The 60,053-nt window shown below is 42.0% G+C and overlaps 1 protein-coding gene across 1 annotated transcript; it reads right to left on the reverse strand.

Moving 5' to 3' along the window:
* Positions 1-1,475: 1,475 nt before the first annotated feature.
* On the reverse strand, positions 1,476-50,146 carry LOC134214855 (acetylcholinesterase). The gene is made up of 2 exons (XM_062694142.1): positions 49,362-50,146; positions 1,476-2,982 (listed from the first exon to the last, which is right to left on the reverse strand). Exons 1-2 carry the CDS (start codon positions 49,771-49,773, stop codon positions 1,493-1,495), a joined length of 1,902 nt encoding a protein of 633 aa, XP_062550126.1. The 5' UTR covers positions 49,774-50,146; the 3' UTR covers positions 1,476-1,492.
* Positions 50,147-60,053: the final 9,907 nt, after the last annotated feature.

Below are 60,053 nucleotides of genomic sequence, written 5' to 3' on the forward strand. Positions count from 1 at the left end.
CCATGAGGCTAACACGATGATTCTTCTATGCCCAGGGAAGTCGAGATAATTTCCAATACGAAAATTGCCTAGACCGGCACCGGGAATCGAACCCAGCCACCCTCAGCATGGTCTTGCTTTGTAGCCGCGCGTCTTACATTACGGCTAAGGAGGGCCCAGGAGGAGATAAACGCATAGTGTACCTCAATATAGAAAAGACAGACGTAGTCCTGAGTCAAAAATGATTTTTTTCAAAACTGATTATTCCTTCTGCACATCCATGTATATTATCAATTCAGTAGGAAAACGAAATGGGAGATTACCGAAGTTGGATAAATATTTTTCACAATTCGTACGCTAAACATAACCTCGGCAGTGTTGCGCTGTTTTCATTTGGTGATGCGCTATACACTGCCGTAATCTGAAAAAGTGACATATACGCCATTTTCCAAAAATGGTGTTAACGAGTAGCACTCATCTTTAACAGAAAAATGGAAAACATGTATGTTGCAATTTGGCGCTAATGTCACTTTCTTCAGCACGTCAGCACTTCCGAAATTAGATTTTATTCCCATTTCTACTGAATTGATAAAACTAAACATCTCCAGGACTCGAAATAAAATTTCGTTTTGTTTGTTAGTTTCTTTATTACCGATCATAAGGGATCACGAATTTCAGTTAATTTTTGGTTGCATCTTGAAGTGCGGTTCGGGAAAAAATGAAATATTTCAAAATCGACCAATTCCTTCTAGACTAAACTTCTTTTGGATTGCAAATTGCAATTTGCAATTTGCGATACCCTGTTCCAAGGCGTAATTTGTGACGCAATGTTATATCTTCTTCTTTCTATATAATAAAAATGAGTTGTGATTTCTTCCTGACGATTTAACTCGCGAACGGGTTGACCGATTTGCAAGATTTTTTCCCTTATCGATTCGTTTTGGGATCCGCAAGGTTTGTATATACAAAAAGTTGGTGAATTTAACGGGGAAATGCAAAAAATCAGTATAGAATACAATTTTGGGTCAGCTGTTGAGGAAAATAAAGGCTCCTCCAAACCTAAGCGATTGCATTGCCGTGACGGCGACAACTAGTCGCCGCGATTCCATCGTTGCGTCGCTGCAGGCAATGTTCTATATACGCTCATCCCATACCAACGACGACAGAATCGCTGTCGCCAAGCGATAGAATCGCGTCGCGACTGTCGCGTCGCGTGTGTTTGGGGGAACCTTAAAACATACGCACGGAAATTGATCTAGAGTGCGGTGCTGCAAATAGTTCATTGTGACATTTGCAACACCCGGGCAAAGCTGGGTTTCTTTCGCTAGTAGTGTATAATATACTCCTATAGGAGAGAAATTCGGAGATGCATCATGATAGAAAATTGTACTTACATACCTATCTATGGTGGGATGGAGATGGAAGACTGTGCGTGGAGGAGTCGAAAAGTTTTATAGAGTGATATCCGTACCAGTAAGATTTAACACATGTGCCCGTTTCCCCCATCCGACGGTTACGTCTGGAAAAAATATTGTATTTGCATGTAAATAAATGATTGTAACAATATAAAATTCACTACTAGTACGCTATGGACTACGGAACTACTCAACATCGTCTGGTAACTGTTGCCGGCGCCTGCACTGTACGTGGCGTTGCAGCACTGTGCCGCAAACTGGATCACGTTCGGGTAGTACTGGTTCCAAAATTTGACCGCCCCGAAGCTCATCGTCGAGTGGTCGCTCATGTTGAACGAGCGGTCGATGATTAGCACGCCCGGTTCGTCGTTGGTGAACGTGTCCCATTTGATGTACACGCCCACCTGTGTCGGGTTGGTGAACTTGGCAAAGTTCGCCCACAGGGTCATCACGATGTCGGCCACCCGCTTGTCTGCGCTGTCCCACTGCATCCCGTCGGCAAGCATCAACCAGTACGGAAGACCCCACAGGAAGATCAGCTCAAAGTTGTGCGGCACTCCCATCCACTCGGGGATGTCCTTCATGGCCGCTTCGGTTCGCGGCTTTATATCGAAACGGTAAACGTACGTCTCGGCCAGTTGGCTCATGTGCATGGCCAGTTCTATCGTTGGTGCTACAAATTTCCTCTCCGTTGCGAACTCGATGTAACGCCTTCGCAGCTTCATCGGGTCTGTCGTAGATGGGTAAGGTTTGTATTGAAACTGTACGGCATCCATTACGATTTCCATATTTCCACCGCAAAGTGTGTCGTTGAAGTCCAGTTGGTTCAAATCCATCATGACCGCGTCTCCAAGTAAAGTTTCGAACATCTCAGCTCCGATGCCATGCTCAAGCATGTCTCCTATGGCCAGCTCTAGCCCTTCTTCCATATCGGTATGCCCTATCATTAACGGCACCTTCCTCAATTTTCCTTGATGGACCATCATCATCGGAAAATCGGCTACGAACGGAGTCGTCGTATTGCTTAGTCCACTATCTACAACGGGACCCCAATCAATGGCGGGTGAGTTCTCTGCAAGAATTTGTCCACCCACTCTGCGCAGACAATCTATCAAACTAGACGTCGGCTGTCGAAAGCAACCGAAGGCCGTGGCCATCTCATCTAGTGCCAGGGCATACATCTTCGGGCTTTTCACCATCGAATCCAGCAGCACGCTGCCAGACATAATAATGGCTTTGTGAAACATCTCTTCGCTCCATTCGCCGGACATTAGATGCAACCCGACGCAAACGGCTCCCGTACCGTGACCCATGATGGTCACCGACGCTTCATTCCCATTGAACAGTTTGATGTTCCGCTTTATCCAGAGCAGCGCTGCCGATTGGTCCATGAGACCGAAGTTCCCCGGAGCCGAGCCATCCATCGTTGTGAAGAATCCAAATATACCGAGCCGGTACTGAACGGTGATGACGATCAGCTTCTGCTTGAACACCATCTGGAACGGGTTCAGCTGGAAGGGGGTGTCCCCATCGAAGTCACCCGTCGGGAACCACACCATAATTGAGTAGCCTTCGGTTGGCATCGTGGCTGGAATGAGACCGAGAGAAAGAAAACTTTAGTTGGGGTCAAAGTTTGAAGTTAATGAGCCTGCGATCCACTAAAGAGTATTATCGTCTTATGACATCGGTTCTCAACCTTTTTTTTGAGAGGTAACCTTTCGAAGTTTTACATTCATTCAGATATCCCCTATTTTTTTCGCTGTTTATGAAAATAAGGATAAGATATATGGAAAACAGATCTGAAAACTAACGCAATTTATGGCTCTCCAAAACGTTGTAAGAAATCTTCGTTATTCTGTGAAGCTTTGTAATTCAAATTCAGTTAATAAATCAAGCTTCCTATAAGAGTTTGAGTACTTTTGGAGGCTTCCGAGCATCTTGAAAGTGGGCTTCCGTGCTTCGTTAAAATATTCTTCCAAGCCTCTTTAAAAACGAATTCCGATCCTCTCGAAGGAAGGCTTCCGAGGAAAGGAAGGTTCTAAGCAACTTGAAAGAAAGTGTCAATCCTCTTGAAAGTAGGCTTCCAAGTCTCTTGAAAGTAAGCATCCGAGCCTCTTGATAGGAGGCCTCTGAGCCTCTTGAAAATAAGCTTCTGAGCCTCTTGAAAATAAGCTTCTGAGCCTTTTGAAAGTAAGCTTCCGAGCCTCTTGAAAGTAGACTTCCAAGCCTCTTGGAAGGAGGCTTCCGAGCCACTTGGAAGGAGGATTCAGAGCCTCTAGGAAGGAGGCTTCCGAGCCTCTTGGAAGGAGGCTTCCGAACCTCTCGGAAGGAGGCTTCCGAGCCTCTTGGAAGGAGGCTTCCGAACCTCTCGGAAGGAGGCTTCCGAGCCTCTTGGAAGGAGGCTTCCGAGCCTCTTGGAAGGAGGCTTCCGAGCCTCTTGGAAGGAGGCTTCCGAGCCTCTTGGAAGGAGGCTTCCGAGCCTCTTGGAAGGAGGCTTCCGAGCCTCTTGAGAGGTTTCCGAGCCTCTTGGAAGGAGGCTTCCGAGCCTCTTGGAAGAAGGCTTCCAAATATCTTGAAAGGAAGCTTCCAAGTCTCTTGACAGGAGGCTTCCAAGTCTCTTGAAAGTAAGCTTCCGAGCCTCTTGATAGGAGGCCTCCAAGCCTCTTGAAAGGAGGCTTTCGAGCCTTTAGAAAGTAGACACTGAGCCTCTTGGCAGGAGGCTTCTGAGCCTCTTGGAAGGTGGCTTCCAGCCTCTTGAAAGGAGGCTTCCAGGCCTCTTGGAAGGAGGCTTCTGAGCCTCTTGGAAGGAGGCTGAGCCTCTTGAAAGGAGGTTTCCGAGCCTCTTGGAAGGAGGCTTCTGAGCCTTTTGAAGAAGGCTTCCAAATATCTTGAAAGGAGGCTTCCAAGTCTCTTGACAGGAGGCTTCCAAGTCTCTTGAAAGTAAGCTTCCGAGCCTCTTGATAGGAGGCCTCCAAGCCTCTTGAAAGGAGGCTTTCGAGCCTCTAGAAAGTAGACACCGAGCCTCTTGGCAGGAGGCTTCCGAGCCCCTTGGAAGGTGGCTTCCGAGCCTCTTGAAAGGAGGCTTCCGAGCCTCTTGGAAGGAGGCTTCCGAGCCTCTTGGAAGGAGGCTTCCGAGCCTCTTGGAAGGAGGCTTCCGAGCCTCTTGGAAGGAGGCTTCCGAGCCTCTTGGAAGGAGGCTTCCGAACCTCTTGGAAAGAGGCTTCCGAGCCTCTTGGAAGGAGGCTTCTGAACCTCTCGGAAGGAGGCTTCCGAGCCTCTTGGAAGGAGGCTTCCGAGCCTCTTGGAAGGAGGCTTCCGAGCCTCTTGGAAGGAGGCTTCCGAGCCTCTTGGAAGGAGGCTTCCGAGCCTCTTGGAAGGAGGCTTCCGAGCCTCTTGAAAGGAGGTTTCCGAGCCTCTTGGAAGGAGGCTTCCGAGCCTCTTGGAAGAAGGCTTCCAAATATCTTGAAAGGAGGCTTCCAAGTCTCTTGACAGGAGGCTTCCAAGTCTCTTGAAAGTAAGCTTCCGAGCCTCTTGATAGGAGGCCTCCAAGCCTCTTGAAAGGAGGCTTTCGAGCCTCTAGAAAGTAGACACCGAGCCTCTTGGCAGGAGGCTTCCGAGCCTCTTGGAAGGTGGCTTCCGAGCCTCTTGAAAGGAGGCTTCCGAGCCTCTTGGAAGGAGGCTTCCGAGCCTCTTGGAAGGAGGCTTCCGAGCCTCTTGAAAGGAGGTTGCCGAGCCTCTTGGAAGGAGGCTTCCGAGCCTCTTGGAAGAAGGCTTCCAAATATCTTGAAAGGAGGCTTCCAAGTCTCTTGAAAGGAGGCTTCCAAGTCTCTTGAAAGTAAGCTTCCGGGCCTCTTGATAGGAGGCCTCCGAGCCTCTTGAAAGGAGGCTTTCGAGCCTCTAGAAAGTAGACTTCCGAGCCTCTTGGCAGGAGGCTTCCGAGCCTCTTGGAAGGAGGCATCCGAGCCTCTTGGAAGGAGGCATCCGAGCCTCTTGGAAGGAGGCTTCCGAGCCTCTTGGAAGGAGGCTTCCGAGCCTCTTGGAAGGAGGCTTCTGAGCCTCTTGGAAGGAGGCTTCTGAGCCTCTTGGAAGGAGGCTTCTGAGCCTCTTGGAAGGAGGCTTCTGAGCCTCTTGGAAGGAGGCTTCCGAGCCTCTTGGAAGGAGGCTTCCGAGCCTCTTGGAAGGAGGCTTCCGAGCCTCTTGGAAGGAGGCTTCCGAGCCTCTTGGAAGGAGGCTTCCGAGCCTCTTGGAAGGAGGCTTCCGAGCCTCTTGGAAGAAGGCTTCCGAACCTCTCGGAAGGAGGCTTCCGAGCCTCTTGGAAGGAGGCTTCTGAGCCTCTTGGAAGGAGGCTTCCGAGCCTCTTGAAAGGAGGTTTCCGAGCCTCTTGGAAGGAGGCTTCCGAGCCTCTTGGAAGAAGGCTTCCAAATATCTTGACAGGAGGCTTCCAAGTCTCTTGAAAGTAAGCTTCCGAGCCTCTTGATAGGAGGCCTCCAAGCCTCTTGAAAGGAGGCTTCCGAGCCTCTAGAAAGTAGACACCGAGCCTCTTGGAAGGTGGCTTCCGAGCCTCTTGGAAGGTGGCTTCCGAGCCTCTTGGAAGGTGGCTTCCGAGCCTCTTGGAAGGTGGCTTCCGAGCCTCTTGGAAGGAGGCTTCCGAGCCTCTTGGAAGGAGGCTTCCGAGCCTCTTGGAAGGAGGCTTCCGAGCTTCTTGGAAGGAGGCTTCTGAGCCTCTTGGGAGCAGGCTTCTGAACCTCTTGGAAGGAGGCTTCCGAGCGTCTTGGAAGGAGGCTTCCGAGCGTCTTGGAAGGAGGCTTCCGAGCCTCTTGGAAGGAGGCTTCCGAGCCTCTTGGAAGGAGGCTTCCGAGCATCTTGGAAGAAGGCTTCCGAGCCTCTTGGAAGGAGGCTTCCGATCATCTTGAAAGGAGGCTTCCGAGACTCTCGAAAGAAGGCTTCCGAGCCTCTTGAAAGTAGGCTTCCAAGTTTCTTGAAAGTAAGCTTCCGAGCCTCTTGATAGGAGGCCTCCGAGCCTCTTGAAAGTAAGCTTCCGAGCCTCTAGAAAGTAGACTTCCCAGCCTCTTGAAGTAGGCTTCCAATCCTCTTGAAGTAGGCTTCCAAGCCTCTTGGCAGGAGGCTTCCGAGCCTCTTGAAAGGAGACTTCCGAGCTTCTTGAAAGGAGCCTTCCGAGCCTCTTGGAAGGAGCCTTCCGAGCCTCTTGGAAGGAGGCTTCCGAACCTCTTGAAAGGAGGCTTCCGAGCCTTTTGAAAGGAGGCTTTCGAGCCTCTTGGAAGGAGGCTTCCAAGCCTCTTGAAAGGAGGCTTCCGAGCCTCTTGAAAGGAGGCTTCCGAGCCTCTTGAAAGGAGGCTTCCGAGCCTCTTTAAAGGAGGCTTCCGAGCCTCTTGGAAGGGGGCTTCCGAGCCTCTTGGAAGGAGGCTTCCAGCCTCTTGGAAGGAGGCTTCCGAGCCTCTTGGAAGGAGGCTTCCGAGCCTCTTGGAAGGAGGCTTCTGAGCCTCTTGGAAGGAGGCTTCTGAGCCTCTTGGAAGGAGGCTTCTGAGCCTCTTGGAAGGAGGCTTCTGAGCCTCTTGGAAGGAGGCTTCTGAGCCCCTTGGAAGGAGGCTTCTGAGCCTCTTGGCAGAAGGCTTCTGAGCCTCTTGGCAGGAGGCTTCCTGAGCCTCTTGGCAGGAGGCTTCCTGAGCCTCTTGGCAGGAGGCTTCCTGAGCCTCTTGGCAGGAGGCTTGAGCCTCTTGGCAGGAGGCTTCTGAGCCTCTTGGCAGGAGGCTTCCTGAGCCTCTTGGCAGGAGGATTCCTGAGCCTCTTGGCAGGAGGCTTCCTGAGCCTCTTGGCAGGAGGCTTCTGAGCCTCTTGGCAGGAGGCTTCCTGAGCCTCTTGGCAGGAGGCTCTGAGCCTCTTGGCAGGAGGCTTCTGAGCCTCTTGGCAGGAGGCTCTGAGCCTCTTGGCAGGAGGCTTCTGAGCCTCTTGGCAGGAGGCTCTGAGCCTCTTGGCAGGAGGCTTCTGAGCCTCTTGGCAGGAGGCTTCTGAGCCTCTTGGCAGGAGGCTTGCGAGCCTCTTGGCAGGAGGCTTCCGAGCCTCTTGGAAGGAGGCTTCCGAGCCTCTTGGAAGGAGGCTTCCGAGCCTCTTGGAAGGAGGCTTCCGAGCCTCTTGGAAGGAGGCTTCCGAGCCTCTTGGAAGGAGGCTTCCGAGCCTCTTGGCAGGAGGCTTCCGAGCCTCTTGGCAGGAGGCTTCCGAGCCTCTTGGCAGGAGGCTTCCGAGCCTCTTGGCAGGAGGCTTCCGAGCCTCTTGGCAGGAGGCTTCCGAGCCTCTTGGCAGGAGGCTTCCGAGCCTCTTGGCAGGAGGCTTCCGAGCCTCTTGGAAGGAGGCTTCCGAGCCTCTTGGAAGAAGGCTTCCGAGCCTCTTGGAAGGAGGCTTCCGAGCCTCTTGGAAGGAGGCTTCCGATCATCTTGAAAGGAGGCTTCCGATACTCTTGAAAGAAGGCTTCCGAGCCTCTTGAAATTAGGCTTCCAAATCTCTTGAAAGTAAGCTTCCGAGCCTCTTGATAGGAGGCCTTCGAGCCTCTTGAAAGTAAGCTTCCGAGGCTCTAGAAAGTAGACTTCCCAGCCTCTTGAAGTAGGCTTCCAATCCTCTTGAAGTAGGCTTCCAAGCCTCTTGGCAGGAGGCTTCCGAGCCTCTTGAAAGGAGACTTCCAAGCTTCTTGAAAGAAGCCTTCCGAGCCTCTTGGAAGGAGCCTTCCGAGCCTCTTGGAAGGAGCCTTCTGAGCCTCTTGGAAGGAGGCTTCCGAACCTCTTGAAAGGAGGCTTCCGAGCCTTTTGAAAGGAGGCTTTCGAGCCTCTTGGAAGGAGGCTTCCGAGCCTCTTGAAAGGAGGCTTCCGAGCCTCTTGAAAGGAGGCTTCCGAGCCTCTTGAAAGGAGACTTCCGAGCCTCTTGGAAGGAGGCTTCCGAGCCTCTTGGAAGGAGGCTTTCGAGCCTCTTGGAAGGAGGCTTTTGAGCTTCTTGGAAGGAGGCTCTGAGCCTCTTGGAAGGAGGCTCTGAGCCTCTTGGAAGGAGGCTTCCTGAGCCTCTTGAAGGAGGCTTCTGAGCCTCTTGGAAGGAGGCTTCCGAGCCTCTTGGAAGGAGGCTTCCGAGCCTCTTGGAAGGAGGCTTCCGAGCCTCATGGAAGGAGGCTTCCGAGCCTCTTGGAAGGAGGCTTTTGAGTCTCTTGAAAGGAGGCTTCCGAGTCTCTTGAAAGGAGGCTTCCGAACCTCTTGAAAGGAGGCTTCCAAGTCTCTTAAAAAGATTCTTCCGAGCCTCTTGAAATAAGGCTTCCAAGGCTCTTAAAAGAAGGCTTCCGAGCCTCTTGGAAGGAGGCTTCCGAACCTATTGATAGGAGGCTTCCGAACTTGCCTCCGAGCTTTTGAAAGGAGGCCACCGAGCCTCTTGAAAGTAAGCTTCTGAGTCTCTTGAAAGGAGGCTTCCGAGTCTCTTGAAAGTCGGCTTCCGAGCCTTTTGGAATTAGATTTCCAAGCCTTCCTTTTGAAAGAAAGCTTTTGAACCTCTTGAAAGGAGGCTTACGAGTCTATTGGAAGGAGGCTTCCGAGCCTCTTGAAAGTTGGCTTCGGAACCATTTGAAAGGAAGCTTCCGTGCTTCTTGAAAGGAGGCTTCCATGAGTTTTGAAAAGAGGTTGCCAAACCTCTTAAAATGAGGCTTCCGAGCCTCTTGAAAGGAAGCTTCAGACCCTCTTGAAGGGAGTTTTCCGAACCTCTTTAAAGTAGGCTTCCAAGCCTCTTGAAAAAAGGCTTCCAAGCGTCTTGAAAGAAGGCTTCCAAGCCTCTTGAAAGGGTGCTCCCAAGCCTCTTGAATGGAGGCTTCCCAGCCTCTTGAAAGGGGCCTTCCGAACCTCTTGAGGAGGCTTCCGAATTTGTTTGAGGAGGCTTCTGAGGAATCATCCGAGCCTCTTGAAAGGAGACTTTCGAGCCTCTTGAAAGGAGGCTTCCATGAGTTTTGAAAAGAGGTTGCCAAACCTCTTAAAGTGAGGCTTCCGAGCCTCTTGAAAGGAGGCTTCCGACCCTCTTGAAGGGAGTTTTCCGAACCTCTTGAAAGTAGGCTTCCAAGCCTCTTGAAAAGAGGCTTCCAAGCGTCTTGAAAGAAGGCTTCCAAGCCTCTTGAAAGGAGGCTCCCAAGCCTCTTGAATGGAGGCTTCTCAGCCTCTTGAAAGGGGCTTTCCGAACCTCTTGAGGAGGCTTCCGAGTCTTTTGAGGAGGCTTCTGAGTCTCTTGGAAGGAGTCATCCGAGCCTCTTGAGAAGAGACTTTTGAGCCTCTCGAAGGGAGGTTTCCGAGCCTTTTGAAAGGAGCCTTCCGAACCACTTGAAAGGAGACTTCCGAGTATCTTGAAATGAGTCTTCCGAGTCTTTTGATAGGAGGCTTACGAGTTTCTTGGAAGAAGGGTCCAAGCCTTTTTCAACGAAGCTATTGAGCTTTTCGGAAAAAGCCTTCATGCCTCTCAAATGGAGGCTTCCAAACCTTTGGATTCTAGGTTTTAGTCATTCAACTTTTTGTCCTTGTGATCTTGCATATTATGTTCAAAATACCTTTGGAAATTAAAATTACACAATTATCAAAACTGTATCAATAAGTTTTATTAGATTTGTAATACATCCACCATCATATTTTGAGCCGAAGTACCCCCTGTGGCCGGAAAACGTACCCCTAGAGGTACATGTACCCCAGGTAGAGAACCGCTGTCTTAGGATAATAATGTAATGATTTGGTGCTATCTGGTGCTATAATTATTGTATTGTATTATATTTTCCATTTTTGCAGAGGAAGAAGGTGCTTCGAACTACCATCCCAAGGGAGACTGCAAAGTTTATGCATCGTTGTCTGCTGTCATTCGATACGGGTGGCGAAACGATCCGGTTTGATCGTCGATCTGTACATTTCCTCCCTTTCTCACAGAGTGTTCATGTCGCCAATGACGCTGTCTGTCAAGTTCAGCAAATTTCTTAAGACTTAGGAAGGATAAAGGTAAGATAAGGAAGACTCTAAGAATTTTAAAGTATATTGACCAGTGGTATTGCAAAACATATGATGTGAGTTTTTAGGTCTCTTTAACATTTTAAAAAATTACTTAACTATATTACGCAGGTGTTCAGTAATATGGTAAAATTTTTCAAGCTACGCCACAAGGTCCACGTGCCATAAATTATCTACGTCTAGGCGGAAATAATTTCGAATCGAACAAATAACTTCTATAACCTTGAGAATTCTTCCTCATTCATGCATGAACTGACATTTATGAAAGGACGAGGCACCTTCACAGCTACTCTTGTAAAAAAATCATTCCGCAATCGAAACAATTTGAATAAACGCTAAACTATGCAGCAACACCGTAAATTTTATAAGGCAACAGCCCATTTAATGGCGTATACAGATACAAATCTAAGCGTCTGCCACGGTAGGGTAAAAGCATTCCACCAGTCTAACCTATACGTATGAGCATCCCAAGGTGAACGAATAAAAAAATCCTTATGAGCCTTGGAAGTTTCCATTGCGTTGGCCGACCCCTTGCCAAAAAGGTGACGGTGAAGGGAACCAACTCACTTCTACCAGGAAATGCCTTCCGATGATGAATAATGTTTACCGAAAATTCCTCCCGTTCCGAAAATCGATATGCAAATTATGATAATCTGTCGGTTTTCAGGCACGCGATGTTGACGGAGTTTCCTTCTGTACCTTTATCGACTGGCGAAGACGTTCGCCTGTTTTGATTCGGGCTTCTGTTCAAAAAATACCTTTTCCATCTCCTTCGAATACTGAAGGAAACCACGAACATGTTATGAAGAAGGAATCATAAAATAGTTTATTAGTCATACATATGACGACTAACCCAGTTCTAGCTTTTGGAGGACCTTAAAATTTAGCCCACACGAGAACATTAACCAAATAAGTAATCACCTTATAATTGAGCTATTCAAATTGGACAAGTGATCCAAAACGAATCACCATTCCATGCAAAGCGGTTCGCTTAAGCAGTGCATGATGCCCAACGGAAACACCACGTGATCGAGGATATGGCGCCCATTTATTCGCGCCCTGGCCGAGTCGGTACTTTGTCGATACAGTGAAATCTTCTTAGTTCGATGTTTTCCATATCGGAACACACTCTCTTTAGATGGTCTTACAACACAGTACGCTTCACTCGTTAGTCTGTACCATAGATTGTGCATATTGCGTGATCCCGCTAATTACCATGCCGTGCAATGTGTTTCAAGTATTCACGTCAAGTTTCTTATGGGTATTGCCCATTTCGGTAATGTCCAGTATAGTTCTTCAACTATGTTTCCTATAGTTTCCTATGTATCCCCGTTAGTGCTATTGTTTGCGTTTCTGTCTTAATTTGAGATGTGCTATTGCGGTTACAAAAAGGAAAGGGACATTCACTTCAGTATTCAATCCCATCAGGTCAATTGTTTGGTTTGTAGGTCGTGTAATCATATGTATATATATTTTGTTTTCTGATTCCTTAACATTTTTGTTTTTTTGCCTACATAAAGTTGAGAGACTAATTTTTGATACGAAGCTTCAATACGTGTTGACGTAAACTACGTTTAACCCTTTCAGGGCGGATGGGTCATATATGCCCAACGTTTTAGATCGGTTGTGTAAAATCACAGAAGAGACTTTCTTCAGGAAAATTGTTCACCAGGATGTTGACTTTGCTGAAAAAAAACGGGGGTCCAGTTTGACTATACTCTGAGACCCAGACATCCAAAACCTTGGCAAGATTTCGCTCCTGAGAGCATGCAAATGAATTTGAGATGATTGAATCTTGAATCACATTGTTTGATAGATATTAATACTCAGAAAAGTTGAGCCATCCTGTACGTTATGCCTGTGATTAATTTTCAGAAATACGAGATGCTCAAGGTACTCCAAACTTATATAGCTAAAACATTTGGTTAATCCGTTCAATTTTGAAGATGGACAATTTCAATTGATTCAAAATCATACTAAACCCAGCATGGAAATTATAAATTTTCATGAATTCGAACATTTTGATGATGTTATCATGTTGTAATGTGTATCAGGTATTAGGATATCTAGAACTCGCACACTTTCGATGCATCAGGAGGATACAAAACAATGTGGACTCGCCAATATGTTATAAAGAAAAATTTGTAATGGTTTAGAAATTTTCCAAAATATCCCTATATTTTTGAATATTTTTTTAAATTTCTTTTCTAGTTATTTTTTTAAATAATTATAAAGTTCATCACTGTATATCCCTATAGATTCTTAAAAGTATTTGGGACCTTCCGTAGCTCTGGAGGTACTGAAAATTCTTAAGATAGGGTAACCGGCGGTAATGTTGGCCCTGGATGTAACATTGGCTCATCACGCGAATAATTCAATATTTCAGCGATAATACGTCGATTTGTAGGGAGATATTAACCACTGCTTCTTTAGAAAAGTGTATCAAACATATATCTGCTTCATAACTCTAGATTTATACACTTCTTAAACTATTAAAAGCAATTATCTTGCGTGAAAAATCACTTTGACTTGGTTTTTTAACAGCCATGTTTCGTTGACTTATGCAGGCTGGCTGTGCTAGGGTTTTTCTTTTGCCCAATAAAAGAGTTTTCTTAATGAACATATCTGCTTTCGCACATCAGATGAATGGATAACAACCACACTATGCCTGCTATCATTTTTATTTCACAATTTCCATCAGTAAAGCGACATAAAAAACCAAAACTTTTTTGGACAATACTGGGGGCACCCGTAGCCAAATGGTGGCATGCGCTTTCGATTTGTAGCACCACGTTAGTATAGGTGAAACTCTAAAATCAAAACATTCTCACCAATAACCCGTACTGGAGAAAATAACCGAAAGCTGCAGATAGAATATCCGATGCTTGCGATTAGGTTGCTAAGAATTTTTGTATAAACAGGTTAATCCACTCATCGGTCAAGTTTCATTCGCAAATTACATAACGCTAAACTCAACCCACACCAAGCCTGTAGTAATGCTTCATGTATGGTAGGGTTCTGAAATTTAGTCCTTAACGCTCAGACAAGTACCTTCCCCCAACCTAAAACGTCATGTAGTTTGTAAATGGGCCCTCATGATGCTTTTCTCGAATCACGATATAATCGCTTTCATTCGCAGAACATACCAAAAATAATTGCCTACCTTACGGCTTCCAAACACGATTCAAGCAAAAGCGATTCAAGCATCAACCTTTCGTGGTTCGATACACCATTTTCTTCATAATTTTGCAAATAAATTATTCAATTAGTGTAAGAATATTTAGTTTTATCATCTTTCGCACGAATCCTTCAAACATTTCTCATTTAATAATGGACAGATACAATGGATTGTATGTTTCATTAAATAAACTTTCAACGTCATTTCATGTGCATAATTGCAAGTCAAATTACTTGACAAATACCTTCATCATAATTAAGATTTATTATTGCTTGCAAAAAGTATTTTGATCTGTAAAATGATACCGAAAAAGTATTCTTTCAACTCGGGAAGTTGAAACACGTGAGAGTTTTGAGAGGATTCACAACAGCTGATCGATATAGAGAGGAGTGGAATCAAACGCACGTACCAATCATTAAACTTCAATGCAGGCAGAGTTAAAAACAAGCATCCAATCATTGTATTTATGAATAATTGTGTAATAATATCAGGTAGTTGACACAGTTATAACTGTTTATGCACAGTACAAAGCAAGGAATTGTCTAGAATAAGTTTTACAATTGACTTTCTTCAGTAGTGCGTTATGCATCATCCCCACCTAAAGCATTGTTTACGTTTTGGAAAAAAAATTCTTTGAGAGTATCGCGACAGCGAGAGCAACACAACTGCCATGGTTTCAACTAGCAGTAAATCTCAAAATTATGCGGCAGCCAATAATTAACGTACACGGACAGATAAATCAACCCAAACTTTGAGTTCAATATACGCACTCATGAGAATATCGCAGAGAAAATTTACCCAAATTTGGGTAGTTTTCCCTTTCTTTCCCATGATTGCTATCAAAACTAGAGCAAGATGCAAACACCTCACCGAGGTTGCTCAGCCCAATAACCCAAATTTGAGTAAATTCAATATTCTCTATTTTGGGTTGATTAAGGTCCGCTTTGGATAAATTAAACTCAGCTTTGGGTAAATTGTTTACATGGGATTAAAGGCAAACTACCTAGTGCCAGAAAAGTCATTTTACTCAAATTTGGGTTATTGGCCCAAACCACGGTTTTGAGTGCAAACAACCCACTTTTGGGTAGTTTTGGTTTTCAGTGTATGCAATTTGTTTGAAGGCACAACATGAGGGCTAGAACATGTAGCCTTTTTGCAATTGCAGTTTTTAATACAGTTTTAATTTTTCTAAACTTCTTCACTTGCCAATATGGTAAATATTTGGGAAAAAATTATTCATATAATAGTATTTTCGTTAGCATGTCCTTGGTAAGTGCGCTATTGGGGGAATCTGAAACGCACTCTCACAATTAGTGTGGTAGTATTTTACATGCAACCAATTAGAATTTACGCTCATTAAGATGATTTGATTTTCTCCGTTTGTTTGCATGCTGCCTTTATTCAACGCAAGCAAAATGACTGGCACTATAAACAGCAACCCGTCTTTATCTCTCGTATGTTCGAAATCAACAATCACTCGTCCCAAGTGGGCTGAAAAATTATCCACCTGATAGGGACAAGGATGCCGACGTTTTGTCCATTTCTCTCGAGACTTTCGCTGGTTTTAATGAGACATTCATCGTCGTTTTTTGCTATTTGGCGTCAAAACCAAATGTAAGCAAGTTGGTGGAATAATTCTGGTTGGAAATGCAATATATGAAGATTTATAACGATAAATGTGCTCAACCGTAGCATAATGGGCCAAGGTTTGAGCCGTTACCCCTATATTAACCTCAGCGAAGCATCTTAACTGAACTCTTACAACAAAAAGTTTATCAGAGAATCACAAAGTTAATATGTAATCTTAGAGATGCGAGTAAAACCTCCTACTGTTGTTTCTTCTGAGTAGCATTCCTGTAGAAATTCCAGTATTGTCATCAAATTAGTTTACCTTCCAGTATTAACCCTTTTGTTACCGACAGGGTACCCGCACAGACAAACAGACATAACACTCGTCGAATTTCCATCGTTCACTGATTTACTGGTCGATTCAAATAATCATTAGTTGGCCAATCAGACACTCGTGGCGCGCGCATCGGATTTGCTGGAGTTTGACGTTTGCTCACTAGCGCCATCTGATTCGTGATTTGCCCAACTAACTGAAATCAACAGATGTCGTTAGTGTTTGAATGACGATGAATTTAATGAGTGAATGTTCAATGTGTTATGTCTGTTTGTCTGTGGTACCCGGGTACCTTTTTCGTTTTCAAGTGAAATTTTTTTAGGGTTCTGAACATCGCAGGAAATTGAAACTCCGTGACATCTTCAAACTCGGCAAAATTAAGGTTTGGGTGGTACGAAAATGAAAATCCAGTAAGGGGGGGCTTGGGGAGGGGCTTCTGAATATTTTTACCCGTAACGTACCGACAGGGTACCCGGGTACCCACGTTTTGGTATGACCATAACTTCGTCAGTTTTCAACCGATTTCGACGATTCCGTTTGCTATGGATTAAGAAATTCATCCTCTATCCGTTCCATGTCACATAGGACCGATCCGGATTACCTGGTTACCGGAGTTCTGGATTTGCTAGACCATGTCTCAAAAATGGAGAAGTTCATCTTATAGAATCCAAATGATGATTTCTTGTACCCTGAGCTACCAGTTTCGCAGAAAATTCGAGGATTATGACTTCCCACCGTATTAGGATCACGTGATCATATGGACTCGGAACGGACATCCCGGAATAGGTTCCCGTGGGCCCTATTGTGGCCGCAAATTCATTCCTGGCAATATGGGTATCAAAATTCTTGAAATTGTTTCGGGAACATGTAATTCATATAGTTGAAACCATAGGATGGATATGAACCGGAACAGTCATTCTGGAACACGTTCCCGGAGGGCCCGTAGTGGCCAAAAACTCATTTTGAATAAACCCTGGCAATATGGGTATCAAAATTCTTTGAATTGTTCCGAAAACATGTTTTCCATGTAGTTGAGACCATAGGATGGATATGAACCGGAATGGTCATTCTGGAACAGGTTCCCGGAGGGCACGAAAGGCCCGTAGTGGCCAAAAACTCATTTAGAATAAACCCTGGCAATATGGGTATCAAAATTCTTGGAATTGTTCCGGAAACATGTTTTCCATGTAGTTGAAACCATAGGATGGATATGAACCGGAACGGTCATTCTGGAACAGGTTCCCGGAGGGCCCGTAGTGGCCAAAAACTCATTTAGAATAAACCCTGGCAATATGGGTATCAAAATTCTTGAAATTGTTCCAGAAACATGTTTTCCATGTAGTTGAGACCATAGATTGGATATGACCCGGAACGGTCATTCTGGAACAGGTTCCCGGAGGGGATGGCCTAAAGTGATCACTAATTCATTTGGTAGAATCCCTGGCAATATGGGTATCAAAATTCTTGGAATTGTTCTGGAAACATATTTTCCATGTAGTTAAGACCATAGGATGGATATCAACCGGAACGGTCATTCTGGAACAGGTTCCCCGAGGGTCCGCAGGGGCCAAACACTCATTTAGAATAAACCCTGGCAATATGGGTATCAAAATTTTTGAAATTGTTCCGGAAACATGTTTTACATGTAGTTGAGACCATAGATTGGATATGACCCGGGACGGTCATTCTGGAACAGGTTCCAGGAGGGGAGGGCCTAAAGTGATCACTAATTCATTTGGTAGAATCCCTGGCAATATGGGTATCAAAATTCTTAGAATTGTTCCGGAAACATGTTTTCCATGTAGTTGAGACCATAGGATGGATATCAACTGGAATGGTCATTTTGGAACAGGTTCCCGGAGGGACTACAGTGACCATAATTTCATTTGGGAGAATCCCTGGCAATATGGGTATCAAAATTCTTGGAATTTTTCCTGAAACATGTTATTCATAAAGTGATGGATATCAACCAGAACAGTCATGCTAGAACAAGTTCCCGAAAGGCCTTTAGTGGCCACAAACTCATTTAGTTCTTGAAATATTTTCGGAAACATGTTTTTCCAAGAAGATGGGACTGATGTTGGGTCATCAGGCTGAATGGCTGTTAGGCCGAATGGTTATTGGGTCGAATGAGAAGTGAGGAGTGAATAGTGAGAAGTGAGCAGTGAGAAATTGAAACTAAAAAGTGAAAAGTGAAATGAGAGAAATGAGAAGTGAAAAGTTACACAGTTTGACCCGATTTTGTCACTCCCCGATTTTATCTACCTCCGACTTTATCACATTTTCGACCCGATTTCATCACGTTCCGCTTTTGTCACGTTTTTGACCCATTCTGCATCCATAAATTTTTTTGAAAATTTCAGTCTTTCTTTTTATTTTTGTAAATTATTCAGCAAACACCAATGATACTTACAGCGTCTGTGGTTCATTATAAATCATTTCTGAGTACCTGTCAAGAATTTTTAAGTCTTTTTGACAAGAAATAACGGAAAAAGAAGAGAACAAGTCTTCTTCTTCTTCTTATTTGCATTACATCCCCACACTGGGACAGAGCTGCCTCGCAACTTAGTGTTCATTACGCACTTCCACAGTTATTAACTGCAAGGTTTCTAAGCCAAGTTACCATTTTTGCATTCGTATATCATGAGGCTAGCACGATGATACTTTTATGCCTAGGGAAATCAAGACAATTTCCAATCCGAAAATTGCCTAGACCGGCACCGCGGAAACCTGTGTGAGAATGACCGGTCCATTGTCAAACCATCTTATGGCATAATAACCCAAAAGATCATGCTTCCGAAACAATTTCATGAATTTTGATACCCATATTGCCAGGGTTTCTTCAGAATGAGTTTGTGGCCACTTTAGGCCCCACGGGAACCTGTTCCAGGATGACCGGTCCGTTGTCAAACCATCCAATGATCCAATTACTTATCGGATCATGCTTCCGAAACAATTTCATGAATTTTGATACCCATATTGCCAGGGTTTCTTCAGAATGAGTTTGTGGCCACTTTAGGCCCCACGGGAACCTGTTCCAGGATGACCGGTCCGTTGTCAAACCATCCAATGGTCCAATTACTTATCAGATCATGCTTCCGAAACAATTTCATGAATTTTGATACCCATATTGCCAGGGTTTCTTCAGAATAAGTTTTTGGCCACTTTAGGCCCGACGGGAACCTGTTTCCGCAATAACCGTTCCGGGATTAATTCATAAAATGGTCCTGTAACGTAGTTAAGTTATATTCTTTAAATTTCCAACGAAGTTGATTAGTCATCACGCAAGAAATCTTCATTTGGTTGAATATATATCTTCAATTAACACATACTTTGGTACTTGGCCCAGTTTATCCGAAATTCCGGTCACCAGGTAATCCGAATCGGTTCTCTGTAACATGTATCGAATAGCGGGTAAGTTCCTGCATCCGTAGCAACCAAAATCGTCGAAATCGGTAAAAAACTGACTATGTTATGATCATTTTAAGTCCGTGGGTACCCGGGTACCCTGTCGGTAACGTAAGGGTGTTTTTTTTGTCGGTAACAAAAGGGTTAACAATATTAACAGATGAACAATTTTGCTGAAGAAAATGGTGGCCTAGCTCTCTTTTGTGATTTTATAGACAATCTAAAACGCTGGGCATATATGACCCATCCGTCCTGAAAGGGTTGAGATTTGTTTTGGAATTCAATTTCAATCGTTATTATAACACTATTTTTTAACCTAGATTGTTTTAGGAATTGGGGTGTTTTTTCTGGAACACTGCCACTTTTTTCATATCGCAGGAATCTCTTTAGTTCTAAAACCCTTTTATGAATTTAAAAAGCATTGTTTATAATTTCATGTTGATTTTTTAAATGCAAGCTTTTATATGTCATAACCTTTTCATACGCACCTATACGCACTACTAGAATTTTGTGCATTTAGAACATTTGGGTGCATTATTTAATTTTTCGATCATTTATCCTAATTGTTCAATATCATAAAAACTTGGCTTCAAAAGCCTAAATTATGCCTACATTTATTGCTTGATTAATTTTAAATTCCAAGATCTTCTGAATTTTCAAGAATAATTATTCTGGAGTTGCAAAATTGACAAGAAATTCTTCGGAGTCTTCACGGAAAAATCTTTAGAATTTCAACGACATTTTTTTCCGATATTCTGTGGAAGAGTTCCGAAAAATGTTCGGTAGAAATTTTGAAGTACCGTCAACTGGGGGGAAGATGATCATTGAGGTGAAGATGATCATTTGATGTGTCAGTCAAAAGTGCCAATTTTTTTCATGAAACGGTAGTCAACAATATTCTTCGTTCAAGTAATGTTACCGCTAGGTAGAAATCCGAGTTTTTCGATTATAATCATGAAAATGTATTTTGTGGAAGAAAGAGAGAGATAGTCATAAATGACGCTATTTTCGTTTCAAATATTGACTTCGTAGACTTCTTTATGTAGTAAATTCAACATTCATACAAATAACTTAGTGTATTTTGACTACTAGGTCATAATGATTTGAGTAGAGCTGTCTTGATCAACTTCACCCCAAACCAGATTACTCAAAAATGTGTGATAATTTGATTTTTTTTAATAAATGCGAACGCATTTCAGAAAACTAAAGTTGTTGATTATTGCAACGTATAGTAGTACATGTTTTGAAAATATTTGTTTCGATTTAAAATGTAAACACACATTGTTATTGCATGTTTTGTCTTAAAAATGATCATCTTCCCCCCAGTTGACGGTACTAGAAGAATCCGTAGAAGGATCCGAAATGCATATTTGCAATGAAAATTCCAATAAACATCAAATTCCGAAGAATTTTCAGTATTAATCAAAAAAAAATTCCTTACTTTTTTTACAGAATCTCTAAAGATTTTTTTTTTCAAAATCCTGGACAACTTTAATGAATCTTCAAAGGAAATTCTTCTAAATTTCCGATGGAATTTTTTTCATTTTCATTTTTTTCATTTTTTTTCATTTTTAGAAATTTTCAGTAGTTTCTTTTTTAATTTCCAAAAGAAATTATTCGGAATATGCTAAAATATTTTCGATGGAAATTCCTAAGATTTTCCAGTAGAAAATCGAAAAAAAAATCATCTGAAACACCAATAATGAATTTCCCGAGAAAATTCCGATGTTTTTAAATGTGGAAACTATGAAAAAATTGTACTTTTGTAAAGGTTGTACTTTTGAAACATTTCCAGTAGGAATTCCTTAAAAATTTAAATCAAAATTTTGAAGATTTTCTGATGTGTTGGTGATTTTTTGGGAAAATTCCTTAAAATATCTTAATCATTTCCTGTGCATCCTTGCATGGTGAAGATTTAATGCAATGTTTAGCTGAACCTACAAAGAAATCAAAATGACTTCCCGAAGAAGAATGAATTCCCGATGAAATTTTGGAAGAATTTATGGTGCAAATTAAAAAAACATAAACCTTGAGAATTCTAAAGATTTATTCTTTGAAAATCCAAAGAACTTTTTGAAGACAATGCATAGACTTCCGTGGAAGTTCTAAATAATGCCTCGAATAAAAAAATACTTGGAAAATTTAAAAAAATGTGATAGAATTCACAAAGAGCGTAAAAAAGTATTCCGGAAAATTTTCATTTCGAAATTCCAAATTTGAAAAAAAATCCAAAAACAAAAAAATCAACGGAAATATCAAAGTGTTTCATGTGGCATTGGCTGTTTAATATCTTTTGGAAATTCTGAAGAATTTTTCTTGAATTTTTCTATGGCTCCACATTACAACTGGAAGTTGGTCTAATTTTAATATTCTATTAGCATTTCTTCAGTTATAAATTGAATGCTTCAATATGCCAGCCATTGCACGATTGTATATCTTGTGTAGCAAGTACGATGTATATACTATACCTAGGGTGTCGAGAATGTTTCCCATCCGAAAACATCCTAGACAGGAACGAGAATCGAACTCGCCTACTCCGGTTTGGCAATCCTACGCCTTTGCTCGCAAGGCTAACTGGAGACTGAACATTTTTAAGTGTACTCCTTAAAATTTTCGAAAAACTATTTCTGGAAATAAAGAAGAATTTCTGGTGAAGATTCGGAAGAACTTGTCGAAGAAATTCATTAGAATGTAAAAAAAAAATGAAAAAAAAAAATCACCTAAAATTTTTACGGGTTTGCTTTGAATTTCCAGATAGAATTCACATCGAAATTTTTTCGGAGTTTTAAGGAAAATTTTCGGAATTTACACTGGAGATGTTTTGTTTTTTTCCATTAACAATTTGTAGCAAAATTTTTCAGAGCGAATTGTTCAAAAACCATTCGGAATGCTGGCACTTTATCAGGATTGTATAAAGTAATGTCAAAGTTTTTACAGGAAATTTCTTTACTGATTTTTTCCTGAATATCCACAAGAAGTTCTTTCGAAGTTTTTTTCTTGGATTATTTTAAAAACATGAACATTTTTAAAAATTATAACTGCAGTCGCTGATGCAAAAGTATCGGCGGCGTGACGCCAAAAACCATCAGCGGTGGAATTTTTAAAAAATATTTTTCCATTTTTCCCTTTCAAGTTTTTTTTTGTGGAAATTGAGACTGAATCGCAACCTGTTTTTTCGTTTATTTTTTTGTGGAAATAGGATCTAAGACTAAGATGGTCAAATAACGCCGATATGCATCGGCGTTCCGACCGACGCTGCGTTACCGGTTTTTTGTCGATGCACACGTACGTCTTTTTAACGCTGAGTTGAAAAGACGCTACGTGGGCATCGGCCCTAAGATGTGCTTTGCGTTTAATGATTAAATCATTAAATTTTAATGATTTGTATTTTTTACACCGCTATTGTTATTCACCAAAAGTTTTTCGTGTAAAAAAACCACGTGGCTCGAGAGCAACACTCCCCTCCCCCCATGTGGCTTATCGTGGTCATCGTGCACCCCCCATATATGACCACGTTGTTTCTGGACGGCCCCATACGCATCATGCAAATCCCATTTTTCTTGAATAAGAGATGCTCAAGGTACTCCGAAACGTTCTGGAGTTTAGTCGGTGGTATCTACCGGACCAACCAAGGCTTTTGCAATGTCCTCATCGCCGGTATACACCAAATCCGGTTCAATAGGCGTATACGCATGATTCAAACCCAATTTTCTTGAATACGAGATGCTCAAGGTACTCCAAAACAATTGTGGAGTTTAGTTCACGGTATTTACAGGATCAACCAAGGTTTTTGCAATGCTCTCATCGTCGGTATGCATCAAATCTGGTTCAAAAGGCATACACACATCATGCAAATCCCATTTTTCTTGAATAAGAGATGCTCAAGATACTCCAAAACGTTCTGGAGTTCAGTCGATGGTATCTATCGGACCAACCAAGGCTTTTGCAATGTCCTCATCGCCGGTATTTACCCAATCCAGTTCAAAAGACATATACGCATCATGCAAATCCCATTTTTCTTGAATAAGAGATGCTCAAGGTACTCCAATCGTTCTGGAGTTTAGTCGACAGTATCTACCGGACCAACCAAGGCTTTTGCAATGTCCTCATCACCGGTATACACCCAATTCGATTGAACAGGCGTATACGCATGATTCAAACCCAATTTTCTTGAATACGACATGCTCAAGGTACTCCAAAACGTTTGTGGAGTTTAGTCCACGGTATTTACCGGACCAACCAAGGCTTTTGCAATGCTCTCATCGTCGGTATACACCAAATCTGGTTCAAAAGGCATATACACATCATGCAAATGAAATTTTTCTTGAATAAGAGATGCTCAAGCTACTCCAAAACGTTCTGGAGTTCAGCCCACGGTATCTACCGGACCAACCAAGGTTTTTGCAATGTCCTGATCGTCGGTATACCGGTTCTAATGGCATATGCGCATGATGCAAACCCAAATTTCTTGAATACGAGATGCTCATGGCACTCAAAAATATTCTTGAGTTTAGTTCATAGTATCAATCAACCAATCAATCAAGACTTTTGTAATATCCTCATCATCGGTATTCACCCAATCCGGTGTAATAAGAATATGATTCTAATTTCCATGAGCATGACATCCAATGCCCAAGGTGCTTCAAAATCATCTTTAAAAAACAGAAACACCGTCTTCGACCAGAGGTCGTGCAGACTGAACACTTAACACCTAAACAACGGACAAAACATATAACATCCAGTAGACCGGTGGAAATTTTTTCGATCACGAAATGTTTCCGTCTTACCGGGGCGGGAATCGAACCCACACTTCATATCCCTTGCGTCTACACGATTGGCGTCGCTTACCGCACGGCCACGAAGCCCACTGGAGTCTTGGGTCAAGATGCACAATGACAATTAGGTTACCCTGCATTTTTTTTTCGTTTGTCGGGGCTTAGAAGCACTGCGTTCGCGGACTTGGATGATCAAGTAGTTCAATCGTTACGGTTTTCTAGGACGTTTTGGTGATCCTAAAAGGTTTGTAGTAGCTTGTTTGAATAATAATTAAGGTCATATCAATTTAATGGACATACTGGCAACAAATCATACACCATTTATAAGTTGTTTCATTGGATAGATCACATGATCCGAACTCCAAAAAGGGTCAGTCGATCCTCTATGAGTCGCTATGTGGAATAGAAGTTCCTTGGAAAATTGCTCGAAAAAACCATAAGAGTCACCGATAAAAAATATGTTTAGTTTGGCATCATTTGCTTTCACGAGTCGATATCGAGTCGTAGAACATCGAATATAGCCTGTGAAAATAATAAATAAAATCGTATCGGCTCAATGAACCTGCTGTGATGTTTAGCGCTTAACGGATACATTGTTCAGGACTTGGTTGATCGGGCAGAATGCACGTTATCAGCTCCCGGCGCCGGTTTGAAGAGCCATAAAGGCCTGTAGTAGCTTGTAAAAGTGTTGAGTAAAATTTGATTGGCACAATGGAGCTGCTGGGATGTTTAGCGATGCACGAATACATCGTTCAGGACTTGGTTGATCGGGTAGATCGCATATTTTAAACTCCATGACGTTTTGGAGAACCAAAAATTCTAAAATTAATGAATGAAATCCTATCGACTCGATGAACCTGCTGGAATGTTTAGCGCAACACGAATACATCGTTCAGGGCTTGGTTTATCGGGTAGACCCTATGTTCTAAACTCCCGGGTGTTTTGGAGACCCTGAAATTGGTTACGTTAGTTCAAAACTCGATAATTTTATGTCTTATGATCACATAGATATTTTTGGACATATTCTCAGTTTTGGACATTTTGTTTCTAGAAATATTTTCTGATGCATTCGAGGATATATACTCCAGAACAGTTTGGACGGCCTAGGACATCCGAAAAAAATATTTCAACACCTTTTTAATTCTTTCTATACTAGTTTTGGCAGGATCGGGTGTACGTTAAATCCATGTAAAAAAAAAGTCGTCCCGAGAGGGTTAAGGGGAAGGTTCGGATGCAGGGTGCAAAATAAAATACAGGGATACAGGGTGCAAAAAAAAAAAACAAAATTGGGGACCGTCACGAAATCATGTAAGATTTCAAACTTTAATAGCGTCTTTATGTTTTGATGGATTGTTAAGATTTATATATCAATCAATTCGCAAACTTTCCACCGAATTACTAATTGTATTAAAACTATTGATTAACAACGTCAAACTATTTAAAAAATCTTTCACGCCCGGTTAACATTTCGGAACCAACCAATCCCGTTCATACATCCTCAACACGGACTTCAGATTGTTTCTACATCAATACGTCATTTTCGTTAGAGATTTCACGGCGAGCGGACCTGTCCGCTGTTGCGTAGATTATCTGGGAGCGGTCCCGGTAAAAACGGCTTTTTAGAGGTTATTAGCGACGACAATGCATGTTTACATTGTGCTAATATCACGCAAGTATTGTCGGATGATAGTGCATTGTCCACTAGAACTAGCGAATATGTGAACGGCCCATTACATACCCCTATAGTTCAGATTCGGATAATCGTTTGGTTGCTGTCAGTTGTTGTGAAGGCGCATCAAGACGCGTATATCGCTTCCTTTGTGTAAGTACAACTCACACTTACGGTGTTTGGGTCTTATTGACCCGGATTTGACTTAGCAATATCTTAGACATTTCTCATCCTGATTCACATGTTTATATACCCAAAATAATCATCAGCTCATACATTTTCCGAAACTGACCTCAGATTTACAATGATATGGAAATGCTAATATCATCTTCCAAACATAGATGTACATGTTCATGATAGAATTAGTGGCGAAAGTATAGATTTGATAGTTAGGATACGGCAGGCATGTAGAATGTTTTATAGAAGTCGATTTGAAAGCGAGCGGAGGGCAATATTTGTGATGGTAGGGAGGGAAGAGTATCAGTGTGGAAGCTGATATCTCTCCACTAGCTTATTGGGCCGGATTGGGTATATACCGATGATGAAGACATTTCAAAAGACCTAATTGACCTGGTAGATGCCTTGAGCTGAACTCGAGAACGTTTAGGAGATCCTTGAATATATCGTATTCCAGAACATTGGGTTTACATAGTGCGCATGTGCGGATTAAAACTGTTTGGGTATATGCCGATGATGACATGATGCAAACGGCTTGGTTGTCTGGTAGATACCATGGAATGAACTCGAGAAAGTTGTGAGTACCTTTAAAATCTCGTATTCCTTGAAACTGATTACTGACTCGACGTTCAGGATGACCAAACTTGATTGAGTGTTCTGAATTATCAAACAGTGTGGTATATGATTCAAACATTTCAGATTCATTTGCATGCTCTGAGAAGTGAAATCTTCCAGAGGCTTCGGATATCTGGGTCTTCAGGATGGCGTCAGGCCATTAGGCCAAAGGCCGTTAGGCCGAAGGCCATTTGGCTGAAAATCATTAGGCCGAACGGTCATTAGGCCGAATTAGCAAAAAGCAAACAATGAAAAATGAGAAGTTCTTTCTTCACCTTACCCCTTCTTCCTTCTCCCTTCTTGTATCTTCTACTTCCTTCTTCTATCTGTCTTATTTTTCCTTCTTCCTCCTTTTTTCGTTTTCGCCCTTTCTTCTTCCTTCTTTCGTCTTCCTTCTTCTTTGCTACTTACTTCTTTTCCATTCTTCCTTCTTCTACTTTTTTTCTTAATTCTTCACCTTTCTTTGATCCTTTGTACCTTCTTCCTTCTTCCTCTTCATTATTTTTTCTTTTTTCCTTTTTCTTCTTTCTTTTTCTTTCTTCCATCTTCCTTCTTCTTTCTACTTTCTTGCTCCTCTCTCAGCCTTCTCCCTTCATTTTCTTATTTCCTACTTTCTTATTCCTTTTTACTTCTTCTTTCTTCTTCCTTTTTCTTTCTTTTTTCTTCCTTTTTCCTCCTTCCTTCATCCTTCTTCCTTCTTCTTTCTGTCTTCTTCCTTCTTCCTTCGTCCTTCTTTCTTCTTCCGTCTTCCATCTTCCTTCTTCTTTCTGTCTTCCTTCTTATTTCTTCTGTTTTCCTTATGCCTTCTTCTTTCTTCTTTCTTTTTTCTTCCCTCTTCTTTCATCTTCTTTCTTCTTCCCTCTTCTTTCTCTCTTCTTTCATCTTCCTTCTTCTTTCTTCTTTCTTCCGTTTTCTTCTTCCATCTACTTTCTTCCTTCTACTTGCTTCCTTCTTCCTTCTACTTTCTTCCTTCTTCCTACTTCCTTCTTCCTTCTTTCTTCTACCTTTTTCCTTTTTCCTTCTTCGTTCTTCTTCCATTCTTCTTTCTTCTTCCCTCTTCCTTCTATCTTCTTTCTTCCGTTTTCTTCCTTCTTCCTTTTTCTTTCTTTCTTCTTCTTTCTTTCTTTTTCCTTTTTCCTTCTTCTTTCTTTCTTCTTCCTTCTTCCTTTTTCCTTCTTCCATTTCCTTTTTCCTTTTTCCTTTTTCCTTTTTCCTTCTTCCTTCTTCCTTCTTCCTTTTTCCTTCTTCCTTCTTTCTTCATTCTTCTTCCCTCTTCCTTCTATCTTCTTCTTACTTCTTCCTCCTTTTTCCTTTCTTCATCCTTACTTCGCACTACTCACTGCTCACTTCACATTTTTCATTCGGCCTAATGGCCATTCGACCTAGTGACCATTCGGCCTAATGGCCTTCGGCCTAATGACCCAGCATCCTTCAGGATATAGTCAAACTTGACCTCCGATACATTCGCTGTAAAGTTTACATCCTGATGAACAATTTTGCGTTCTTATGTGATTTTACACAGCTAACCTAAAACTCTGGGCACATATGACCCATACGTCCCGAAAGGGAATAGCAGAGCCCACTATCAAACGCCATCACAACTTAGGCAAGCTTACAACTCGCAGTGGTTTGGGGAAGGGTCATAAAACTCATGGGAATAGTCCTTGCTGGCTTTTAAAATTAGTTTATGCAGACTGCAAATGATTCTTAAAGATTATGCTGATTTAAAACATTTGATTCGAAGCATTACTAGCAGCCATTTTCTTGGGGGTGATGTCGCAGCTGCCAACTCTTAATGGACGCCTCTTAATGCACCAACTTCTGGTTATTTATTGATAACTATCATCGCTGGCCTATGATGTACCAGCTACAGCTACCATTCATCGACGAGACTGATCGAATGGGCTCTATAATCTGTGAGAGTTTAAATTAGTGCCAATGAATGACTTTGTGCGCCAATAATTTTACGTAAGTCATAAGTGTCAATAAGTGTTCTTGAATCTTGGGCTCCACGCTATGAACTAATCATGAAACAAGAGACTTGTGATCTTAAATCAACGACAGGTTACGTAATAGTTAACCACGAAAATAGAGGTGGCATTGCGCACCTCGACTCGAAACGAGCAAACCATGCCAACTGTCATACGAAAGAGCTGTCGAAAGGAGATGCGCAATGAGGCCCCAGCATCCCTTGGTTCAATTGGAGCTATATGCCAGAAAGGACCTGATGCTGATCGTAATGATTAACCCCGCTGTCATCTAGTTTCGACCCTGAAACCTCTGACTAAAACATGTTTATAGTAACTGTTAATAAAGAACGCCGAAGAGCGAATTGAACCAAGAAAGAACTTGCTTTGTAGCCGCGAATCTAATCGCTAGGTTTAGACCGCCTCAAAAACGCATACTACCTACAATGTTTAATATTTTTAACAAAAGGAAAACGCAATGATAACCCTTTGGATGTAAACCGAGTTTCAGTTGTTTTCATGTACATACATATCTTCAATGGTGTCCAAACAAGAATCTACTCTACATAAACATAGTCACGATCGCACAAACCAACGAAGACTTTTGCATGACTGTCAGAACTGTCTTCATCATCGCAATCTGAAACCCACACCTTCCAGCAATGTCGGTGGATGCCCAGACCGCGCCCGGGTGCTCAGTGACTTTGACGAGAATGTGGGTTTGTAGTGCAATAAAACGGCTACGATTCCCCATCGGACTTGGCGAATCCAAGCCTGAACACGAAAGGTGTGTTGCTATAGCAGGGAAAATAGTTTTCATTTATCGATTTTGTTTTTAAACTCGCAGGTTTTTTGAATTTCAAAGCCTGTTCGAACTATTCCTCTGGTGAACTTAGCGAACGAAACTTCGAGTGCAACAGGTAGTTGAATTGAATGCACAAGTTTCTCAGCAATTGCCGTATCGATTGCAGTTTGATGCGTTCTAGGAGCAGTGCGTTGCACTGCTGCATAGTTGTAAGTTTTTAATTTAATTAGGAGAGAAGTTTTTCACTCGAGAGCCTTTTCTTGAATGCTTAATGAACTTCACCTTCGTAGCCACAACTCAAGCAGTGTTTGAACTATTAGTATTGGTCGACATTGAAAAGGGTGTTGATCCGCAGCGTTGTAGTTAATTTGACTTTCTAATGGAAATGGAGACGTTTGTCGTGGAACGAGTCAGAAATTCAAATTTGTCCTGACAATTCATCATCACTGTTTTTATTGTTATGCATCGTCCGATTCTAATTTCAGTGGAATGCTAATCGTGATTGTGCTTTCTTTTGGTGGTTTCATGATCCTTTCTCGTCGGGATTGATTCATCAGCTCTGAATAAAATTATACTTAAATACATTATACTTGTAGCGGATTCAGTTATGTAATGTCGAATTTGGTGTCGTGGGAATCCGGGTGGATGTCGTTAACAAGCTTCACCACTGGTCAACCAACGTTTTCAAGGTCAGAAGCATTCCAATAATAAACCACTCAATGTTGATGGTATTCTTATATAATGTCCACCACACGGTGGAATGCCGAATGGAAGTCAAGTTCAAAACCATGAAAAGGGCACTCACCCCAACTCCTCGTTTTTTCTTTTGATGAAAATGATTATTTTGTAAAAAATCACTATATTGAGCGGCACCGAACTCCGTACATATATAAGGAAATTATAGTATTTTTGGAGTCACTGTGAAAATTAGATTAGCATTAAGCAATTCGCATAAATTTGTAGATGGTACAAGCCCAGATTATTGTATTGGAATAGCATCACTTTCATCCAGAGGCGTCGCGTGGTCAATTCTTCAACCTGTGCACCGAGCGGCGTATTTCGGTAAGCGTGTTCCCATATGTTTCGTATATCTGCTTCTAAGCTACATCCCCTTTATCGAATTAAAATCAAACTAAACTTAAAGTGACAGTGCGTTAAATTGAAAAACAAACTAATTTGGGGAATCTAATGCTTTTTAATATGACATCTTCTTCTTCTTCTTATTAACATTACATTCCCCACTGGGACATTGCGGACTCGCTGCTTAGTGTTCATTCAGGACTTAGTGTTCAGGATTCAGGCCACAGTTGATTTTTACTGCGCGCATGGTAAAATCAACGGGTTTGTTATCTGCTGAAAATCGTCGGTGCATATTCTTAATATAACCCTCGGAATGATAGTTTCGACTGCAATATTTTTTGCGTGCAGTTATTACCCTCGAGGTTTCTAAGCCAAGTTACCATTTTTGCATTCGTATATTATGAGGCTAACATGATGACACTTTTATGCTCAGGGAAGTCGAGACAATTTTCAGACCGAAAATTTTCTAGACCGGCACCGGGAATCGAACCCAGCCACCCTCAAGTTGAAGAATTCGTGTACTTGGGCTCACTGGTGACCGCCGACAACGATACCAGCAGAGAAATTCGGAGACGCATAGTGGCTGGAAATCGTACGTACTTTGGACTCCGCAAGACGCTCCGATCGAATAGAGTTCGCCGCCGTACCAAACTGACTATCTACAAAACGCTTATTAGACCGGTAGTTCTCTACGGACATGAGACCTGAACGATGCTCGTGGAGGACTCACGCGGACTGGTAGTTTTCGAAAAGAAAGTGCTGCGTACCATCTATGGTGGGGTGCAGATGGCGGACGGTGTGTGGAGGAGGCGAATGAACCACGAGTTGCATCAGATGTTGGGAGAACCATCCATCGTTCATACCGCGAAAATCGGAAGACTGCGGTGGGCCAGGCACGTAGCCAGAATGTCGGGCATTTATCCGATGAAAATGGTTCTCGACAACGATCCGGCGGAAACAAGAAGTGGATGGATCAGGTGGAGGACGATTGGCGGACCCTCCGCAGACTGCGTGGTTGGCGAAGTGCAGCCATGGACCGAGCTGAATGGAGAAGAATTTCATTTGCAGCACATGCCACTTCGGCTTTAGTCTGATAGTAAATAAACGATTTCCTTCCATGATGCGTCTTCGAATTTATCGAATTTACACACGAATTCTTCAACCACCTCGATTTCGTACCACCAATACAAACTCGTGGTTGGTGGCTTACGGTGTTCTCTCTTGAGCCTCTTCCTATCATGTACTTCGTTTTCGACGTGTTGATAACTAGTCCAATCGGTTTAATAACTGGACGGACAAATAACTGGACGGACTTCGTGAAAATCGTACCACTCGTGTTAATCCCTGCGCTTCGTTTTACTCCCTCCAGAGCGATGTTGAATAGCAAACACGAGAGACCATCACCTTGCCGTAACCCTTTGCATGTTTCGAAGGGACCAGAATGCCCCCTGAAACTCTAACTACGCATATCACCCGATCCATGTGACAATACCTGACGTACGGCGAACACCTGATCTGTTGTAGAACGTTCACTCATGAATCCCGCCAGGTACTGCCTAGAGATGGTCGGGTTTCACATTTTGCAAACCCGAACCCGATTCATAAATTCCTTTCAAACCCGGACCCGACCCGAACCCGAATTAATTCACCGACCCGAACTATTTTGTTGCCGAAAACTCAAGCTAGATATTTTATATTTCCCTTTACATCAAAAAGGATGTTGGCCCAAATAACGAAAAATCCTCAAATTTACCAGAAACGAATATAAAAATATTCGAACCCGACCCGAACCCGACATTGTAGTAATTTCCCAAACCCAAACCCGACTTTCGAAAGAAATTCCGAAGAATGTCCTGTGGATTATCCGAGTAATTTTTCGTTGAAATTCCCGAGGATTTATCGTTCAAAAAATTCTCGTTGAAATAATATTTTTTAACGAGGAAGGGTCGTCTGGCCGATTATATCATTTAGCCGAACAACCATTAAACTGAAATCCATCTGGGCGAAAATGTCATTTGTCTGAAAAGGTCGGTCGGTCGAAAGTGCCGTTTGACCGAACTGCTCATTTTCCGAAAAAAAAAATCGTTTGTCCAAATTGGTCATTTGGTTAAAAATGCCACTTGGCTGTATAACATGAAATCATGTCCCAATAAAATTAAAATTCTACAAAAATTATACATGTATTTTGTTTTGTGTTAGGAGTTAGGAATTAGTATTGTTAAAATTTATTCATTTTTATTTGCCCACTTGAACGCCGTCTGCTACCAAAACTATCAAAGTTTCTGCTGACGGAAACAGAGAAAGAATGGGGAAAACATGTTGGTGTTTGGTGGAGACTTAGCTCCATTGCTCGTCCTCTTTTGGGCTTGAGCGAGCCATCGATGGTCGTGGGCGAAGAGTCCGGTCAAGTGAGTTTTTATTCGAGACGATCTCCTAAATCGAACCCCGAAAAATCGTATCAGTCGTGGACACGAAAGTGAGCTTGTGGTTGCAGTGTGTTAGCTAGTTTCATACCTATAAAGACGCGGGTACCCCGTCTCGGAGCGAGACAGTGAGTGCCGGACATAATCTCCCGGCGTCCGACCAACGACGCTCATACCTATAGTCCCAAAGCGCTGGCGTTGTTAAAGCAGTTAGTGACGGCGTGGACTTAACCTAACCATTAGAATAGACAGCCCCTGAGGTTAAAGGTAAGTTGCTTGCTACCTCTGTATGTTATAGCTGCTCGTTTGGAAGAAATGACCATTTGGCTGAACAGGTCGACATTTTTGATCATGTTCATCAAATTATATTTTGGGCCAAATGGCCCTTTCTGCCCATTAACCATTTCGGCCGTATTTCGTTTTCAGCGAACTAACATTTTCAGCCAAACCATTTTCGATCAATAACCGTTTCGACAAAATGGTAGTCGCCTAGATGACTTTCGGCTTATCGTGTTATTAAAAAAATGCTATTGGAACAAATGGCTTTCGCTGAATGGTCTTCGACCAGAAGGTACATCAGGCCGAAAGCTGTTAAGCTACACATGTTGGCCGAATAAATCATTTGGCTGAAATTCATCGAAAGAACCATTTGACTAAAAATGTCATTCAGCTGAAATGGATATACGGTCAAAAATGTCGTTCGGCCAAACTGGTCCTTTGACCGTAAAAGCTGTTAAGCCGAATAGGTCATTATGTCAAAATGGTCGTTCGGGCCACATTACCTGCTCAGCAAACGACATTTGCGGCTAAATGACATTTTCGGCCAAATGACCCTTGCTATCAAAAGGCATTTTTGGCCACATAATCTATTCGGCTGAACGACCTATTAGGGCAAATGGCTTTTTCGGTCAAATTACCAGTTCGATCAAACATATGGCCCTTTCGGCTGTATGTTGCTTTTGGCCAAATGACATTTTTCGCCAAACTGTTTTCAAACTAATTACCATTTCGGCTAACAGTTGATTTCAGCTGAATTGAATCAGACTAGATGGCTTTCAGCTTAACGTGTTATTCAGCTAAATGGCATTTGGTCATATAGCTTTCCGCATACTCTTCCCCTTTTTTATAATGTAGAATTTCTTCTTATGTACAATTTAAAGAATTTCCCGTAGAAATCCAAAGCAATTCCTCCAAAATTCCGAAAAATAGTCTGTTGAAATTCCGTTGAAAACAGTTTTCCGTGAAACTTAAAACAAATAAACGTATGGATTGTGATGAATTTCTTGAAAAAAATCACAGAAATACATCAACGAGGCTCTTCTTGATATTTCAAAGTCTTCTGTGGAATTTCTGAAGAACTTCCCATGGATCTTCTAAACAATTTACCGTAAAAGTTTGGAACAACTTCCCATGGAAATTTTGTAGCATCTCTTGACACTGAAAACGCCGACAAACAAAATTATGACAAACGCCGCCGCCGACGATTTTCAGACCGGTGCACATCTCTGGTCAAATATAGTTTTCTTTTTATTGTTGAAATATTGTAACCGTTGGTACAACATTTCAAATTATTTTAAAAATGCGCCATGTTTTCGAAGATATAAGTACACTTCAAAACTATAGAGGATAGAACACCACTGGGTTGTAATCGTGAACAGCTAAACATGGCGTGAATAGTGTCACAGAACAATACTGTGAAGACGCTATGGTAACGGGCTGAAGGGTTCTACGATATTTGGCGGGCGATACTCGTCCACTTTGAAACAGGCGAGCGTGTAGATCAGTCGAGCTTATCAAATTGTGGAGAAATTGTGCCAAGTGATAGTTCAGTGACTTGAAGTGTGTTATCGTTCAGGTAATTAAACCCATTCCGTCTTGATGGATTGTGACTGATCCTTGGTTGTCCTCTCGTTAGGACCTTTTTTGCGTTTTTATTAAAGATAGCCTTCTGGTTGGCGTGTCAGGAGACCGCCATTGCACGCACCGACTTGGGTAAATCCCGAGTCTAATCGTCAAGGACCACCATTGCTCCTCTGGCTCTAGGCCATAAATATCAAGGAGGACAAAGCTCTCGGGCCGTGGCCCTAATTACCAAGGAGAGGATCCCTTCTCGGTTCGACAAAGTGCGGCCTTGCCGTCGTCGGCCGACTACATCTGAAGGAAGCGCCTGTAGTCGAGAACCATCTCCACAACCCATTAATCCAGCCCGCTATCCACCGTCAGGACGCCGGCCAGCCGTGTCACCATCTTCGAGCAAGTTACATCGAATACCGCCGGCCAGCTGTACCGCCATCTTTCAGCAAGCTTCATCGTTTCCGTCAGCTATTGCTGGGCCAGCAACCCAGCGAAAGCTCGCAGAGGTACGTACTGCAGTGCAACCCAGCGAAAGCTCGCAGAGGTACGTACTGCAGTGAACAGTGAACTTGAACACCAACCACCGAAATACACAGTGAAAATCGATTCCATAGTGTTAGTTTATTTAAATCTTTGAGCGCATTTAGTGTCCGCGAAGCCCCTCCGGTTGCCCATGTGATTAGCTCCGAGTCTCGCGCTACTGAGTTGTTGTCGGGTAATTAATCAGTTTCAATATGTAATTCGATAAAAGTTGAAAAGTGAAAAATTTTATCGTTCTCTACAGGGTAAGGGATGTATTTTAGAACCACCCGTTCTAGAGCTCATATTTTGGACTATCGAGTTGCTTTTTGTCATTTTTATTATATGCAGCTAATTAAATAAAGGTATATTTTGCTTTTACCCTTTAAAGAGATGATTGATTTTTAGAATTAAATAAAATTTTACCTTGATTTTATTAGTTCCATGTGATAAAAACGACAAAATGCAACTCGGTGATCCAAAATACATCCCTTACCCTATCATGTGAAGGAAAGGGTTAACCAGCCTAGCGGGTTAACTACCTTCAAATTGGGGCTTAGTTTGTTTTCATTCATTTGATTGATTTAATCAAAGCTTTCAGATAAAACATCGATGATCTTGCGCTATGACGTTTGAAACAAGTCTCTTCTGTATATTCGTGATAATTTATAAATTGCGCTTATTATTGAGCTTTGAAATAAAATTACAACTTTCGGGATCATTTTCCAAGGTTCTCATAAATCTGTAAAATTTATCCGCAGTACAAAAGCACTAGCTATCAAAGCATTTACCGCTAGAATCCACCACATGGCTGCCGAATTTTCAAAAATATCAAAGTAGCTTTGTTTCTGGAGGTATATTTTGCTTAGGCGCGACTATCTGGCGCTTGTTTTTCGTTGCGACTAAAAATAAGCGGTACAATGATTTACTCGCTGGAAAGAAGCAGATAGAACGCAATTTCAGTGGAGAAGGATTCTCCATTCGGTGTAGGATCATCGAGGTGAAGCTATATCAGCCAGGTATCAAGTAAGAATACAATGTATCCAATTATATCTTTCCATTACACCCAACTGGCGGTTGTTTGATTTTCTAACAATTTTGTATAAGAATCTACCAAAACCTGTAAGGTACACCGGGGCAAGTTGAAATGCGGGGTAAGTTGAAACGGAAGCTGTAATTTGGATCGGAAATGACCCAATGCCCTGATTATTTTTTACAACAAACTACTCCCCTGAACGCACCTTCTGACTGCCATTCCCGGTAGATTGCAGCTACAAAAACGCAATCCCTGCCTATGTTTATTTTTCGCCCTTTGCAAAATTTTAACCAACTTTTTGACGTGCCAATAAAACAGGACTCAAAATGATGTTTGGAAGAGTGCTTTCCTCAAATTTTCACGGTAGGTAATCATTCAATGTTGAACAAACATAATAATTATGAAAAATCGATGGGAGATCCGTTTTAATTTTTGTATTTCGGTCGTTTGAAATTGCTCCGCAATTTAAACCCATCGGGGCAAATAGAAATGTGTGGTGCGGGGCAAGTTGAAACAACGATTCAAAACGTCTCCCTCGCATTTTTTCTAATATACTTGATAGTAAGCTTTTAGGGCACTGAAATGGAAAGTAGGCTTTGTAATTAAAACATCAAAAATCAAAAACAAGTCGCCACCCACCAAACGCGAAGTTTCTGCCGCCATTGTTCTACGGGTAGAGCATAATTGCACCAGAGGTAACTGTTTTTTAATTGCTAATTGCGAATCATTACATAAGATAAGTGGACTACAAATCGAAGGGATCGCTTTTCAAGGTGCGTATTGAACTATTCACAATGGTAGTTTGTTTAATCAGTCTGCTTCAATTTAAATATTTAGTTTAAAAATAGCTGTACGATCCTTTGATTCAAAATCCGTGCGCGGTGTAAATGTGAAACACTTCAAAAGTAGAAGCCTTCATGTTCCATTGTCAATGACAAACTTTTCATTTGCATTCGATTTCTATAGTCTAGTCTAGAGTACGGATTTCGATGCCCCACGGTATATATTGATATGAGACAATTGAATGGACCATATTTAAGTTTTTTTTTTTTGAATAAAAGAATATCAATATCTGGAATGTGACTTTTATGCGAGTAAATATCAAGATGAGGCGACACAATTTGGGATTTGGTTTTAAAATTTTTTGAAACAAAGCCTACTATGTTATCAGTTTTTCTTAAACATCAAAACATTTCTTAATCATCAAAAAATTAAATGGGACTCTTATGCGAATTTAGTCACCTTTACAACCTCGTGCGTCTTGAGTCTCACTGAGTACATATATTGTGATTTTAATACGAAAAAATAGCTTATCTCTGTATGTAGCGCAGTGTTTCAACTTGCCCCGATACGCGGGGCAAGTTGAAACGATGCACATAAAAAAGTAATTTTAATATAAAAAAAATTTATAAAAAAGTTTTGTAAGGTTGTTTATTTTTTATGTATAATCTTTGGCCCGAACTAGCAAACACCGCAAACGGATTCAAAATTGATTAAAAAGCGATTTTTTTATAGCACTTCAAAGTACAACTTTGAAAAAACCGTTTCAACTTGCCCCGGTGTACCTTATAAAGACTGGGAATATGCGAAATTGTTAGATTCTTATACTTACAAAAAATGTAAGAAAAGCTTACAAAATTGTTAGATTCTTATACAATATTTGTATGAGAATCTAACAATTTCGCATATGCCCAGTTCTTATACAGGTTTTGGTAGATTCTTATACAGAATTGTTGGAAAATCTAACAACCGCTGGTTGGGTGTAAGTATACCCACGAACAATCAACTTCACCTTGAACGTCATTCAAATTATAATAAGACTAAATTATCGTGAAATTATGGTATTCTGCATGATTATCGAAATGACCTACAAACTTGAAATTAACTTTCCTTTGTTGTTTGTTCCAGTTTTCGAAAATAAGTGTACATCATTACGTGTGACCGTCATTAGCGTGAACACTGCAATAGAATCTCAGTTTCAAAATTTATCACAAATCACCTCAGTACAGTCTGGGTTACGAGTGCTAAAGACTGTTTTATATATCCCGAGAAGGCGCTACGTCTGCCACCCATGAGTTTTCTTTTTCCACCGAAAACCAAACTTTGAACAAGCGTTATTCTAAATTTCCCAACGTATGTGTTGCTGTATGGCTGTTATTAGGGTGGTCATTCGAATTTCAACATTAAGCGCTAGCTGTGGAAAACCATTTTCAAATTAATTGTATAAACTATTGCAATGCGAGGCAATATTTTGCTTATAACCACCCTGGTTTCATCAGAATTACAGGTTGGTAGTTAGCAAAGCTGTTGCCGAAGGAGTAGGATATTTGTTCTGGTTAGACTTTTTGGTGTTGTCGCACGGCTAACAATGAGCGTTGCTTGTGGAAGCTCTGCAAAAATTATTTAATGCTCTTGGGACACGCATGCTTCAGCGACGAACCACGTGGTGGCTGTTGCGGTGCTAAGTATTATAACCCCCATCACGTCAAATAACGAAATTTCAGAGAAATAAAAACATGTGCTTTCCATCAATCTTGCGGGTTGTAACCGGACCCCGAAGAAAGCGTAATTGGAACGGTACTTCCGGCACAATGGGCAAGAGGTTGGTATCAACCAGCTCCGCATCTAACTCGCCTACTTTTCATTAGCCTACTAAGGGTGGATAAAAAATTATTATTATACATAATTTCTTACAAAAGTGCCCATTGCTTGAAAGACATACCTATTTGAGAGGAAAGTAAGCAAAGCATTCCAATTAAACAGATAAGCAGAAAGAAATAGTGTTATTATAATTATTGTACAATTATGTTATTAGTTTATGTACAAAGATCAAGCACACACACTTTCCGTCGTTCCGTGTTGCATGAGTAGATTTAATTATACCCGGCTATCAACTTTATATCGTCCACCCGTCAGGATTGCAAGGGGCGAACCATTTCCGGACACGCGTTTTGCCCACGTGTATCGGTTAATCAGAACATGTGGGAAGAATTTCAGTAGGGGTAATGCATGGAAATATGCGAGACTGGATTTGATTAAATTTACACTAACTCATTCGATAGAACAAACAGCTTTGGCTATAATATTTATCGTACCGAAGGATGAGGAGACGCATTATGCTTTGTTGGTTAAAGAGGTATGTATTTAGTAAGGATATGCGGAAAATTACTTCGAAATTTTCTTAAGAACTTCTTCCAGAAATTCTTTCGAATTTTTTTATAGGAATTCCTTCAATTTACCAAATTGAGCCAAAATAGATCGTGTGACACCTCGAACTTCATAATTTTACAAAACAATAGTGGTTCCTGGGCCACTCGGGTTCAATCCGGCCACATTCCGGGGGACCTCTGGAATGGTCATTTCCTAAATTGAGCCAAAATAGGTTGTGCGATACTTTAAACTTCATGATTTCACAAAACACTCGGGTTCAATTCGACCACATCGGCCACAATCCGGGGGACCTCCGGAGCGACCATTCCTAAATTGTTTTTAAATATTATTCCATCATTGTTTTGTAAATCCATGATGTTTGAGGTGTGACATGATCTGTTTTGCCTCAATTTAGGAAAAGGTCATTCGGTGAGTTCTCCGAATTTTTCCGCTTTTGTACCGGATTGAATTCAAGTAGCCCAGGATCCCTACAAATTTCTTTTTCATCATGTCATTGTGAAACCATAAAATTTGAGGTGTTACACGACGTGCTTTGACTCAATTTAGAAAATGCTCATTCTGTACTCCAGATTGTGGTCGATGTCACCAGATTGAACCCAAGTGCCCCAGGAACCCCTTAAAATATTATTCCGATCATTATTTGGTGAAATTGTGCAGCTTGAGCTGTCAAATGACCTCAATTTAAGAAATGGTTATTCTGGATGTCCCCAGATTGTGGCCGATGCTGCTTGGAGTGGACCAGCAACTTTGAACATATCATTCCGATCATTGCTTTGTGTTTTGCTTGTTATTCTGGAGGTCCCCCGAATTGTGACCGGATTGAACATGAGTGGCCCAGGAACCATGAAAATATCATTCATATCATTGCTTTGTGACATCATGAAGTTTGAAGTGTCGCACGACCTATTTTGGCTCAATTTAGGAAATGCCCATTCCAGAGACCCCCTCCCCGGATTGTAGCATTGGGGAAAGAAAATTGGTTCTTCTCAGGATTAGTATTTTCTGAACAGAAAGGTTTAATTGCGAAAATGGACTGTTTCGGTGGCATCGGCGTTTGGCGTGGAAGCTTGGTTTCTGTTAGTGATTCCATCCATTCAAATTTACGGGCTTTATTGAATACAAGAAAGCTGCACGGGAGTCCGCCACCAACAAATTATATGTTTTTCTGTTTATTAACAAGAGCTCTACTTATTATTTCCCATGTGGTGGCTACTAGTAGTAATCCCTAGTAATCCCTTAGATGAATTTGAGCCATCAAAATTGATATGTCAATTTGAGAACGGTTTTTTTTACGAACAGATCGGAAGTTTCGAGTGGAAGATGGATTTTCAGTTTTAATTCGTTGAAAAATGACGACAAAGAGATACTTTTTCCCATTGGTAATAATTATTTTGAATCTCATGTGTTAGATTATGGCGTGATTAGCGTGAAAAATGCTTTGCCTTTCTTGTATATTTGGTTTTTGGATTTTTGACGAAATTGCTTGGGAAAAAAGTGCAAAACAAATTTTTCCACTTATGATGCGTTTAGATAACCAACAGCTCATAACCAAATTGAGATTCAGATTTCTCATTCTCCGAACGGTGCGTTGTCTGCGGAATCCCGATCAAAATAACTCGTGCGCGCCGAAAAGCAGCTTTCTTATATCTAATGAAGTAATTCCATTAGCCACGCCCCTGCATCAATCGTTATGAGTGCACATTATATTTACACTCATATCAGATCACAAAGGGGCGGGGTAACCGGGCTAAATTTCGGAATACAAGAAAGCTGCCTTTCGGCGCGCGCGAGCCATTTTGATTGGGATTCCGTAAAGAGCGATTCGACAGTTATGTGGATGCAGTTAGTTAATGGAAAGGCGCATTAGTAAAAGCAAATTGGTTCTTTTCAGGACCAGCATTTTATGCGAAGAAAGAGTTAATTGCGAAAATGGAATGTTTCGGTGGTATCGGGTTTGGCGTGGTAGCTTGTTTGCTGTTAGTGATTACATCCATTCAACAAATTTATTACATCATCGAGCGCTTGTGATTCTGCTACCGAAGAGTAGCTTTCTGCCGTCGCAAAACGATTAAGTTTTGCACTTTGAAGAAAATTTATCTCGGATTGACCTTCTTTTGTATAAAATGGTGGCTCGGAAAAAAACTGATTTCAATTCTATTTACTAACAGAAACAAAACCGAATAATATTGCCAGAAAATTTCACTTTCCGCCGATGACAGCCAAATCGATAAAGACGCCAATACCTCTTCTTGGATAAATAAATAGTTTAAGTCTTGAAAAGAACTATGTGTAATTAATTCTTGAAGTTCTCCTCACTTTGCCACGTACGTTCCCATCGCGGGCGAAAACCAAACGTTGCAAATAAATATATTTGCGTTTGGTTTCGTGCCACTTCTGATTCTGCTTATTTCTCCTTTATTTCGGACATTTTTGAGGATGGTGTCTTCTAGGATTGTGATATCCTCCACTGAAAGCCAGTCGAGTGGCTTCAGCGGCGATGCGGCGAGTCATGTTAATTCCATGGTTAGAGTCTCAGAGTCTTGTGAGTTGCAATGTCGACGTCGTTGGCGTTGCAGTTCGGCTTGTTTGTTTACACATGTTTTGCAAGAAATTTTATTCGAGCCTCCATGTCTGTTCTATGTGATAGAACCACACATAAATTAAATAATTGCTAATTCGAGACCACACATAAAGTTTATTTGGATATATATTTTATAAGTAGTTCGAGTGGAGAATGGTTATGTGTGCGCTGATATACATCATAAGTTAAATCTATGGATTTTTGCCAATAAATATGTGTGGATTTTTAGTAGTGATCCATTGCGTATAGCTACGTAGTCCTACTTCACCTTTGCGTACAACTTGATTGGCAGCACCTTTTAGTTTTTCTTAAGAAAAGTCCAACAGGAATTCATTCGGTGAGTCATCCAAAAAAAAATCCAAGGAAATACTTTCAAAAATTCCACCAGGAATGCCATCGTAAATTTCTTCCTTCTCCCCAAGGAAGTTCTTTGACAATCTTCCGCGAATGAACAAAAATTCCTTCAAAAATTTGTCTAAGAGTTCCTTCAGAAACTCCTTCAGGAATGCCTTTGGCAATACTTGCAGAAATTCTTCTAGGTATTCCATCGAAAATTATACACCCTCGGTAATTCCGACGGAATTTCTTTCAGGAATTTCGGAATGAATTCCTATAAAAAAATTCCGAAGGAACTCCTGAAGAAATTTCCGAAATTTTCTTTCTCTGTGTATTCCTTACTTCCTCCAGAGATTCGTTCGGTAAATTCTCAGGAAATTACTTTGTTGATAGATACAGAATCTCCTTTGGAAATGCATCAAGTTATTCCTTCAAAAGTTCCTATAGGAAAACCTTAAAATAATTCTTAAGGAATACTTGCGTCTTGAGAATTTCTTCGGAAATTCCTTTCAAGATTTCTTCGAAAATTCTTTGGGAAACTCCTTAAGTAATTCTTAAATTCCGTCAAAAATTCATGTGGAAATTTGGTCGGAATTCCTACGGAAATTTTTTCGGAAAAACCTACGAAAATTCCACCACTTGTATTGTACAAACTCGTCTTATGACAAGTGAAGACATTCCACTAAAAAGCTCAAAATAATTTTCTTAACTACGAAAATTGTTTTAGTAAAACCATCCAAAATTCGCTTAGGAGAATCCCTTCGGATTTTTTTTTATGATTTCTTTTTGTTTGAGAAATTAATGCGGAATTGGTTTCGGAATTCGTTTGAACTTTTTGCCTTTCTCGTACAACAAAGGTGTACCAAAAGGCTATAGGATTACTCCAAAAACAAGTTTTGATAGAAGGTAGGACTTATAGCGTTATATACCGATCGACTCAGTTCGACGAACAGAGGTGATGTCTGTATGTGTGTTTTTTTCTTTCTTCCTAAGCAATGGAGGAAGAATCTGCTCAACAGACATCCTGGGTTGTCCAGGAAGTGCGGGGTTAGGGACCACCTCCAACAGCAAACGAGGGAGGCAGGACTACATCCCCGACCCGCTGAACCGTTTCCATTGCCGCCAAGCTCATAGTCCCTTCGGTACAACCAGAAAGTAATGCTTCAAAGAGGGGCCAGTGCACGACGCACCCTTGAGGTTAGCTGCGTGTCCTTGCAGCATCGAACATCGTGACTCGCTTTTTTAGAAGAACACCATGGTATCGTGCCAGCGCATTGCCGGCTTTCTAGGTGGCCTTACCACGCCCTATGTCCTCGGAAGGTGGGAAAGGTCGACTACGCGCCTGCTTCCCTCTGCATGACTGGTATCAAGAATGATGATCCCGCGTGCACCCCTCTCTTGACCTCTCTGGGATAGGGTCTGTTCGCCAACACACAGAGGGACTTGCCGACGCAGTGCCTACGCCTACCCCAGCCTTGACGAGGACCCCTTTCCGTCCTCTGGCTCGGAACCCGCCCGGTTGACCGACGCGACGATACCACCGACGAGACCGACGACGAAAGCGACGATACCATGTTGTTCTTCGCGCGGCCACTTGTTCGATAAAAGGATCGAGTTCGACCACAGGGCATGACCACCGGTATGACCCATGAAGCCGACTCCGAACTCTTGGACCACCTCTTGTTTGCGCCTGAACTAGCTATCCTTGAGTCCACGCGCCACCTTCTGTGTAGCTCCGAGACGATTTGGATGATAGCCGATAAAACGGCGTTCCAGCCAACTTCATCTTTACACATCCTCCGAACTAGGTTGTCCGGGGTAGTGTCCAGACCACATGTGGCAAGCATGTGGTCACACGAACAACACGTGTTCCGCCGTTTCCTCTAAACCTGCGCACACCAAACACTCGGGCGAGGCCGAGCAAGCCAGCTGCGTTACCTGCACTGTTAATTTGCAGCACGCTTAAACGCCGGACACTTCGAACCTCCCATGGGGTGCTTGCTGTTCACAGCTTTGCTGGAACAAATCAAACAATTGGGAGGGTTCGTGCAACATTGTGCCTCATGTCCCTCCAATCCGCAGCGTCGACAGAGCTTGCTTCTGTCAGGGTCTTCGCAGTCCCATTGCTTGTGCCCCGGTTCCAGGCACTTGAAGCAAACTTCGGGTTGCTCGTATATGCCCACAGGGCACACCGACCATCCCACCTTGACGCTCCCTAACTACGACTACCTTGGAGGTATCCGCTGCAGATAGCCGATCCAATGATACCTGTGTCCCTGCCGGACCTTTCCGTAGCCGAACGGCTGCGGTGGGCGTCTCCACTTCACACTGTAGCCGCAGTGCCGTGACGAGCTCTTCGACTTCGGTGATCTCGTCCATGTCTTTAACCCTTAGATTCACCTCCGTCGTGAGTGCCCTCACCTTGAACGTCTCGCCTAGGACTTCCTCCGACAACTTCTTGTAGGCGGCGCCCTTTTGCGAGACGCCCCGCTTCAGCTCGAGGATCATCTCGCCCATCCGGGTACGTCTTATTCGACGTACGTCGGAGCCGAGTTCACCGAGCTTGACGTCACTCCTCATCGCCTTCAAGACGTCCGAGTACTTAGCCTCGTCCGTATACTTGAACCGTTAAAGTCATGATGGTCTGGGTAGACTTTGGCGCCACCGCCTTCGCTGGCACGCCCTCGGTCGACCTTGCTCGAGTCCGTGAATCCTTGGACCTCAGTCTGGGTAGATCTCGGTTCCACGGATTTCACGAGTTTGCACTTGGCCGTTCTGACCGCCCTCTCCAGCTTGGCGTCCAACATCGACTTTCGAAGTTTCAGCAAGCTCCTCTTGAGGTCCTTACTGATATTATGCTTCGATGACGCAAAGTCGATGATGGCGTCCAGCTGTTCCGTCGCCACCTCGAAGGCCGAAAGCCCATCGCGTTTGCGGTTCATCGCCTTCACAAGCCATGGGCCGTCAATAACCCCTACCGGCGTTTTTCTAGCCGAGAGGAAGGTTGAGTGACCCACGCTGGCGCTGCGCACTGAGCTGCCGACTATTGCCTCTGGCCTCCTAGGCGGAGACCTGAACAACCCACCTCTTGCGAAGGGGTTGTCGGCTACACTACTACCACTAATTGAAGAATTGACTTGTTTTTCCATTTTGGTCCCACGAGTTGCTCGGGAAAAGAGGTCCACCACGCCAGAGCCCAGCATGACGCGGTATGGGACAATTACTGTGAAGGGTGCCCAGGTACCCCACAGGCTCCGTTAAAGGCCTAGCTCATTATTTCACCCCTGGCCATGCATCCATTTGTGTATGAGTATACATTTTGTAGACAAGTTTATGGAACTTGGTATCGGGTATACTCGCAACAAGTTGCATTCGACGGGAATGTGGTCCCAATGTTTACTTTTAAAAATTGTATTTGTACATTGAAGATGTGTACTAGTCCCAAACAAACATCTGTTGGAACCCTGTGCAAGAACAGCTGATCTGGTAATAATGGAGTAGCAACTACGAGCAGTCAATCAAGCTCAAGCTCAAGCTGTCTTATCGAGTGTGCAATTCCGTTCGTTGCCCGACTAGGAAAGAGGCAAAGTCATGGCCTGCTATTCACTAATCAATGTTGGCAACTGTACCGTTTTTTATACGAATGATATTTGCATATCTGTTATCAATGCACGCTGGAAGTGGATTGCTTAATTTCTAATACATCTCACCCACACATTTTCCAACCCGAAAATTTGGTAGACCGGACCGGGAATCGAACCCAGCCACCTTCAGCATGGTCTTGCTTTGTAGCCGCGCATCTTACTGGCTGAGGAACACATTCCGAAAAAAATATGGAAAGGAATCCCTTAAACCTTTTCTGTAGGTATTCTTAAGGAATATCTGAAAGATTTTCTTAAGGTATTTCCGAAGAAAGTTTTAAAGGATTTTTTAAAAAAAATTCGTAAAGGAATTTCCCAAAAAACTCAAAGGTGCAGCCCAATCAGGTTGCACGCAAAAGTGACGTTGAACTACGCAGCCGGTTGTAATATACCGGTTTTCGACTTTTCTGTTCGATGAGACCAAAGCAAGCGTTTTACAAGCCCATGGTGAATCTGTTTTCGTTGTTTATCCTGTGCTCCTGAGATTCAGTGAGTATTACGAACCCTGGGGATGTATATATTTTTTAGACCAACATTTGAAAAATATGTTAAAGATAATTGAGGATGAACAACACTCTCAAGCGATCACATAACCAAATTATGAATTAATAAAAACTCTCTAGAGAGAAAGAATCGTTCGATAATTGTATCTGGATTCGAAGCATTGGTAAGTGCTACTTTTGAACTTATTTTCCTATATCACACCAAAACACAATGCCAAACATCCGATTGAACTTCATTGTTGACATTAAATTGGTATATGAAGGGTTCGTACTTTACGTTCCGGTGAGGCGAAAACAAGCGATTTTCGAGTCAAAGGAGAATATGTTTTCGAAGCCAGTCACCATTCTTATGCCTCACTCATTTTTCGCAAAAATCTTCGGTGGGCATTTATGAACATTTTATGATCGCAACGAGATTCGAACCCAGAACACCAACAAAAATGGCGCTCACATTAGCCAAACCACCACATCGACTGCTTATTGGGAAAAAGTTATATGTTCCACAAAGGCTACTTTTGTTGGCATTCGCGAAGGCACGAAAAGGATGAAAGAAGTGAGAAAACGAGCTAATCAACTTTTCGTTGCACTGACAATGAGAGAAAAATAGTTATCTCTCATCAGGCCTTTTTATTTTCCCGCAAAACGATTTCTCGGCGAAAATCTACGTGAGTGAGCATTACGATCCCTGGGTATTAGTTGGGTTTACATTAATATGTAAGTTGTTTTCCATAAATTAAAATATTGCATTGTATTCTATATTAGTCGCTATAGGTCTAGGGTGGCCTTCCTGCAGCCGTGCTGCTGCAAAGCAAGACCCTATTGAATGTTCGATTCCCGGTCCGGTCTAGGACATTTTCGGGTTGGAAAACTTCTCGACTTCCCTGGGCATACAAGCATCATCATGTTAGCCTCATGTATCAAAGCATCATCGTGTCGTCTCATGATATACGGGTACAACAATTATTTACAATTATTTACAACCATGGCACAATAGGAAAAAAGGAGGTATTTTTGGCCAAAATTATGAATCCTGTAATAAATGGTGGTATTAATCATAAAAACATAGATAGAAACGAAAAATATTTTTTTCGAGCCTTTAATGGGGTATGAGACCAATTTTTGGCATAGTATCGATTTTAGTCATATTCTACAAAACCAACGGAATTTTGTCACTTTTTTTGGCTTGCAATAAGCCCGCTTGATGCTGGATAAAATACTAATGGTCATATGAAGGGTTTTACTGTATATTCGTGTCACAGACAAATGGACGCAACACAGTTTTCCTAAAATGATCAAAAAAGCACTATTAGCTTCTGGTGTTGAAAATTCACTGAATAAAACTTATTAAACCAGCAAAGGAGAGTAGAACAGATTCAATTAGCGTCATATTGTGACATCAACGAAATGGAATTTCATTTATTTGATATTTCCATAAGATTTCTTTCATAAATATAAAAACGTATTGTGACAAGGAGTTATTTAACACACTACTCATCCACCACTTTATGACACGTTATGGTTAAATCTATAATTCGCTTCTATTATGTAGTAATGTCAAAATTGTAAATTTTGAACCCCTTCCCTTCTACTGCGTGACGCTTTTTATGTGTTAGTTGATTTTTTCTTGAATTAGGCGCAACGTTAAGACATAACCCTCCCCCTTCAAATGTTATGTAAATTGTGTTCGTCACCATTTTCAATTGAAGTGGCAGTATTGAGTAACTCAGATGAAAATTGAAAAAGAAGAAGTTTACCAAAACACCTGATTAATCCTCCTAGCGGTAATGTTATCTTTCTCGTACATTATAAGAAAATGTATTTTGGCCATAACTTTTGAGCCCATAGTCCGATCCAGCCTATTTCTAATAGGGAGCAATGGAACAACGTTCTCTGACGAATGAAACTTGTTACGAGTAAATCGGTTGAGTGTAAGTGCCTAAAAAATAGTTAAGATAATTTTTGCTCACACACATACAGACATTAACATACACGTACACACAGACATCACCTCAATTCGTCGAACTGAGTCGATCGGTATACAACACTATGAGTGTTTGGGCGTTCTTTTTAATGCTTTTGGAGCAATCATATAGCTTCTACGTATACTTAGTACACGAGAAAGGCAAAAATAGGCATTTTTAAAAAATCATGTGTCTTACAAAGTTGTGAATTTGGGCAGAATTTTATTCATGGTCCTCAAAGCTTAAGCGTTCAATAGTATAGTGCATGATGTTTTACTGCGGGGTATTGCGGGGTACCAAACTGTTTTGTTCGTTAAAAACTGCGTAAAATATGCTTTTACAAAATTACTTAAAACTAAATTCTGGACTACATTATCAAGTCTATTGCATAGATCTGTTTAAGAGCTTTGTAACGATATATAAATATGTTACTTTTGAGACGAAAATATGGCAAAGCTGGCCGTTTTCCCAAAAAACGTAAAAATATCATTTCTAGGAGGGGCTAGTTTGAACGCCCCCAACCCCTCTCAAAAAAATCTAAAAAATAAAAACCGTCCTGATTATAAAAATATAGGTTATAAGCTGTGTATTCATCACATTTTACTCGCTCAAATCGAAAATTGGCCTTTTGGTAGTTTTGGCCACTCCTTTATATGGGGCTGTCCTATTGTGATGGCTTGGAAACCTTGCAGGTAATAACTGTGGACGTGTGGAATGAACACTAAGCTGTGAGCCAGCAATGCCAAGTAAGGACGTAATGACGATAACAAGAAAAGAAGAAGTTATAGAACCAAAACATTTCTAGAAAATATTCAATTCCTGAATTACTTGGTATATAAGTTAAAGTAGTTCTATTACCTAGATTTGATGCTGTTACCAAGCCTTCATTCAACTAACTACAAACATTTGAAAGATTTGCATATATTTAAGGTATGGAAGATCTACTCGCTTAAAGAAGCGAGAAATACTTCTAATGAAATGCCGGACCAAACATTATCGCTTTCCTTCCACTGAGCTGTGCCTTCGTTGCGGGCAAGTCAGTAACCCGTAAAAGACCGACCTCGATTGGTGTCGCCAACTGGGCAATAAACTTGTTCAAGGAAACCGCTATGTTTTGCTGAAAATATATTTCCCCAGCTTTCCAACGTTTTTCGTTTTGGTTCATTTCCCTTTCGTCTGTGTCGTGCATGTACTGCTGCACTTAGGACCAAGACGAGTCCCCTTTCGTAACGTTTTAACATGCGACAGGAAGAACGAATTTTTGCATAAATTTGAATGTGGTTTTACTGTTTGCAAGTGACGTTGAATTATGATTCCCAACACATTTTCTTACGACTGTACTCACCGTCCGGTATGAAAATGTTCAAAAGTAGACAATCCTCGTCATACTGCTTCTCTGCATCGTCAGCCGGCTTGATTAAGTCCAGAAACAACTGGTTGTGTCGTCGATGTGTTTCCCGGGGAGAAGGCCAACACTGTGGACCGAAAGTGGACGCATTTTTAACTCCTTCCCAGCTGGGCAGCCCATCAACCACCGGCGGAGTAAATCGTTTCTCGTTGGTCGGTGCCTGGGCGTACGGAATTCCCAAATACGCAATCACTCGTTGAGTTCTAAACATCTTCATGTACGTTCCCATCACCGTGCCCTGGTTGGGTATCTCCACCGTGGGAGGATCCCGGCCGGAACATTGCCGAACAATGGCCACCGTCACTAGCACTTGGACCACCACTCTCAACAGTAATCTATTGCGCGTCATGTTTTTTCTTGAATTTAAACTTTTTGCACTTATTCATATATGATAGATCACGACCACGATGCTTCAGAAAAGGCAAAAACCGATAAAAACTCCTTTATTCCTTTGGTTTGTGTTGTTGCTTTGTCGGACGGAAATGGCGCCCGCGGGAAATGGGAACAACAGCACCGAGTAACATAAAGCACCACGTTTCGCGTACAAATCAAAACGAAAGCCCCAAAAGCGACTGGTAACCTAAAAACAATACTGGAGCAGTAAATCAGCAAATGGGCCTCACGGTGGAATGGGTGTTTAAAACTGTGGAACTTCGAAACGCCACGACGGTGCTCCGTCGGAATCCTGCCGGTCGGATCGAGTGTTGAACGACGAATGGAAATCAAGGCGCAAAACCAGTTCCCCGTCAGAGGGTACTTGGGCCAGGATTCACACACCTATAGGAGGAAAAAAACGAATCGACTACAGCGAAGCAATTCGGTAGCAGGCACCGCCGGACCAGGGAAAAGTGAGTCACGCGATCGAGAAGCGCTAGAGCGGTTCCAACGGTTGTCGGGAAAATCAAATGCCTCACTGAAAAGGGATGGAAAACATCAGAGCAGAGGGTTTTCTGTTTGGATTGCGCCTGCCACGCCGTCGTCACCATCGTCGTTTTTTGCGGGGACTTGGCTGATGGAGGTAGCGGGCTGGTCCTGATGCGGTGGGTTGGTATGTAAATCTTGAGCGTCGTCGTCGTAGTGTCATTGAACGAGGTTTTCCTTTTGAAACTCTAACGTTGGAATACGATTTTGTGAACATTTGAATTCAATGGCCAAATACCGTAGAAGAATGAAGGCAACAAGTTTTGTTTAATTATCACCATATTTTTTTAGTATGTATCTATGAAACGTTCGTTGAAGCTACCATTTTTTATGCGAGTTCTTAATGTTGAGCGCACTAGGCTTTGAAAAATTCTCATGACAATAATAGAACAAAATCTACTAGTCGTATTTTTCTCAAAATAATTTTCTTATATATTATTATTGAATCCTATACCGTCGTGCGGGGCTTCTTTTGACTACGGGGGCTACTTTGAATTTCTAATTTTCTGGGAAAAATAAACGAAACAAATACAAAATTTGAAACAGAAAATTGCCATCCAACTAGCAACAATGCACCTGAATGCTTATAATGGAAATTTGATAGTAATTAACGTTATAATTCTTGTTTCAAAATGTCCAAAGTAGCTCCCGATTTGTCAAAAAAAGCCCCGCACGACGGTACACCTCATAATTCAGCTCAACTTGATTTATTGTATGTTTTGTAGTTGCTAGTCGTGATTGGTCGAATCGAGAAACAACAAATACATATGCACAGCTCACAAATTAAATAGCAATTTTACGGATTGGAAAACTATTCTCAGTGTTTATGATTTCGAGATTCAGCCACGTCCTCACGGTCAATTTATTATTAGGAGAGGACAATACCAAGACAGGCTGTCTTGGTACAGTGATCACCACGTCACTATCCAAGCCGTTCCTGGGTGGACGTTAGGCAGAATAACAGCGATTTCAACAATGCTTGTTCTCTAATATGGCCCTCTGCTAATCTTCAGTTTCTATTCATTTCACACTTGCCGCTCGTTTGCGGTGTCAATCGAATCTGTATCTTCATTACTTTCATCTACTCCCTTTCGCTTTGAGTAGTATAATTATCACCGAAAAAAGCCAATAAATTAATTTCGATAATATCAACCTTTGTCAAGAGCAGAGGAAGTTTAAGGTAATGAATGAATTTCCGTGAGGCAATGTGTGCTTGTGAACCACTATCAAGAAAAACTCGACAAGGACGTAGTTTTCCATCGGCTGTCATAAGTAGATTGTTGCACATAGATGAAACCCTCTTTGCAGGATAGACGGCAGAAGTGGACTGTATTTGATGGTTTTGAATCTCGTAATCCGAATCATCGGATTCTGGTGTCGATGGGGAAACGTCAGACTCAGGGTGGAGGAGGGTATGGTGTTTGCCTTCACATTTCCAACAAGTAACGCACTGCTCCTATGCCCTACTCTCAGACAATTAAAGCAAGCTTTGAGCTCTCTTACCTTGGCTTCCCGATCTGGAATGGACATCTTGCGGATTGTAACCGTTGGTCCCATGATGAAGCTTGTAGCTCCTTTACAAGCAAAAATCCCTCTCCCTGCTTATGTCCTATGTGAGTCTTTTGTCATGCAAGAGTTCGACCCTATCTTCCTAAATGGGACTCACACGCTTATGATATCAGTTAGCCACTCGCCCATCAATTTATGTTTATTTGTAGCGGTTTGAATTAGCTGACTTGAATACAAGAGCAATGTTAATCACAAAGGAAGGAAGGGTTATTTTCGGGTCCGTATCTCACTATTTTAATTATTTAGAGCTTGGCCTAAATCATATCCGTCTTTCTGTCCGAGTCTTTACAAGGAATAAGAAGTGCGCGTCGTGTTCCTAAATTAAAAGTATTATGTGTAAAAATTGTTCAATTGGTGTAAATTATTAAAACTTTGTGTTATTATAGGTAAAACTTACAAGCTAAACGGCAAATTATAAAATTACAATCTTAAACTAGGATCACAGTAATTAGTACGGTTAGTGAATTTGTTAAGAAAATGTGGTTCTTTTGTAATCTGATTGTTCTATTATTCCATTATTAAAGTGAATAGGACTATTGTCCATAGAAGCCAATAGGTGAAGCCAATTCTGTGATTAGTGGCAAAACTATACAACAAAAGGTAAATTAAGTAAATTGATAGAATTGTTGTAGTGTGTTTGTGGTACTCGTGGGTTGGGATAAAATAATTTGGCTGAATACTAATGTGTTTTGAACAGGTCCGTACAGCGGGCCTTTTTGTTTTATGTGCGGGTTTCATCTCGTCGCCCTCAGGTGAAACTATACTTCACAGGATTCCGTGTGACGATTCCCAGATCCGAAGGACCGTGAGTCGTTATTAACTCGGTCGAGCCGTGACAGAAATTGTTCCGGTTCTGGGGTCTCCATTATTCGCCGGAAAGCCAAGGGACGCGAGCGATTGACAACTCGCACCGGGAGCCAAGATCCCATTGGAGGTATCCCACCAACCCGCCCAACGCTGAATACCACACTGAGACCACCCCGCCCCCCTCCACCACCGTTTTGCCACCGAAGACCGCCATCAACCCACCATCCAAGATAACCACCACGAAGAACAAGTTCTATGATAAAACCGCAAGTACCACAATCTAGTAATTAAGTGACGTCACTTCAATGATAGGCCAGTTAGGAAGCAATAAAATTGTACATGCAATGAAAATTGTATTTGGTGGTTTAGTTCTGCTTTAATTACCCTAGGTTTGAGTGATTTACACCTTTATTCCTTTTTGTGCGCTTTTCCGTGTTTTTGCAAGAAGTTCTCAGGCCTCGCCCTGTAGAGACCGTTTCTGACGGGTAGATGTGTGTGGTTTTTGAGCCAATTCCAGGTGAGAGATCTGTGGTTCACACTTCCACGAGAGCAAACATAATTCTTGCAGTTTTCCCCTTCGTTCCCTCTCAAGTGAGCAGGATTGATTGTATGCGTGTGACTCTGTGAGCATAAACGACCCTACGTCTCAACATAATTTCCCTACCGTGAGCAGCTGCAGGCTACATGATGACGTCGCGCTTGAAGATCGGGTGGCTTCCTTCACCGCACACTTGGCATGTTGGCTCCCCTTTCTCGGTAATGGCATAGGTTTTCAGCTGAGTGGGTCCCTTTGCTGGAATCGGCTTCGAGGTTGTTTTCTGGATCGCTTCTTCAGACCGCTCGAAGACTGAGCAGCGCTTCTTCAGGAAGTCCATGGTGTCCTTATAGGTGGGAATTTGTTTGTGAGGAATAGTTGCTTCCCACTCTATGCGGGTTCTGTTGTCCAACGCTTTCGCAACCAAGTTCACGACGAAGCACTCGGACATTCCAAGCATTTGCTCCTTCATTAGGCTGAGGCCATCAATGTGACGAGTTACATCGTCGATCAGTTCTCGAAGTTCTGTGAAGCAGGGTCTTGTCATTTTCTTCAAGTGTAACATACTCAAAACGTGAGTATCTACAATGAGTCGCTTGTCACCAAAACGTTCCTCCAGTAGCGTCCAGGCGTGGGCGTAGTTGTTGGCTTGTATTATAGAGTCGTCGATGATTCCCGCAGCACTGCCAATCAAGGCTCGGTCCAGGTGATACAGCTTCATAGCGTCGGAATCGGTGGAGGTCTTCATCACATCGAGAAACATGGCCCTAAAGCGTGGCCAGTTCTCTGGTTTCCCACCCAATGTGGGAATGGGTGGTTGCTGTTGGACGATGATGCGTGGTGGTTCTTGTTGACCTCTTGCTACCAGCCTCATATCGTTGGGAGTTTCCATGGACTGGATAAGCGTTTCCACAAACAGGCAGGCGTAGTTGTGCTGAGTTTCGAAAATGATTGCAGCTTCTGATCCTTCTTCGACGGCTTTGCGTAACTTTCGCCTTTACCTGTCCACGTAGGTGAACAAGCGATTTGAGATCATCCTCTTCTTCTGCTCGATTTTACTTGGTGTGTGTTGAATCGGCATCACACGACGTCAGCGACGGGTTTCACTAACGTTTTCACTCACGGTTACACTCGCGACTTACTTTCGCACTAAAACGCAATTTTCCTCCTCGAATCAGCCAGAAAATTATTTTAACTAACTCTGCTGAGCATCGACAGAGGGAAACGATGGACAATCGGCTGATTGTCAGATCACAGTTGCGGCTGCAACAAACGGAAAACGGATCGTCCAGATCCGGTTCGAAGGACCAAAATGTCCGGTCACGGACATTCGAATGATGAGGGCAATCCTTCGGTTGAGAATGCCACGGATGATCTTCCGATTCCTTCTCGGTGAAGGAATGCCTGGTGTGTCGATAGCTCAGACTGGAGGGATAATTAACTCATAGCTCTGAAAAGAGCCGGTTGGTTTGGCTGCTTTCGGGGAATGAAAAACGCATCGTTCTTTTGCTTTGGCTGGTTTATTGCCGTACAATGGCTAAATACTGAATGAATGAGATACATTGTGCACATTTCTTATATAGTCTAATAGTATACAATGACAATGTGAAATGTTTCTTCCAAGTTTATGGGGGCGTGGCTTCGTTTAGAAAATTCTCGCTGTTGATGCGGTGATGCAATGATCATTGATGATGATGACGGTGACTGTACACAATAGAGAGCTCTTGCTTTGCGTAAGTTCTAGCAGGTAGCAGTGCAAGTTTTGTAGGTTGGAAGAATTAAATTTTGGGGAATGGAACAACAACACATCTAAGAAGATGATGATAACAAAATGGAAGGAATATTTGATTTTCGTTCGCTTCATGTGCGAACAAGTGTTATTCATGCAAAAATAGGTCTGCCAGAGGAAACGATAAATTGTTAACTGTTTAGCAGCATATACAGGGGTTAGACAAAAAGGTTGAGATAGGCAAAATTTTGTTGATATTCCAATCAGCATAACTTTGCCTAGAAGAATCCGATTTTGATAAAACCGGGACCATCGGACGCGGAATCTCTTCTAATATATTGTCCCTATGCAGAATCTCAGATTGGCCATTGGCCACCGGAGATGTTCCGGATTTTTCGATGGTATGTTCAAAATGAATTTTTTGTACTGCTTGTCATTTTATGTGACGTTTACTTTCATCATGTTTCATGTTTTTTCCATAAACTAAAACTAATATGCCGACCAATGCTGGCTGTAGATCGAGAATCCTACGCAGACTACGCAGAGATATGGCCATTTCCGTAAAAACGGTTCCGGGAACATGATGAAATGGTAACAGATCGGAATAATGCAAATATGGGTATCTATCTTCATGGCTTTGCGAGGCGATGATCACAGAAACATTTCCAAAATAATAGTGTCCACTGCCCTCCTTATAGCAGGTTCCATGGACCTTCCAGGAGGGGCGGGTTCTGGCACCATCTGGCACCATGCCATCTGAACCATATTAAAGATACATTTTGAGGACTGAAAGACTGTTTGGCCAATTTGTAACAGGTTCCGGGTGTTCTGGCAAAGTGACATTTGTTTGGGATGTATGGCCAATTCCGAACCGTTTTCACGAAAATGGCCATATCTCTGCGTATACCCAACGGATTTTCGATATGCAGCCAGCATTGGTCAGCATATTAGTTCTAGTTTTTGGGGAAAGCATGAAACATGATGACAGTAAACGTCACATAAAATGACAAGCAGAAGAAAATATGCATTTTTAACATAGCCTCGAAAAAACCGGAACATCTCCGGTTGCCAAAGGACTATCTCAGGTTTTTCATGAGAACAGTATACTAGAAGAGTGTTCGCATCCGATGGTCCCGGTTTCATCAATATCGGATCACTCTACGCAATGTTCTATTGATTTGAACTTCGACAAAATTTCGCCTATCTCAACTTTTTTGTCTAACCCCTGTAAGTATAACAGCATATGGAGACCCATGGTACGTTTGAGCAATTTATCTTGTGACTTTTTATGCAAATTTCAGCACATCCGTTCAAATATATAAAAGAAAAAGGGTGCAAGCATTTCTATAGCAGCTTGTACTAAGGGAAACCTGAATCTAATTTATTGTTGGGAAGTTGATGTTCTTGGTTATCATATAGATCAAGAAATCATTAGAATCATGATTTCAAACAGCAGGTTTCCGGGCGTCTTCTAGTGATGCTATTTTTTTTTGCAAGATCGACTGGGGTACGGATGCTGTCATTCAGAGTATAGAAAATTTCGATTCTCCAACTTCAATATGAGTAAAATTTACAGATTCAAAAGAATTTCATAACGAAAATCAACCCAGCATGTCCTATCCATCCACCCACTAAAGCCCTTTCGAAATATATGCAGATCAAAATCAGTTTAATGCAAATGTGCTAGGTTCTCCAAACCGTTCTGGAATTAAGATCAATTCGTCTACCAGGTCAACTACCCATGGTAACAAATTTAAATCTCCCAGCATGTCCAAATACGCACCTAGAGCCCTTGCCTGTTATGTGAAGTGGAAATAAATGTAATGCAGATATTCAAGGATCTCCAAAATTGTTCTGGAGTTCTGATCAATTGGTCTACCCGGTCAACTACGCCTGGTATCAAACCAAAATCAACCCAGCATGTTCTTACAAGTCCATAGAGTCCCTGCATATTATGTGCAGTTCAAATTTAAAGAGTGTGAGGTGATTCAAAGGTGGCAGTAGCACTACGAAGAGCACTTGAATGGTGATGAAGCTGGGAACACACGCGCAAGATATGGTGAGGCACTGGTTAGAGCGCTGCACTGAGCAGATATTTTATTACCAATATGGTGGTGTCTTGTGTGACATATACAAAAGGGGGCTATAAGCTGGATTGGAGTCAATTTTAAGCCGTTGATTAACCCCAATTATAAGAGAGTTCATGAACCAGGTGTTCGTCGTGCGCCAGATAATTCATAAATGCCGCGAATACACCGTGCTTACCCGAACGTTCAGGGTCCTCAGGTCCGACTCCACCGCGTGCAGCCAGCTCTGTTGAATATTTTTTACGCTATTCTTTCTTCCGACATTCGCACTAAGTGACCAGCCCACTGAAGTCTGCCGTATTTTATACGATTCACAATATTTTCTTCTTTGTATACTTGATACAGCTCATGTTTCATGCGTCTGCGCCACACACACCATTTTCTAGTTTCCCTTCGAGCATTGTACGCAGCACTTTTCGCTCGAAAACCCCGAAAGCTCTCCGGTCCGCCTTTTTTAACCTCCATGCTTCATGTCCATAAAGAGCCACTGGTAAAAACAGAGTTTTGTAAAAAGCAAATTACGTTTCTGTTTGTATGTCGCGAGACCTACGCTGGTTACGTAATCCGTAAAAAGCCCTATTCGCAGCAGCAATACATCTTTTCTTTTTACGGGAAACGTCATTGTCACATGTCACAAGCGTTCCAAGGTAAACAAATTCTTCAACAACTTCGAAAACATCCCCATAAAGCACTACCTCAGCACCAATAGGTATTCCTCTATATCTACCTGCCACCAGGTACTTTGTCTTGGAAGTGTTAATGGTTAAGCCTCCACTACTGCTCTGCGATCGATTCCAATGAGGTCGATGTCGTCTGCAAAGCCCAGGAGCATATGCGACCGTGTGATGATAGTACCTTTCCTCTGCACGCCAGATCTCCTAAAACCGCGCTCGAGTGCAATGTTGAACAATAAATTCGAAAGTGCATCACCCTGCTTCAATCCGTTTAAGGTCACAAACGAGGTTGACACTTCGTCTGCCATCCGAATACTTTATTTTGAGCCATCCAGCGTTGCACGTATCAGTCTAATCAGTTTCGCCGGAAAACCATGTTCGGACATTATCTGCCACAGCTCATTTCTTTTCACTGAATTGTACGCTGCTTTGAAATCAATGAACAGATGTGAGTCTGCAGGTTGTACTGCTGGAATTTATCAAGGATCATCCGCAGGCTAAACATCTGATCCGTCGATGATCGGCCCTCACGAAAACCTGTCTGGTATTTGCCGATGAAGGACTCCTCTAGCGGTCTCAGTCTATATTTTGTACGCCGAGTTGATTGATGCAGCTGCTCACCTCTGTGTTTGAGAAGCTCCACCGGGATCTCGTCTTTCTCAGCAGCTTTAGGGAAGACTGGTGAGAATTGATCCCCTTTTTTGATTTCCGATGTATTACAGCCAAAAATAAATAAACATACGCGATTTCCACACAGACTCTCTAAGAAATATATTATTTAACTTTACTGATGTATAACAGTCCTTAAATTATTGTTGTTAATGATACACAATCGATTTTTTGGAGTTCTGTTAGAAATCGACTTTTAAAATATTCGGGAGAAATTGATCCCTCTCCAAGAACTTGCTTTGATAAAACTAGAAAGGTGCCCTCAGATTTTTTCAATATTTTTCCTTCAAGATACAGTGATCGTTCGTTAATAGGGGCACGGCCTCACCCCAACTAGCGGATGCCGTTCGTTAGTGGGGCGTTTTGACAAGCGTCAAAGTTGTTTACTTTTTGCATTGAACAAAGGAAAATTTTACGCGCCAGAAGATATCGATCCCGCCAAACACGGAAACAAAACGTCAACGCGTTTTTGATATCACATGCTGACGTTAAGCTGCTTTTTAATTGGGTTTTGCCGCAATTAGCGAACCCTCAACTAAAAAGCGCCATAACTAGAAAAAACAAATTAGCAAACGTTCACTGTACGGGGAATTTCTGAATTGCTGTGCGTATACAATAACGATTTTTGTTATTGAATTCGACAGCATATGCAATTTTAAAGTTTGGGGAGACTTGATCCCCTTTCTATGATTCTCGCTTAGCTTTTCAAAAGGACCTAAGTAACATTTTTTTCATGATTTAATTTGAGTACTGCAATCAAAAGCTTTCATATTGGTCTGTTGATTGCGCTATTCAAATTAAATCGAGAAAAAAATGTTACTTAGGACCTTTTGAAAAGTTAAGCGAGATATCTACGCAATAAATATTTTTTCCTGACAACCCTTCATCGAATTTGTCAAATCTACACAAAATTAGAAGCCTGAGAACAGATTTATATTTTTTTGAATTTTTTCGTCAAATTTTTGTATGGGGTGACTAATGGGGGATCAAGTGTCCCCATATTGAGGCAATAACTTCAAATCCAAATATCCTAAAACTTTGATGGAATGTTGACATTTTCATCAGTACAGATCATTAAGCATATTTCTAGAGTGCTTTGAAAATAGGTCGTATGTGCAAAAGAGAGTCTCTCTTTGGATCTATTCTCTTTCGATTATTACTAAACTATACAAAAGTTTACTTAGAATTTCTTGGCAGATATCCAAAGACAATAGCTTTGTCTATCATGTTGAAGTGGAATCGTAGCAAAACATGCAAAACTAGCCGATTTATTAGCGAAAGAGAGCGTGATCAAAGAGAATCTCTCTTTTGCACATACGACCTATTCTCAAAGCAATCTAGATTTATGGCTTTGTGCTGTGAAAAAACGAAAGCATTTGGTCATTGTTATGAAAAGTTGTTCAAATTTTGCGTGGCCAATAAAAAAATCTTTAGGAAGGTCAAAACATACGAACCGCCCTGCAGAATAAATAAGGTTGTCAATCCAAAAAATAACTCACCACATAAAGGTCATTTGTCTAGTCTAGAGGATCTGTACTAAAAAATACGCTAGAACAAAACTACTTTAGTTCTCGATAAAACAAGTCTCCCCGGGGATCAAGTCTCACCACCTTCCCCAACTGCGTTCAGCGTTGGTGG

This window comes from Armigeres subalbatus, chromosome 2 (genome assembly GCF_024139115.2).
Source record: "Armigeres subalbatus isolate Guangzhou_Male chromosome 2, GZ_Asu_2, whole genome shotgun sequence".
Classification (NCBI taxonomy): Eukaryota; Metazoa; Arthropoda; class Insecta; order Diptera; family Culicidae; genus Armigeres; species Armigeres subalbatus.

Coding starts and splice junctions, on each gene's coding strand:
- LOC134214855 (XM_062694142.1), bottom strand. CDS start 49,773: ATGACGCGCAATAGATTACTGTTGAGAGTGGTGGTCCAAGTGCTAGTG. Junction 2,983..49,361: donor GAACATTTTCATACCGGACG/GTGAGTACAGTC, acceptor GTCTCATTCCAG/CCACGATGCCAACCGAAGGC.